Below are 54,539 nucleotides of genomic sequence, written 5' to 3'. Positions count from 1 at the left end.
TGCGCTTGCAGAAATTTCATTATTCTGCTTAAAACATAGTACTAAATTATGTGAGCTAATGAGAAGAAGCCTGTCTTTTAGACTATGTACAATTACGTTGCAATTGCTGGTCATTTTTTATCAAAGTAGTGAGTACCCAGTACACGAGTCTCTGTATTATTGCAGATTATGTAGCAGGTGGTGGACAGCACCATGACCCTCTTTAGGTAACTGAATGTGGCTAGGTGAAAATCACTAAGATTTTATTTGAAAGGGCTGGAATAGCAGGAAGGGTGTGGGGTAGGACTGAAGTTCAATAATAGAGCTGTATTGTGGCTTAGTACTAAAATAGCAGAGCAGTACTGCAGTGAAGCAAAGGGAGTAGGGAAGGGAGTAATGGAAGCTAAGAACTGTTGAGTAGAGCTAATAACTTGATGACATCTGGAAGGCTGAGATGTTTAATGCCTATTTTACTTCAGTCTTCTCTAAAAAGGTTAAAGGTAATTAGATACCAAACACAATTAATATTATATACAAGGGAGAAGGAACGCAAGCCAAAATAGTGAAAGAACAGGTTAAAGACTATTTAGATAAGTTAGAAGCATTGAAGTCAGCAGGGTCTGATGAAATTCATTCTAGGATACTTAACGAACTACCTGATGTGGTCTTGGAACCGTTAGTAATTATCTTTGAGAACTCCTGGAGGACATGTGTGTCCCAGAGGACTGGAGAAAGGCAAACACAGTATCTATCTTTAAAAGGGGGGAATAAAGAGGACCCGGGGAATTATAGACAAGCGTATCTAACTTCGATACCTGGAAAGATACTGAAACAGATTATTAAACAATCAATTTGTAAGCACCTAGTGGATAATGGTTATAAGGAATAGCCAGCATAGATTTGTCAAAAACAAATCATCCCAAACCAATCTAATTTCGTTCTTTGACAGAGTTACTGGCCTAGTGGATGGGAGGAAGCAGTCGACATGATATATCTTGATTTTAGTAGGGTGTTTGACACAGCCCCACATGACATTGTCATAAGCAAACTAGGGAAATGCTGTCTAGATAAAATTATGATAAGGTGAGCGCACAACTGGCTGAAAGATCATACTAAAAGAGTCGTTAGTTATCAATGGTTTGCTATCAAGCTGGGAGGGCATATCTAATGGGGTCCTGCAGGGATCAGTCCTGGGTCTGGGAATATGTAATATTTTCATTAATGACTTAGATAATGGAGTGGAGACTATGCTTATAAAATGTGCAGACGAAAACAAGTTGGGAGGGGTTGCAACCTCTTTGAAGGACAGGATTAGACTTTAAAACAACCATGACAAATTGGAGAATTGGTCTGAATTCAACATGGTGAAATTCCATAAAGACAAGTGGAAGGTACTGCACTTAGGAAGTAAAAGTAAAACGCACAACTGAAAAATGGGCAATAGCTGGCTAGGTGCTAGTCTTGGGGAACAGGATCTGGGGGTTATAGTGGATCACAAAATGAATATGAGTCAACAGTGTGATGCAGTTGTGAAAAAGGCTAATGTCATTCTGGGGTGAGTGTCATATGTAAGGCATGGGAGGGAGTTAATTGTCCAGCTCTGCTTGGCATCGGTGAGGCCTCAGCTCCAGTGGTGTCCAGTTCTGGGTGCCACGCTTTAGGAAAGAGGTGGACAAACTGGAGAGAGTCCAGAGGAGAGCAACAAAAATGATAAAAGCTTTAAACTCCTGACCTATGAGGAAAGATTGAAAAAACTTGGCATGTTTAGCTTTGAGGAAAGATGACTGAGGTGGGGGCCTGATAACGGCATTTAGATATGTTAAGGGCTGTTTCAAAGAGGACAGAGATCAATTGTTCTCCGTGTCCACTGAAGGTAGGACAAGAAGTAATGGGCTTAATCTTCAGCAAGGGAAATTGATGTTAGATATTAGGAAAAGTTTTCTAACTATAAGGGTGGTTATGCTCTGGAACAGGGCTTCCAAAGGAGGTTGTAGAATCCCAGTCATTGGAAGGTTCTCAGAACAGGGGGTTGGACAAACCCATGTCAGAGTTTCTCTGGGTTTACTTGGTTCTGCCGCAGCGCAGGAGGCTGGACTTGATGACTTCTCAAGGTCCATTCCAGCTCTACATTTCTATGATTCTATGTATAATAACAGTTGCTGCATGTTGGCTTTAACGTGCATGTGACAGCACTTAGCCAATTGCTGGTGCACTCACTATCTCACTTTCATTAACTCCAAATTCAAATTCTGGCTCTTCCAGTTGAATTGCTTGTTCATTTATTTGTGATAGTTCTTATTTCGATTTAATGATATATGAGAATACTTCATTATGTATTAGTAAATGTGTCACGGTATACTTGTAAAACCAAAGAAGATTCAGTGTTACGAGACTTCACTACACAGCCTGCTATTAAAGCTTCACTGAGCCCTCAGAAGAATGCCATTTGTGTGCAGATTGAATAGCTTGAAGGTTAGAGAAGTTTTGATGTGTGAATTTCTGCTCTATCTCCGCTTCTCTTTCCTATTTTGACTTCTTTCTTTAAAATCTTGCTTTTACAGTAAACTCATGGTTTGACTAATAGGTCACAAAGTAGTTAAGATGTTTTCTATAAATATGACCTTTTTCTACCAACAAATGCTTTGGGTTATCCCAAGAATTTGATGAGTTAATAAATGTTTAATTTTTTCACTGAGTCCAGAGTATGCAAAATTGAAAATAAATGATTCCTCTTTGACTATCTGCCAGTGTAGAGCCAACTGTAGGGTTCTTGTGCCCATCATGTTCTTAAGACTGGATTCTTTTGAACAGCAGTGTTTCTCAGGGACGTTCGTGTGCTGCATGGCTCTTCATATTCCTATCAATGTTTACAGCTGAAAATAAGCTGTGGGGAAAAAACAGGTCCGCTACTGATTCTGAAACACCGTGCAAGCCCTGTTGCCAAGAGTGCCATATCCCTTAGCACTGCCCACTGAGGAGGTCTGTTCTTCTTCTCCATCCCTGCAACGTACATTCTCGCCACATCTGAGCACAGAACACTCTCCTCTGAGATCTGTGGTGGGCATCACTGAAAGGGACACCACTGCTTTCTTTATAGGGCTCAGCTGCTTGTGTGACAGGAATGGCATTGGATTGGCCAATATCAAACAAGCCAGCCATACCTCAATAGCAGGCCATTGCGGCCCTGTTGGGTTTACTAGGGTCTGACATCACAGGCCTCTAGGAGCCATTTGACACTGCATTCAGGGAAGAGGAGGAGATTACTCTGCCCACCAGTTTCTCTGACCAGACTGCCTATGCCAGACTAGGAGGAAGAGCTAGACCTGGAGTCAGAATAACAATAATGTCATAGAATCATAGAACTGGAAGGGACCTCAAGAGGTCATCAAGTCCAATCCCCTGCACTCATGGCAGGATTATGTATTATCTAGACCGTCTCTGACAGGTGTTTGTCTAACCTGCTCTTAAAAATCTCCAATGATGAAGATTCCACAACATCCCTAGGCAATATAGTCCAATGCTTAACCACCCTGACAGGAAGTTTTTCCTAATGTCCAACCTAAACCCCCCTTGCTGCAGTTTAAACCCATTGCTTCTTGTCCTATCCTCAGAGGTTAAGAAGAACCATTTTTCTCCCTCCTCGTTGTAACAACCTTTTATGTACTTGAAAACTGTTATCATGTCCCCTCTCAGTCTTTAGTCCTGACTAAACAAACCCAGTTTTTTCAATCTTCCCTCATAGGTCATGTTTTCTAGACCTTTAATCATTTTTGTTGCTCTTCTCTGGACTTTCTCCAATTTGTCCACATCTTTCCTGAAATGTGGTGCCCAGAACTGGACACCATACTCCAGTTGAGGCCTAATCAGAGCAGAGTAAAGCGGAAGAATTACTTCTCATGTCTTACTTACAACACTCCTGCTAATACATCCCAGAATGATGTTTTGTTTTTTTGCAACAGTGTTACACTCTCATATTTAGCTTATGGTCCACTGTGACCCCCAGATCTCTTTCTGCAGTATTCCTTCCTAGGCAGTCATTTCCCATTTTGTATGTGTGCAACTGATTGTTCATTCCTAAATAGAGTACTTTGCATTTGTCCTTATTGAATTTCATCCTATTTACTTCAGACCATTTCTCCAGTTTGTCCAGATAATTTTGAATTTTAATCCTATCCTCCAAAGCACTTGCAACCCCTCCCAGCTTGGTATCGTCTGCAAACTTTATAAATGTACTCTCTATATCATTATCTAAATCATTGATGAAGATATTGAACAGAACAGACCCAGAACAGATTCCTGTGGGACCCCACTCCTCGTGCCCTTCCAGCATGACTGTCAACCACTGATAACTACTCTCTAGGAATGGTTTTCCAGCCAGTTTTTCACCCACCTTATAGTAGCTCCATCTAGGTTGAATTTCCCTAGTTTGTTTATGAAAAGGCAATGCGAGACAGTATCAAAAGCTTTACTAAAGTGAAGATATACCAAATCTACCACTTCCCCCCTATCCACAAGGCTTGTTACCCTGTCAAAGAAAGCTATCAGGTTGGTTTGACATGATTTGTTCTTGATAAATCCATACTGACTATTACCACCAACCTTCTTGGTGAAAACCAAAACAAAGAAGTCATTAAGCACCTCTGCCATTTCCACATTTTCTGTTATTATTTCCACACACACCCCTCATTGAGTAATGTGCCTACCCTGTCCTTTGTCTTCCTCTTGCTTCTAATGTATTTGTAGAATGTTTTTTTGTTACCCTTTATGTCTCTAGCTAGTTTGATCTCGTTTTGTGCCTTGGCCTTTCTAATTTTGTCCCTACCTATTTGTGTTATTGGTTTATATTCATCCTTTGTAATTTGACCTAGTTTCCACTTTTTGTAGGACTCTTTTTTATTTTTAGATCATTGAAAAACTCCTGGTTAAGCCAGTGTGGTCTTTTGCCATACTTCCTATCTTTCCTATGCAGTAGGATAGTTTGCTCTTGTGCTGTTAATAATGTCTCTGAAAAACTGCCAACTGTCTTCAATTGTTTTTCCCCTTAGACTTGCTTCCCATGGAATCATACCTACCAATTCTCTGTGTTTGCTAAAGTCTGCCTTCTTGAAATCCATTGTCTTTATTTTGCTGTTCTCCTGCCTACCATTCCTTAGAATCATGAACTCTACCATTTCATGATCACTTTCATCCAAGTTGCCTTCCACTTTCAAATTCTCAACCAGTTCCTCCCTATTTGTCAAAATCAAATCTAGAACAGCCTCTCCCCTAGTAGCTTTCTCCATCTTCTGAAATAAAAAATGTTTCACCACCAAAGGCCTGTCATCTTTGTTGCCCAATGAGGTGGTGTCCTCAGCACTGATATCAGCATGTTTATTTTAAGGCATTCCAAGAGCTGTTTAAGAGAATTGCTGAGACTCTGGAATTAGAGACATGGGTCATATCAGAGAAATCTCATAAGTAGTTTGACATCCTGACAACTCTCGGTCCAATCAGAATCACCCTCCCTATAAATGAGGGGCTGCTTGACCCAGCTAAGGGCCTGTGATAGATGCTGGCCATGATAACACCAAGTGCAGAATGGGTAGAGAGCAGTACCAGGTCCCTCAGTCTGGGTTCAAGTATTTCTATGCCCACCACAACATAGGCCTGTTAGTCATTTCAGTGGTACAGGAGAAATCTAAATCAAACGAGAGTACCTCTAAGGAGAAGGACACAAAAAGGGTCAACCTACTTGGGAAAAAATCTTTTTCCTCTGTCTCATTACAACTCACTGTGTCAAATTGCCAGGCCTTCCTGGACAAATGGAACTTTTTTACCTGGTATAGAGTGATGTCCTTTCTCTGAAAACTCCCCACATGACAAAGGGGGCAGAGTGACTCAGGAGAACAATCAAGGAAGGCCAGTTGGAGGCCAGGATGGGTACACAGATGGGAATGGGCACTTCCAACGCTGAGGCCAGATCTATGGCATGGCAGTGACTATACATTGAGTATCCTGGCTCCAATCATCAGGCATCCCCAGGGAGGTGCATGTAATGATCAAGGATCTGCCCTTTGAGGGCAGTGAATTATTTAGTAAGTGAGCTGACAGCACTGTCTAAAAGACTGAAAGGCCACCTCGCACTCCTTGGAGATTTACACACCAGCCCTATATCTCAAGCCATGCTGTCCTCAATCCCAGTCATGATAACAGGTGCCGTGTTAGCAGTCCATGCAACATAAGTACTATGGCAAGAAGATGATAGACAAGAGGAGTCTCCAGGCTTCTTCCTCCTCAGTGATGCATCCTACTCCTATGGCACAGCAAGACATTTGACAGGACTCTTGGGAGCCACATCAAATCCAGGCCAGAAAGCACCATGTTTGGAAGCTGCCTTACCCCATTCCAGCAAGTATGGTCTGCCACTGCATTGGACAGATGTGTGTTGGAGATCATCACCCATTGCTATCTCATTCAGTTCCACTCTTTAACCCTGCTGTTTACCTACCACCCCTCAGGGACCCTTCTCACAAGAGCCTGTTACAAGCAGAAGTGGCCTCACTGGGGAGCCGTAGAGAAGGCGCCACCACAATTCAGGGGGGAAAGGTTTCTACTCCCTGTATTTTCTGATTCTAAAGATGAAAGGGGGTGGGGGGTCTTCATCCTGTCCTAGACCTAAGAAGATTAATCAGATACATACATTATCTCAAGTTCAGGATGATAACACTTGCATCCGTCGTTCCATCTCTTCAAGCTCGGGACTGGTTCATGGCTCTGAACTTGCAGGATGTGTGCTTGCAGGAAGATTCTAAGCTTCACAGTGGGGCCCAACCATTACTAACCCAGGGGACTGCCTTTTGGACTCCCCCTGGCAAGAGCGTTTGCAAAATGCCTGGCTGTGGTGGCAGCGCACTTAAGGAGGAAGGGAATTCACATCTACTTATGCCTGAACGGTTGGCTGATCGGGGCAAATCTCAGAGGAGACCACAAAGATCCTGCACTATGTCTTCTAACTGTTCTCCAGGCTGGGACTCCTTGTGCACTATGAGAAAGCTCTCAGATACTCCTGTTGTGATTATTGGACCTACAAAGTTACCCTAAGCTCAACTATAAAAAGTATGTAAAAGTTCATAAGATGTTACAATAAATGTGAAAAATAGGTCAAGCTGTTTACGATGACGAATGTGCAAGAAAACCAGACAGAAATTGTATTAGTCCAAACAATGTGGCCTACTAAAATAAGTCAAGGACTGTGTTGAGATCATACTTGGTAAACAAAAAAAATTTACCTATGTCAACTTTGGCCTTACAGAAATGGATTTAATTGGTGGACAAATTAATGAGGACAAAAACTGCCCTACTTTTACTCCTTTTTGGGGTCCTTAAAAAGACTGAAAAAAACAATCTTCTTCCCCCAGCTCATCTGCTGACTTACCAGCAGTTGGTAACTCAACTCATCTTGACAAGTCTAAAGAACTTTCTTCCTGAGAGAAAGGTTGGCTGGGCTTTCTCTTGTTTAAGGAACTTTGTTTTCACTTGTGAGTGCTGGAAGTTATCCCACTATCATGACATCCAGTCCTCAGCCCAACAGTGGAGATATCTAATTGCCAGCACGACAAAGGCATGTAAGATCCTGTATAGTAATCTCTTTCCTTCTTGTGTGATTTTCTGCCTTCTGTTTCTTTCCTCTATCCTGACTCACTCTCTTGACTTTTCAAATCTTGAAGTCAAATATACTGCACTCATCCAAATCTGCCTTGTCTAAAGAGAAAGGATCCAACCAGATGATGGCCCTCACCAAATTGTAACTAATCAAGGTCCAAGAAGCAAGTGTCTTGGTAGACTTGCCAGCCAAAGCATCCACCTGTAACTAACTAGCGGTCCCGTGTTCCATAAACATCAGCAAAAGCCATGTTTCACCCATCTTTTCTCTCCTGTCTGTGAATGCCCTGTACTTCAGGACTGAGAATAAAATTAACTGTTTCCTTTCCATCAATTAAAAGTTGTTCTTAAACTAAGAGACTCTGATACCTTAACTCCAAAAGGAAAGAGACTTTAATAATATCTGAAGTTTGTTTTGCATAATCACTCAATCACAGTGTCAGTATAAATACTTGTTTTCATTTCTTGTGGGTTTGTATGGGTGTATTTAATCAATAAACTTTCAATATAAATAGATGCTTTTAGGTGTTTGCTAAGTAACCGAGTAAAACCAAGCTCTCCGTTTAATCATAGGCGTGAATCCCCTATCTATCACTGTTTCATGGTAGACAGTGAAAGAGTTTATAAACGCCTTTAACTTTTTAGGCCTTTGAAATTTATATCCATAGAGCACTCCATCCTTTCACTTCATTATGCATATGGCAAGTTAATCCCATGTGATGTTCATTCTCTTATCCTCTACGCAGGGAGAGAAGTGTGTGCAGTGGCATTTCTTATTTTGGTAGGATTTTTGTTTTTGTTTCATATATATGTTGCTCTGTATTTACGTTAGAAAAGGGCAAGGTCAAAGAAATGCACCTTGCACTTGGAGCAGAGGGTGGTGAGGTTTGTGATGGTTCTTAGTTTCTGTGGGAATTCACTGGACTGACCCTGGAAAAAGTTCTGTCTCCTAAGCTTTATTCTTATTGTAGAGTATTCCACTGTGCCAGAGAACAGTAGTTGTTGACCACTGTCTTCATCCTGGAGTTGAAGATCTGAAATCCATAAAGCAGCAACATAGAGCAATCCATTGACTTTTGTCAAGCATTATGCCCTTGATATGGCAGCTGGGCCTGATGCCAAGTTCCAGCGAGCAATACTCCAATCATTATTTGACTGACGCAGCTGGCAGTCCTCATTCCCAGCATCCAGAGGGGATATTGCTTACTAGTCACAGTGGGATCCACACTGACACAACGTGGAAGAAGAAAGAATGGTTACATATGCTACAGTAACTGTGATTCTTTGAGATATTGTAATCTGTGTGGGTCCCACTACCTGCTCTCCATCCCTGCTCTTCAATGTCCCCAGCAACATGAGCTTTGAATTGTGAAGGAAATGAGAGAAGGTCATGGCTGACCCACCCTGTATGCCCTTCTATGGGAGCACACGGAGGCACATGCATAGCCCCGACAGACACTGCTATTCAAAAGAATCCAATCTCACACACAAGGCACACCTGCACCTTACAGTCAGATCCACATTGACTACAACATTTTGAAGAACCACAGTTACTGTAGGATACGTGGCCATTCTCTCCATGTTGTAACGTTGTTTTTTTTATGGGAGAAGTTCAGCTAGTAACATAGAAGCTCTGGAAAGCCTCCTGCAGCAGAAGACTTGTTGTGCTCCTCTCCTGCTGGGTGAGCAGCTGTGTTGTGTGATCATGTGGAAAAACTAGACTCTGATCCCAGCAAGGAGAGTGAGCTGGTGCAATAGCAGGGCTATGGCTGATAAGTCTGCTGTTGTGCAAATCCAGTGGGAAAAAATCCTTTGTTGGGGTAGGGCTGCGGGGGGCTGCATGGATCCCAGTCTCTATTCCAGCCCATCTGGGTTGTTGAGTGAATTCTATTCCTCCCCAGCCCTATGTAGCTCCATCACACAAAGGTCATTTACTTGGGCTTTTTGCTGAATTTCACCCGGTTTGCAACTCTCCGAGTGTTTAATGTGGAGCATTAGGGAAGATTGTACCCATTTGTTGGTCACACAAATGAAAGACAGTGCATTAAGAAAGTGCCTTTGTGCAGCTGAGCACAAACTGTTAATGGAGATTCAGCCTATTAACATATAATTAGACCCCCTGTTCCACTTCCATCACATGGGTTCAACTTGCCATTAAACTTGGTGAAGTGAAAGGAAGGAGAAAGTTTTAAAGAGAGAGGAGACAAAAGGAGATGGTATAAGAACAATGAGTTGGCTGCCCCTCCCCATATATCAACCACTCGAGGGGAAATTAGCTGCACCCCACAGTTGAATCCAGTAACAGGCATGTTGTTGCTGTATTTCCAGTGCTGGGAGGCATTCTGCCACAGGGAGGTGATGGGCTAGAATCTTGTCTCATTTACACCAGAAACTCCACTGATCTCAAAAGAATTACTCCTGCTTTACATCGGTGTAACTGAGACCAGAATCTGGCCTCATGACCTACACTTTTAAATCTGTTGTTAAACAGATATTTACAACAAAAGTATTTAATGTTATTTTGATAAAAAGACAGCTAAAAGTCCGATCGGAATATGAAAAACTATTAGTTGTTTAGCACCTTGCAGGCTGTTTTTTCAAAATGCAGTCATTGGTCATCTAAATAGCTGTGCTATTTTCTGAATGACTAATGGATGTTATTTTATACCTCTGAAAAAATGGAGCAGTACATGTCCTCGTTACATTTTTACCATTGATTAAATTGTTGTAATCAATTTAGTGCTGATGACACTAAAAACATTGTAATGTAACCTTTCAGAATCACTTTATTGAACAAAATGTCAAACTATCTTTTTCAGTCTTCCCAAGTAGATTCATTTTCTCAGTCTCAACTGCCAGCTCAAGAGAGCAATCATCTGGGATCCAGCAAAGTCTTCCATCAGGTATGTGAATCTTCCATCAATGTTAAAGAATGTTCTGCTGCTTGTTTTCCAGGAGAGCACCTCAGATATAATAAACCTAAGTAGATGGTTTCCCACAATGGAGGGTGAGACAAATAACCCTTTTCTTCCCCACCTTCCCTCCCCCTGCAGCTGTGGAATTTTGTGTCTAGCACCTGAGTGCAGTCTGTGATCCCACTAGTCATTCAGTAGTACTTTGAGCTATGTCTGCTGCACACTGGGGGACAAACACCCCACCCCCAATATGTTCATGGGAAACTCTGTGAGTTTCAACTCTAAAAATTTCCAGTCCCTTCCATAGTATTTCCTGTGAAAGGGATAACTTATTCATCTAAAAAAGAAAAGGAGTACTTGTGGCACCTTAGAGACTAACAAATTTATTTGAGCATAAGCTTTCGTGAGCTACAGCTCACTTCATCAGATGCATTCAGTGGAAAATACAATGGGGATGTCATAAATATAAAGGGAAGGGTAAATCCCTTTAAAATCCCTCCTGGCCAGAGGAAAACTCCTCTCACCTGTAAAGGGTTAAGAAGCTAAAGGTAACCTCCCTGGCACCTGACCAAAATGACCAATGAGGAGACAAGATACTTTCAAAAGCTGGGAGGAGGGAGAGAAACAAAGGGTCTCTGTCTGTCTATATGCGGCTTCTGTCGGGGATAGACCAGGAATGGAATCTTAGAACTTTTAGTAAGTAATCTAGCTAGGTATGTGTTAGATTATGATTTCTTTAAATGGCTGAGAAAAGAATTGTGCTGAATAGAATAACCATTTCTATCTGTGTATCTTTTTTGTAACTTAAGGTTTTGCCTAGAGGGGTTCTCTATGTTCTGAATCTAATTACCCTGTAAGCTATCTACCATCCTGATTTTACAGAGGTGATTTCTTTACTTCTATTTACTTCTATTTCTATTAAAAGTCTTCTTGTAAGAAAACTGAATGCTTTTTCATTGTTCTCAGATCCAAGGGTTTGGGTCTGTGGTCACCTATGCAAATTGGTGAGGCTTTTTATCCAACATTTCCCAGGAAAGCGGGGGGGGTGCAAGTGTTGGGAGGATTGTTCTTAAGATCCAAGGGTCTGGGTCTGTAGTCACCTAGGCAAATTGGTGAGGCTTTTTACCAAACCTTGTCCAGGAAGTGGGGTACAAGGTTTTGGGAAGTATTTTGGGGGGAAAGACGTTTCCAAACAGCTCTTCCCCAGTAACCAGTATTTGTTTGGTGGTGGTAGCGGCCAATCCAAGGACAAAGGGTGGAATATTTTGTACCTTGGCGAAGTTTTGACCTAAGCTGGTAAAGATAAGCTTAGGAGGTTTTTCATGCAGGTCCCCACATCTGTACCCTAGCGTTCAGAGTGGGGAAGGAACCTTGACAGGGGAGATTTATATACATAGAGAACATGAAACAATGGGTGTTACCATACACACTGTAACGAGAGTGTTCAGGTAAGGTGAGCTATTACTAGCAGGAGAGCAGGGGGGAAAAAACCTTTTGTAGTGATAATCAAGGTGGGCCATTTCCAGCAGTTGACAAGAACATCTGAGGAACAGTGTGTGTTGGGGGGGGAATAAACATGGGGAAATACCCAAGATCCATAAACCTGGAAATCCTGGATGCCCCATCATCTCAGACATTGGCACCCTGACAGCAGGATTGTCTGGCTATGTAGACTCCCTCCTCAGGCCCTACGCTACCAGCACTCCCAGCTACCTTCGAGACACCACTGACTTCCTAAGGAAACTACAATCCATCGGTGATCTTCCTGAAAACACCATCCTGGCCACTATGGATGTAGAAGCCCTCTACACTAACATTTCACACAAAGATGAACTACAAGCTGTCAGGAACAGTATCCCCGATAATGTCACGGCAAACCTGGTGGGTAAACTTTGTGTCTTTGTCTTCACCCATAACTATTTCACATTTGGGGACAATGTATACGTTCAAATCAGCGGCACTGCTATGGGTACCCGCATGGCCGCACAGTATGCCAACATTTTTGTGGCTGACTTAGAACAGCGCTTCCTCAGCTCTCATCCCCTAATGTCCCTACTCTACTTGCGCTACATTGATGACATCTTCATCATCTGGACCTGTGGAAAAGAAGCCCTTGAGGAATTCCACCATGATTTCAACAATTTCCATCCCACCATCAACCTCAGCCTGGACCAGTCCACACAAGAGATCCACTTCCTGGACACTACGGTGCTAATAAAGTGATGGTCACATAAACACCACCCTATACCAGAAACCTACTGACCGCTATATCTACCTACATGCCTCCAGCTTTCACCCAGACCACACCACACGATCCATTGTCTACAGCCAAGCTCTGCGATACAACCGCATTTGCTCCAACCCCTCAGACAGAGACAAACACCTACAAGATCTCTATCAAGCATACTTACAACTACAGTACCCACCTGCTGAAGTGAAGAAACAGATTGACAGAGCCAGAAGAGTACCTGGAAGTTACCTACTACAGGACAGGCCCAACAAAGAAAATAACAGAACGCCACTAGCCATCACCTTCAGCCCTCAACTAAAACCTCTCCAAAGCATCATCAAGGATCTACAACCTATCCTGAAGGACGGCCCATCACTCTCACAGATCTTGGGAGACAGGCCAGTCCTTGCTTACAGACAGCCCCCCAACCTGAAGCAAATACTCACCAGCAACCACACAGCAGAACCACTAACCCAGGAACCTATCCTTGCAATGAAGCCCGTTGCCAACTGTGTCCACATATCTATTCAGGGGACACCATCATAGGGCCTAATCACATCAGCCACACTATCAGAGGCTCGTTCACCTGCACATCTACCAATGTGATATATGCCATCATGTGCCAGCATGCCCCTCTGCCATATACATTGGTCAAACTGGACAGTCTCTACATAAAAGAATAAATGGACACAAATCAGACATCAAGAATTATAACATTCAAAAACCAGTCAGAGAACACTTCAATCTCTTTGGTCACTCGATTTACAGACCTAAAAGTTGCACTTCTTCAACAAAAAAACTTCAAAAACAGACTCCAACGAGAGACTGCTGAATTGGAATTAATTTGCAAACTGGATACAATTAACTTAGGCTTGAATAAAGACTGGGAGTGGATGGGTCATTACACAAAGTAAAACTATTTCCCCATGTTTATTTCCCCCGCTCTCCTCCCTCCCCCCCCCCCCCCCCCGCCCACTGTTCCTCAGATGTTGTTGTCAACTGCTGGAAATGTCCCACCTTGATTATCACTACAAAAGGTTTCTTCCCCCCGGCTCTCCTGCTGGTAATAGCTCACCTTACCTGATCACTCTTGTTACAGTGTGTATGGTAACACCCATTGTTTCATGTTCTCTATGTATATAAATCTCCCCCCTGTATTTTCCACTGAATGCATCCGATGAAGTGAGCTGTAGCTCATGAAAGCTTATGCTCAAATTTATTAGTCGCTTAAGGTGCCCCAAGTACTCCTTTTCTTTTTGTGGATACAGACTAACACGGCTGCTACTCTGAAACTTATTCATCTCAGGTGCTTGGTTTGGTTTTTTAATAAAATACAGGAAAAACCCCTTGTCATTATAAGTGCCTTAGGAACCAGACTCCCTCCTTCTTCAGAGCTTTTACATTCTACAGGAGTATAAAATTTTCAGCACCGAATCTATGGTTTTGATCCTGCTATTGATAGCACACAGGCAATCTCTTTCAGGATTGGAACCTATTTTTGCACTCAAATCTGTCTACAAGAGGAAGGTTTCTACACTGAATACTTTCTTTGCAGCTATTAGATGGGATGCAAACAATTTGGATACCAAATTTGGATAAGAAATATGGTAGTTCCCATCAGTCACAAAAGTTTTTACCACACACATCAATAACTGAGTTTAAAGCATTTGTGATGCAGCAGTGTTTTGCAAATAAGAAATATGGTAGTTCCCATCAGTCACAAAAGTTTTTACCACACACATCAATAACTGAGTTTAAAGCATTTGTGATGCAGCAGTGTTTTGCAAATAACAAAAAGACCTAGACCTAGACGCACAAAAGGCATTAGGTACCTAAATCCCTTTTTAGCCACCTAAGTCCCAGTGTGATACACAACTCTCATGGAACTCTGTAGGCGCCTAAACACACTCGGTGCCTATATTTTGGCCCCTGGGCATTTGCACTGTTGCCTCCTTCTAGATTTCAAGACACCTATCCCCCGCCTAAACGTCAAAGCAGTTCACAAACCAGGGGAAGATAGGCATTCGGCTACTTAAGTCATGTATGGGGTCCAATCGTGTAGGCATTCTCAGAGACTGCCTACTGGATCGGGTCCCTCAGGTGAATTCACACAAAACTGGGGAGGAGGGAACCTCAACCTCCCTCATAGCTTTTAGCTCAGTGATTTAGGTACTCACCTGGGATGTGGGAGATCCAGGTTCAAGTTCTCCCTCCACTGGGAGGGGGAGAAGGATTTGAACAGGGATCTGCCACATCTTAGGGTGCTCTAACCACTGGGATAGTCTGATGTAGAGCACCCTCAGTCTCTCCTGTTGAAGGTAGTGCACTCTGGATCCTCCCGCCTCCCAGATGAGTGCTCTAATTGCCAGGCTATAGAGCCATTCTCATGCCTCTCATGCCCTAGTATTTGTTTTCTCTTTTGCGTGTGCGCACATCTTGGGGGGAAGAGGGAGGGAGGATGGAGAGCGAGCGAGCACAAGCATGAGAATGACTCTATAGCCTGGTGGTTAGAGCCAGTGGTGAGCTGGAGTCAGTTCGCACCGGTTTTCTGGAACCGGTTGTTAAATTTAGAAGCCCTTTTAGAACCAGTTGTTCCGCAAGGGACATCCGGTTCTAAAAGGGCTTCTAAATTTAACCGGCCAAAAGTGGCGCCTTAGGCGCCAACTCCATGGGTGCTTCAGCCCTGGAGCACCCAAGGGGAAAATTTGATGGGTGCAGAGCACCCACTGGCAGCTCCCCGCCCCACCCCCAGCCCCAGCTCACCTCCGCTCTGCCTCCGCCTCCTCCCCTGAACGCACCGCCCTGCTCTGCTTCACCGCCCCCCCCCCCCCCCCAGCTGTTCATGCGGGAAGCCGGGGTGGGCAGAGAAGCAGGCCGCGGCTTCCTGCTCAGGCCCAGGGAGGCACAGCGGAGCTAAGCTCGAGTGGGGGGAGGGGGGCGCGAGGGGGGCCGCCCGCACCGCAGCAGGTAACCCGGGGGGGGCACGCAGGGGAACCGCTCCCCGCCTCAGCTCACCTCCGCCACCCTCGGCCTGAGCGGGAAGCCACAGCCTGCTTCTCAGCCCTCCCAGGCTTCCCGCTGAACAGCTGATTTGCGTGAAGCCGGGGGGGGGGGGGGTGCGGAGAAGCAGAGCGGGGCGGTGGGTTCAGGGGAGGAGGCAGAGTGGAGGTGAGCTGGGGCTGGGCGCAGGGAGCTGCCTGTGGGTGCTCTGCACCCACCAAATTTTCCCCATGGGTGCTCCAGCCCAGAGCACCCAGGGAGTCGGCGCCAAAGGCGCCACTTTTGATGTGATCAGTGGGGGAGCAGCCACTCCCCCAGTTCTCCCCCAGCTACGCTCCCCCACCCCTAGGAGCCAGAGGGACCTGCCGGATGCTTCCTGGGAGCTGCCCCTGGTAAGCACAGCCGGGACTTCCCACCTCGCCCCCCCCGGCAGGTGCCTCTGGCTTTTAGGGGTGGGATGGGCACCCACTACGTTGACCCACGAGACCCTCCTGCCCGGTTCTGCGGGCAGTCAGGGGACAGGGGAGGGGATGGATGGGGCAGGGGTCCTGGGGGGGGGTGGGCGTCAAGGAACTCGGGGGGGTTGGATGGGGCAGGAGTCCCAGGGGATGGGGGTGGGCAACGACCCCCTCGTGGGGTGAGGAGGGAACCCACTGTTAAGATTTTGGCAGCTCATCACTGGTTAGAGCCAGGATTTTTTTTCTACACTTAACTCAGAAATTGCTGACTGAATTTTGCTCAGGTTTTCCAGAAAAATATAACATTTCGGCTGAAAAGGTATAGCAAAATGTCAACTCAGAAGGTGAAATTTAAAAAAAAAGTTACAAGAAACTAAAATTAGGTAGTTCTAAGAAAACTCATGCCATGAATTTATAGTGGAAGCAAGTGCTGCTGTTTTAACATATCTGTTCATCTATTAATAATTGTGTTCTTGTACATTTTTTTATATGTTTTTGACAAATCAGTTTTAAAAGCATAGAAAAGCTATCAAGGTCACTCTTTCAAACTAAGCTGTTTTTTTTTAAAAAAAAAAATCTTTACCATGTAATTTTTATTTATTTGACTTCAGAAATTCAATAGCAGCGTTAGTTCACTCCCTCATCTGGAAGGCCAAACGAAGCACAATTTCATTTTAAATACTGCCAGACCTCATCCACAAGACAGCAGCCTTCCTCACATAACAAAGAACCTGCAGAATGTGAACCTATTGCTTCAGGTGAATTAAAGGACATCTCATTTTTATATGGAGTGTAGCTGTAGCCATGTCTGTCCCAGGATATTAGAGAGACAAGGTGGGTGAGGCAATATCTTGTATTGGACCAATTTCTGTTGGTGAGAGAGACCAGCTTTTGAGCCACACAGAGCTCTTCTTCAGGCCCTGAAGCTATTATCTCACTCACCTCGTCTATCTGATTGTTAGAGACTTTTGTTTGATGTTAACCGATTTGTTTCTAATGGAGCTGATGGAATTTTAGCGAATCTGATTAGTGACCTATCTGGATGTTTGTATATCTGTAGATAGATATAATTTACTGAAGATTTTTTTTCAGTTTCTATTTTCACTAGCACAGTTCCAGTTTAAACAAAAAAAAAAATTAGTGATGGGTGAATACCTAAAAGGTGTGGCAGCTAATTTGAGATATCGCCATAAATTTTGATGATTATCCAAAGTTACTTCAACCTTTTGAAGCCTTCTTCAATGTTGGCATTTAAAAATCCAACCAGTTCCGTCTGTCTTCCTCATTCTTCCCAACTCCTCTGTCCTTCTCTGATCCCTGCTCTCTAAATTCCTGTCTTTTTTCTTCAATAAATCAGATCTCTGATCTAAAGAGGTGACTCACTTTCTTTATCTCTACAATGTTGATCCTTTTCCCTTCCTATGTGTGATGTTACTGTAACAAATCTATGCTGGAGTCTCAGCAGATTTGGCAGGTTCTGCTGGGCCCCATTCTGATCTATCTTCAGATCTTATGGACTAGACTAGATCTTCAGATCTTATGGACCAGACATGGAGCACCCATGGAAAATATTAGTGGGTGCTTAGCACTCACTGGCAGCCAGCTCCTCCCTGCCTCCCCAGCGCCTCCCTCCCGCCCGCAGCCCCACTGATCAACTTCTCCCTCTACCTCCCAGCTGTTCCGCGGCATGCAGGAGGCGCTGGGAGGCAGTGAGAGGAGCAGGGATGGGGTGTGCTCAGGGGAGGGGACGGAAAGAGGTGGGGAAAAGGGGGGGCGGGAAGAGGCGGGGAGGGGGTGCAGCCTTGGGGAAAGGGGTGGAGTGGGGGTGGGGCCAGGGGAGGAGTGAGGGTGGGAAGAGGCGGAGTGGGGGTGGGGGCAGGGCCTGGGGCAGAACAGCTATCGAGCACTCCCTGGGTAGAGAGGAAGTCGATGCCTATGTTTCTGGATCAGAATTATCCCAGAATGCATTTTGCCTGCGATGCCATGGAATGCCTGGAGAATGCAAGCTTTATAAACAGCAGCTTGTCAGGTAGAGGTTTACTGAGACACTGCCATGGGTTGTATAACCTTTTTAGAAATGTGTGTGTAAGGGTTGAGTGGAGCTCTAGGGCACAGAACAACTTACAGAATGGGGTAGAGAGGCTGCTTACCTGAAATGATTCAAACTATCAAAAAGGTTGAATTCCGTGGCCTGATGCAGCCAACCATTCACGCACAAACATGAGCTCAGGTCCCATTGTAGTCTGCTTAAGTTTCAACTCTAAGAATTTCCAGTTCTTACCTAGCATCTTCTGTGAACAGGTTAATTTACTAATCTAAGGGTTTGGGGAGATTGTCTTGTGTTTTAAGAAAACACTTAAAAGCCATTGTTATAAGAAGATGCATAGAGGCCAGACTCCTTCCTAAAGCAAGGCTTAGAAATTCCACAGGAGTGTAAAATGTCCAATATACAAATCATGTTTAAGTGCTTTGGTAAATCAGGGCCCCTATTAGGATGGAGGTTTGAGGTCTTTTGTTTTGTTTTTTTCTAAACCTGTTTTCTCAAGCTTAGAAGTAAAGAGGCACACTTTGACTCCTGGAATCACAGAAGTCAGAAACGGAAAACATCTCTTAGATCATCTTGTCCACCTCCTCAGCAGAAAGACCAGGGCCAGATCCTCAACTTGTGTAAATTTTCATAGCTTAACTGAAGTCAATGGAGCTATGACAGTTCACACCAGCTGATAATTGAGCCCCAAGTATTGAATAGACATGGAAACTGAATTCCCCCTTTTCCCTTCAAGGTGTCTCTCTCCATGTTGCAATGAAGGCACATTGTAAGGGAAGTTTCCACTGTTGTTACCCATGCTGTACCTGTTCTCTGGATAAACGGAGGACTATATTCTCCAAGGATTTGAGGCCTTTTTTCAGCCCTAAATTAGCTTTAGAACATAAGAACAGCCATAATGGGTCAGACCAAAGGTCCATCTAGCCCAGTATCTTGTCTTCTGACAGTGGCCAGTGTCAGGTGCCCCAGAGGGAATGAACAAGGTAATCCTCAAGTGATCCATCCCCTGTTGTCCATTCCCAGCTTCTGGTAAACAGAGGCTAGGGACACCATCCCTGCCCATCCTGGCTAATAGCAACTGACGGACCTATCCTCCATGACCTTATCTAGTTCTTTTTTTAACCCTGTTATAGTCTTGGCCTTCACAACATCCTCTGACAAAGAGTTCCACAGGTTGACTTTAAACTTTAAAATCCCTAATAAAGTCCAAAGCCTCCAGCATTTACTTCTGAGTGGGCTACAGGCAGCTGATTTTATATAACGGTAGGGGATGAGCTGAAAACGAGTGAAAATACAAGAAAGCAAAATGAAAATCTTTGTTGTTTGGCAGGAAAACAGATCTCGAGGCCAGCCACATTTTTCCCAATTTAACCTTGCAGAAAACCTGCTTGAAAGTGCTACCAGAGTCCATCCCAATAGGCCAGAAACAGAAGAAACCAACACCAGTCTCAAGCTGCCTCTGACAGCTCCAGGTACAGTATGAGCAGAAACAATGCAATGCTAGAGAGAACAGTGTAACAAACAGCACTCACTGAGGTGAATTGCTGTAAGAGTTCACTGAAATGCCTTTCTTGGGGAGGGGATAGGGGAAGGGATGCATTAGAGAATTTTTAAATATAATTTAACTGTTGATATTAAAATGTGAAACAAATAGACTAGTGCAAATATATAAGTGACAAGAGGATCATAGAATCAATCATAGAATCATAGGACTGGAAGGGACCTTGAGAGGTCATCTAGTCCAGTCCCCGCAAAGAAACCATGGCAAGGGCTTGTCCGGGACGTGTGACCTTGTTGTGGGAAGGCAAGTCACTAAGGGTCTGTCTACACTTGGAGTTGGGGGTGTGATTCCCGCCTTCAGAAGGCACTACTCTCATTGAGCCAGCACACTAAAAATAGAATGGTAGCCATGGCAGTGTGAGCTGCAGGACAGTCTAGCCTCCCTGACTATCTACCCATATCAGGGTCTCTCATGGGAAAAAATTGGGTTGAACAAAATGAACAATTTTTTCCACGTTGTTTTATTTCATTAATTTTTCAGGTATTTGTTATCCTTTACAATTATTTTTAACAAATCTAGCTATATTTCTAAGTGAAATGTTATTTTGAAATGAAGAGTCTAAATGTTTCATTTTGAAAATGTCAAAACAAACAGTTTCAGCTTTTTAAAAAATATATATTTTTACATATTTTATTTGGCTAAAATTATTTGCTGAATTCTACCCCAATTTGTGAATAATTCTGTTTGAGTGACAAATGCATTTTTTGGCAAATAATCTATTTACCAAAAAGAAAAAAAAATCACCTGGCTGTAGCTGCTCGTCTCATCTCTTTGCAAAAATATTCCCCCTAACAAGGGAGTAGCAGAAGGACCTGGCAATATTTTTCTGGAAATCAACCATCAGTGACTACAAATAAGGGAATGGTAGAGCAAATACATCCCCACGTTGAACCTAACTCACTGCTGAACCTTTGTTATATAAACAGTGCCTAAATACTACTAGGCAATAATTATAGCCTGGTGATGGATCCATTAAAAACATACAAACAGATAGTCATAAGCAAAAATGACTGTCCAGTATATGGTGACTAAGAGTAAATTCTCCCTTCTGATCAGAATGGCAGATCTCAGCTCTGACATTCTGATTTCCTCAGGTTCAGGAAGCCTGTCATATATGGCACTACATAAACAAACAAGACACTTGGAACTGAAGTTGCCCTGTTCTTTCAAGGAGAATCTCACCCTCCTTACAGTATAATTCCATGTGCAGTTGTCAACAGAAAAATATGAACGCGCATTCCCTTTTATTCAAAGGCACTGGTACCAGTGATTTTGAATGAATGGGGTAGGTAAGCTCTAGTCTTTAACCTTCTGCTTTCCCTATGTTTGGACTTGTGGAAGTAAACTTTTTTAAAAATTGACTTGACACAAGGACACAGTGTGACACTCTGGTGACAGGAACAATTCTGGGCTCTTCAGTTGCTGAGAATTTGACTTAAACTAATAAGGCTGGCCTCAGACCAACATGCAGGCAAAATTAAGACAGCTTAAAACAGCTCATTGGTTTGACAGTTCAGCAGAGATCCTCTGTAGCACTGGAGGACTGATGCTAGGTTTAGCCATTATAAGGACTAAATCCACTTGTTTTCTGAGCCCTTTGCCTGGGGGATGGAAGACTGGTGGACTATGCATTTAGCTCTTTTTCGGAGGTGAGAGCATCTGACTTGAGTCAATGTGCTATTGTAAATATGCCTCAGGACAACTGTGATAGATGCTTTTTTTAGAAATTCAGGCGTGGGTCTTCAAAAGTGTTCAGCTTAGGCCTAGCTCTGCTTGCTGTGAAGTCAATGTAAATTACACCTGTGATCTGCATGGGAGTAGAGTTAGGCCAGTGCTGAGTGGATTTGAAATTTCCACCCTTAGTAAAGAAGCTAAAGCGTAACACAAAGCAGCATTAGTACCTTCTTATAACATAACGGATCGCTGGGCTTCTGTTTTCCAGGGTTTATTCATTTTGTTTGGGAGAAGGGAGTTACTGTTAGCAATTTTTGAGTTTTATGTAGATGGCTTTGGGGGCTTGCTTTTTGTATATACTGTAGTGAGTAATGTATATTATTTACATTACTCATTACAGTAGTATATACTGCAATAAGTAATACCTTTGTAATGTTGCCTCATGCACTTGAACAGAGCACTGTTTCAAACGGTACTTCGTTAAAGTGCCCTAGGAACCCTTTAGTGTGTACTGGCAGGATCTATCCTGACTAATTAGTGCTCAATACATTTGTGCACTTCAAAACTCACACCTCCATAGTCCTCATTACAGCTCTGTATAGACAAGCCCTTACATACAAGTAACCATTTCTGGTGTTTTTCCAGGGTTTATTGGATAAACATCAATTTCTTTTCTTTTCTTTTCTTTATTTGTTTGTTTATTTGTATTGGGGGTGTTTTATTGGGATTTATGAGTTAAAACCAAAAAATCAGAAGCCCTACAGATAGAATAAGCAGTGTGCAAATGAAGACAAGCTTCCAAAGACCAGCCACTCTGTGGATACACATTGGCCACCCCCATTTTCCACCCACAGGCGCATTCCAGACACTGTATACCCACAGTTCAAAAAAGGGAACCAATCACACTTACCAAACTTCTACCTACTTAACTGTGGGGGCAGATTAAGTAGTTAAGGCCAAAGAGGAAGATCAGGCAGCAGTGACAGCTGGGGCTCTTTTCCTCCCTTGGCCACCCAAGAAGAAGCATTAGCAGATACTTCCCAGAGCACCTGGGGTAAATCCATAGAGCCCTTCTGTGGAGCACACTGCCTCGTCATGCTCCAGCCAGACTAATCCTCCAGCTGCAAATGACATCAGTGACCTCATGATGTGACATCAGAATGGGGGCTCTAGTGGGTAATCAAGAAATATGCTTAGAAATACAGAGGATAGGTCTGACTTGTTTCTTCAACTCATGCACAACTGCTTTCTAAATAATACATCTAACAGTTTGCACTTAACACCATATTTCTAAGGAGCAAAATATACTTTGCAAACTTTACTTAGCTGAACCTCACTCATGGGAAGTACATAAAGCCATTTTACAGGTAGGCAAACCAAGTCCTAAGGGCCCAATTTTTAAAGAAGATATTTAGGTGCCTAAAGAAGCAGATAAGCACCTACTGGGATTTTCAAAAGCTGAGATCAATGGGAGTTAGGCACGTAGGTGCTGTTGACAATTCTACCAGGCCCCTAAATGTCTCTAGAAGACTGGCTCTAAGAGAATAAATGATTTGCGAAGGGTCACACAGCAAGGCAGAGTCAGGAAAAGAACACAGTTGATAGGGGAGTATAAGAATAACGAATTAATCACTTTACATTTAAAGAAAACTTTTACTGTAAGAATCACAATTGAATTGCATCACCAAGGTATTCCACATTTTCACTGCTGATTTTTTTTTCAATTCAGAAGCCTTGAAATATTTTAGAAACCAGTTAACAGTATATGAGCAAGAAGAAATTCTAAACTATGCAGAGCTGTGGTTTCTTGGTCTGGAAGCTAAAAAGATTGAAGGGTTACCTGAAACACAGAATAATAATTGTTATGATGATGAACATGGCACTTACATAAAGGTAAGAGGGAAAATCATGGTACTGGTATTCTGGGCAACAATATTTGTAGTGACTATTTGTCCACTGCTAGTTGGTCTATATGAGATAAATGAGGGTCTCAGATGACTTGCTAGCAGTTAAATGGCCACATTGCAAACCCATCACTATTGACAACCTGTTTGAATCTCAAAAGCGAAGCTCTGAATGGAGACCCACCTTCCCTTGACGCAAGGTTCATTAGTTGAGGGCTTGTGCTGTTTCTGCTAGTGCACTTCTCTCTCTCTCAACTTGTCCTGTGGGCGTAAGACGTCAGGTTTTGCCAGTCCAGCACCTTTCATGAGCAGTGAATTCACAAACATGCACACCACTCTAGAATATGAACCTTCAATTTGTGCCGGCACCAGAACCTTGCATTTTGTTTCCTTGTCTACTGCAGGTTCTGCATGACCATATTGCTTACCGCTACGAAGTGCTAGAGGTCATTGGGAAAGGGTCGTTTGGACAAGTAGCAAAATGTTTGGATCATAAAACCAATGAACTAGTGGCAGTGAAAATAATAAGGAACAAGAAAAGGTATGGCATGGCATGACTTCAAGAGGTTAAAGGGGTCTTTGATAGGCTGATACTTTTCTATTCATGAGAATAATCATCCCCTGCTTTATTATGGATAATTTACAAGTAATGGTCGGTTTATGCTGTAAGAAAAAGGATGCTTGCTTATTCCATATTTACAAATACTTCTAAAAATTTTGCGTGAGTTTGTTGGCAATAAAATTGGAAGGATGCTACGTCCTGGAGAGTCAGGCATGATGTGGGCAGGAGTGGTGCAAGCTCCCTGCACGTAGCTGGGCCAATGCACCTCATTTCTGACCTACTTCGTCCCCCACAATTCCAGTTATATTCCCCCCACTTCATAACTCTGCCAATTCACTTCTATCCTGACTTGCAAAACTGCATTTTATTCCAATACTGGACTCCCAAATAGCTTTGTTATAGAGTTATCCAATAGGGCTTGTTATAAGGCTTGTTTACATGGGGAAGTTAGTGTGAAAGGGTTAAGATGTGAATTTAAAGCACAATAGTTATTCCGCATGTGGGCATTCTTATTCTGCACTAAGAAGGCCTTTTTGCAGTTTATCTTAATCCACTTCAAAGTGGATTAACCGAAACATCACAAAGGCACTTTTAGTGTGGAATAAGAGTGTCCCCACACAGAACTATTGCAGAATAGCTGTTCCACACTAGATATTCTAGGCTTTTTTCCCCCCAGTACACAAACCCTTAGACCAGGACTACACTACAAAGTTTTGCCAGCATAGCTATGTCAGTCAGCGGTATTAAAGAAACACATCCCTGACAGACATAGCTATGCTGGCAAACCCTCCCCCACACCAATGTAGATTTAGCTCTACCAGCAAAAGAGTCCTTTGGCCAGTATAGTTTATGTTGTCTGGGTAGGGGGTTTGAAAGGAGTTTAACAAAAGAACTCCTTTTGCCAGTATAAGCTGAGTCCCACTTGGGGGCTCTGCCAGGATAGCTATACTGGTATAGCTGTATTGGCAAAGCCTTTGTAGCGTAGATCAGCTCTTTTACTCTGGAAAAATCCACAAGTGCAAAAAAGATGGTAAAAACCATAGGAATGGCAGGGTTATTCGTAAAAGAGATTAAAAATCTTAGGACTATTTAGTTTGGAAAGGAGAAGAAGAGGAAAATTGAATAAAAGGAATGATATGTGGAAAACCAGGATGGTGCTTGTATTCATTCCTCCTCGTAGCATAAGAACAAGAGAGCACGATCAAAAGGTAGCAAGCTTAAAATTGACAAAAAGGGAGCACTTTATTTTCCCAGCATAGAGTCAGTTTGATGAAAATAAGAGCCACAGGAAATCATCCAGGCAAACAGTGTAGTGTGATTTTAAAGGGTTTAGCTGTTGATACAGAAATGTATAAAATATACAGGGAATATTCATACCTATGCTGAGGACAAAGCAGAGCATCTTCAGAGGCTGAAAAATTCCCCGCTCTTCCAACATGATATAATGTTGCATAGTTAGAAAATAGGGTGGGGGACAATCACCTTCCTATGAAGCATCCAGCAATGACCCATTGCTGGAGACGGCATACGGCATTAGGAGGACCAATAGCTGGCTCCAGCATAGGAAATTTTACAGTATGGTCCTACAATTTTTCTTCCCCTCTTAGTAATGGCCAGGCTTGTTCTACTAAGCAGTGCTGTTGTACCAGGCCCAGAAAATTTTACTACTAAAATTCTTGGGGCCTGATCCAGCAGCATTGGAGTCAATGGGAGTTGTGCTATTATCTTAAGCAGGAAATTAATTAGGCCCTTTCATTGCATGCTTTATTCTTGCTTCAGTAAGCCTCTTGTACAGATACTATAGAAAACTGAAGACCTTGCTACTCTTGGGGTGAAATCTTGGCTCTGTTGAAGTAAATGGAAAGACTCCCATTGATTTCACTGAGGCCAGGATTTCACCCTAGATGCTCAAACATGTATTATTTGAAACATTTTTTCATTCAATTATTTTGCCAGCCAGGTTCAAAATAACCAGAATAGATAGTGGTTAGCATTATGAAGTCAGCATTTGCCAATAATTACCACACAGTATTTCTCTCTACTTAGACTAGGAAATAACTCTTGTAGTTCAAATTCTACTGTGTGGTAGTTACCGGTCACTACTGATTCTTTAATGAGAGCCGTTTGTTTTGTATCTGTGGCAAGATCATGTTGGTTGTAGTATTCCATTTACAATTAGACTAAATTAATCAGGTCCTCGCCATATCATGTGACTTTGTCCTATGCATGTAGATTTCACAATCAGGCTTTGGTAGAAGTGAAGATTCTCGATGCTCTTCGGAAGAAGGACAAAGACAATACTCACAATGTTGTCCATATGAAGGAATGCTTTTACTTTCGCAATCACTTCTGCATTTCTTTTGAACTGCTAGGGTAAGGTATATATTCTTCTACATATATCATGGGCCAAATGATATAGGATCGCAGACCCATACATGTTATGAAGATAACTTGTCTGTTATTTTCTTTCTTTTTACTGTTTTTGAGTAGGGTTGCCAACCCTCCAGGATTGTCCTGGAATCTCCAGGAATTAAAGATTAATCTTTAATTAAAGATTATGCCATGTGATGAAATCTCCAAGAATACAGCCAACCAAAATTGGAAACCCCATTTTTGAGTTGGTCGGTTGTGTTTTTTTCTGGTTCACACCATGTATGTTTAGTTTACAGACATCTGTGTTAATTTACACATCATTTCCTCTCCCTGCACACCCCACTATCAAGAGCCCTTGAAAAAGGATGGGGAACAAAGTAGAGAAAAATGGCCTGAGAATGTAGAAAGGACACAGATGATCTATTTACGTATAGGGCCAGATTGTGGTATTTAGCCACAGCCCTGAGAGGGATACTTCCTTTTCCCAAGAGGCACAATCCTTCCCCTAGCTCCCCAAAGCATAGAGGGAGCATACCTGATGCACCATCCAATGAGATGTGGTTGAGGCCCCTCCCCACCCTTTTGGGGGGCAATTTGCATCCCTGAGTGGTGCAAAGAAGAAGCAATCTCTCAGCACAGAGCCTGGGATTGACCTTAGCTCTTGGTGCTCACGGGTAGATGGGAAAAGGCTCCTTATTAGACTTCCTCCACCACATACACCATGTGCACCCTTATTAGAACCAGGCACAATCTGTGCATAATTCTTGTTCTGTGCATGTTATATTTCTTTAGCTGATGGAATGAAATGGAAAAAAAATTAAAAAGTGAATGTAGGGGTTGGTGAACATTAGGGTTTGTTATGCTGATCTGCCCTCTTTTGTTCCCCTTGAAAACTCCTGATAAAGAACATGTAGTTTAGGTGTGTCCTAATATTCAGTCTAACACTATATAAATAGTGCACAGCATTGCAATTTTTAGCAAGGGAAAACAAGCCGTGACAGACTCCCATAGGACATGGTGCTGAAAAATACCCATGATTCCCTCAAAATAGTAACCAGGTGGAGATGATAGAATAGGAGAAAAATACAGGAACCAGCAAGTGAACTTGACCTTTATAATTGCATCTATTGTCTCACAAACATGATAACAAATATCAGGAATGTGGGGTGTGTTTTAAAATGATTATTTCAGCTGTTTTTAAAGATACTGGACGTCAGAAGTTAAAAATACAATGATTGTTATTGTTTTGTGAATGTACTTTATAGGAGGAAGTTTGGAGAAATCATGGACATTTTTATTTTTCACATTTCTTGTAATCAAATGTCAAATGGGAGTTCAAGCAATTGCTTAGTTTTCTGTTTTCTAAAAAAAATCTTCTCCAATTGCATACAGATGTAGCAGGCTTTTCTTCCCATCCATTCTAGTATTCTCAGCATGCTGAAGACTCAGCAAATTATTAGAAGACTTGATCCCTGACTCTGACCTAAACTCAATGTCACATCCAGCTCATACTGATACATGTGAAAATGTGAACTCTGCCACGTGTGCTGATTAACATGACGTAATCAAAGGCCTCTTGGGTCCAATAAAGGCACCAGCCTGGGATCTCAGAAAGTCACTGTGGGAAAATGAGAGGAAAAGAGCTTCTGGCTATCCAGCAAGTTCATCCCCTTAAAAGAGACCTGGAACCTCTGACCATAACATGAAAGCATATTTTTGCCTTATCGGCCCAATGGTAATTTAAATTATTAGTAAAGCAATAACTTGATTGATGAACGTTGTTTCCTACAGAATGAAAGCACCATGTACTAGCTAGTTTGTTTTCTAATGGCCAGACTCTGCCCATCCCTTGTGTGGATGTGCAAGAGAGGGAGGTCCCCCTATATACAGTGTCTTGCACCTATGCTCAGTAACTGGTCAGAATTCCATTGGGGAACACAGCATCATCTCCCTTCTAGTGCTTGCATAGGTCCCAGCTGTCTGAAAGCAAGCTGGGTGAGGGCAGGGCAATAGCTGTGTCCCCAGCACAGTTGGTCAGATGCGTAGCAAGAAGCATGCTCCACCGTCTCCAAGAGCGATGAAGCTGTGACCCACTGTGACCCACAACCCCTAAGAAGAAATCTGCCTAATTCAGCCAGAATTATTTCTGGGATTCCAATGGCAACACAGCCCCTCAACACACATCACACCAATATGTCTCCGGCATACAGGGAAGAATCTAAACCTAAGATATTTCAGTTATTCTGAAAATTGTGACTCAATTCTACAAAATGCAAATGCTCTTGGTAAACCTTTGACACCTACTAGCAAGGTTGCCATTTTAGTTCATTGCTAGGCCCTTCTCCTACTCCTATGCCTCAGTTTCCCAAACTGTAAAATAGCAATTATAATCATGGTTACCTGCCTCAGAAGAGTGTTGCTTTATCATTGGTAAAGTAGTTAGGGGTCCTCGATTGAAAGGCACATTTATAGAAAAGAGGAGTAATCCAGTGGTTAGTGCACTAACCTGGGGCTTAGGACATCTGGGTTCAATTCCCTGCTCTGCTACAGACTTCCTGTGTGGCCTTGGGCAAGCCACTTTACCTCTCGGTACCTCAATTCCCACTTGTAAAATGGAGATAATAGCGCTTCCCTTGCCGGTGTTGTGGTGATAAATTTGAGATTGTGAGGTGCTCAGATACTATGATAATTGGGGCTATAATTGTAGATATCTAGAAATGCAGACAGTGCAAAACTACAACCAGGTAAAACAAATTTCATTGCAGACCTGAAAACTGGCCCAAGTTCATGGAAAATGTTTTGAGTGAACCTGAACAGAATGCTGAGTAAACCTGAGTTGAGCTCTCAGCAACACTGGAGCAGTTTATGGTTTCAGGAGGAACTGGAGAATTTGGTGTTTTGTCCCAAAAGCAAACCATGGCATTTTGGGGGGAGGGCTGCTTTGAGTTTTATGAACCCATAACTCAAAGTGAAACTCACACAAGTACAAACCTATGCAAAGTGAAATGGGAGAAAGGCTTATCCGCATGACCTGATATACATTGACACTGCTGAGCTTTTCAGTGCTCTAGTGAACAGCATCACTAGATTCTTATTATCAGCCCTACTGCAGCAGCACCATTGCACTTCCCATCTCCTTTCTGGCCATGGCATTGCCTGGTGGGGATCTTGCCTTGCTGAGGAAGGTTGAAGGAAACAGCTAGTAAGGGAAGCCTCTTTTTCTGTCTTATGTTTGTTTACTTGTTTTGCCCTTCCCGCTCCCATCAAACCACACATGACAGAAGTTAGTCACGTCACTTAATGCACTATTGAAAGGTGCTCATACTACATTGATGAGGACGGTATAAGAGCAATGGAAACTATACAGGTATTTTATCAAGGATGATTTTCCTTGAGCATCTGACCACAGGCACTGAGATACAAAGGAATTTATGGAAGGTGCCAAGTCAAAGGTCAATTAAAAAGAATGGGAACTGGACCAAACCTTTCTATCTCTTATTCCGCCAGTGAGAACGCTATTCTGCATGGTGAAAAGTAATGGATTTGTGACACCTGGTTCAATAAATAAATGTGTCCCATTGACATTACTCATCCATTAGATCTGGAGGATCAAGATATTTATGCTTATTATATGCAATATAACTTTCCCAAGGAAAACTTACATGTTGTTTTATTCTGGGTGATTCCTTTCTCTCATGTAAGGAAAACAACAAGAGGCTTTCTAATGAGCTCTAAACTATTCATGCCATAAACCCAAAGTGCCCTGGTCTCTCTGTCTCATCCCACAGAATAAATTTGTATCAGCTGATCAAAAAGAACAAGTTCCAAGGTTTTAGTTTGTCTTTGATTCGACGATTCACTCAGTGTGTGCTGAGATGTTTACAAATGCTCTACCAGGAAAAAATTATCCACTGTGACTTGAAACCTGTGAGTACTGTCATCTCATTATAAACCACTTTGTACAGTTCTTCTAAGGTGCATCTTATCTTTCACAAATAGAGAACTTCTGAAAGGATCTTTAAAACTCAACAGTGATAGGTAGAATCTATGATTCCTCTAAGGATACTTGTAGCTGGGGGATGTTATTCTCAGTTCAAGTAGACATACTCATGCTAGTTCGCTAGAAATAGTAGGTAGCAGTGCCGAGTACATACCCTCAGGGTCTGGGTAGGTTTGTACTCAGGGTGGCTGGTCCAGGATCCTGGCTCTGCAGCAACCTTGGCTTGAGCCAGGGTTCTCAGGGCTTCCAGGCTCCTGTTGTTGATCCAGGAGCCAAGCCCCAGTTAGAGAGGGGGTTTCTGGGACTTTGGGACTCCCAGCTTCATGGCAAAGAAGCTGGAAGCCCTGACATGGTGGAGTTGCCCCAGAGCTGCAGACCCTAGAAGCCCAGGGGCCCTGGCCACAAGGGGGTCCCTATTTCCTCCTCTTACTCTTTCTCTCTCATAACTTTCATTTGGAGTTTTGCTTTAGTTCAAATAATTGGGCATAATTGCCCTCCGCTATCAGTAAAGTGTATGAACAGGCAAGATAAAGTGATTTATATTACTATTACAGAGTTAAGCATAACCTCATCATATTGTACGTTACTTTTACCAAAGAGTTCACTAACCTACTGGGGTGTTATTGTCTTTCCCCCTTTTTATTTTTCCTCTGTAGGAGAACATATTGCTATACCACAAAGGTCAAAATTCAGTTAAAGTTATTGACTTTGGATCAAGCTGCTATGAACACCAAAGAGGTTTGCAGAAAAGTCAAGTTGATGTAATTTTCTTAATTAGATTTCTTAATTTTTAAAAACTGGAAAAAATGTTTATTTCATTGAGCTAATACAAGGACACATGCCCATCATTTGCATCTATTGAACTAGTAAGCCAATGGGGTTCTCCTTGTGTCACCTACCAGCGCTTTCCCCCACACTGCTGAGACTGATCTACCACCTTTGATGATGATGGTTGATGATGATATAGAAATTGCTCTTAGCGGGTGTAGGGAGTTGAAATGCTTCCAAGTGAATAGCCCCACTGATTTAAAAAAAACTTACTCTTTTCAGTGGGGGTTGACAGGATCAGACCCTGAGATCCTTTTTTATTTGCTAGTTAAGTTACAATTCATGCATTTTTTGAACCAAAAGTATTCTTTCCCTGAGTTGTGGTGGAATGAAAACAACTCGGGGCACTGGAGATAAAACAGCCATTTTAAAGAGATTTTTAAAATATTTTTTCTTGATAAGGTTTAAACAAAACGTACAACGAATAAACAAAACAAAACCAATAAACAAGAAATTAAACATAAAATGTGTCTTATAGCTGAATTGATGACAAAGAACTCACAACACTAAGAATAAATGTGTCGTTCAAAAGTGATATAAAGGTGAGGAAGATTGTAGCACTTGTTAAATGGGAGAAATCTATATAACATTTTCACTAAGCATGGGGGGAAAAATCATGTCCTGTGTTCTTCTCTTTCTCCCATTAAACATGTTTCTCCACTCAGACAATATATACAAATTCTGCCAAGCACCCTGCTCTGGATTTTGGGATGGTTGGGTTGAAGTCAATTAGATTTACACAATCTGTTTTTGAAAGAGAGGTTAATCATTTTAGGCTTTCTGATGTTTGGATACAAGACAATAAGAGATTCACCCTGGAATATCTCTGGAGAGGAATAATTTGAAACATAGAAATTCAGTAGAAGAAATGTGGAGCATGATTCGTCTCCTCTTAGCTTAAATAAGACGGTTTTTTAGACCCCTGGGAAGCAGTAACTGAAAGATACCGAAGGGCAGGTAGTAGAAGACAAAGTTAGATATTAGTTCATAGGATGATATGGCACAACCACAACAAAAACCCAATAGTGTGATATTGGCCAAAGAAACATGCCATATGTCGTCCCTTCCTATGCAGTTCTGGAGAAACTGCATCTAGAATACTGCTTATGTAGCTGAGCACCTTGCTCCCAGAAAGGTGTTGAACTGGAAGGAGTTAAAAGAGCAAAAGAATAAATAAAAAGGTCAACAGGCTAGTGGAATTGATGTAGGAGGGGAAAGTGACAGAGCTAATGTACCATCATTATATTTGGTTTGGCTGAATACCAATTAAAAGGGATTAGTTTACTCACTATGGTCCCAATGCTGGAATGTGACCTGCTGGCACATGTGTAGAGTCCTAGTTAAGACATTGGATGAAATTCTGACCCTACTGAAGTCAATGCTAGTTTTGCCATTGACTTCAGTGAAACCAGAATTTCGCCGAAAAGGTCTCTGAAGGTGTGGATTGCTTTGTGCTAGAAAATCCCGTTGCAGGACTGGGGCCTATAGAAGGGGAAGAATTGTTTGGGGCTGGTTCAAGGTGTATAATTGCATGTAAGGGAATTAACTAAGGATATTTGGCTGAATAATATCAGGAAACATTTCCCAAGAGCAAGATCTATTGCTCTGTGAAGTAGTTCCCAAAAGATGTGGGGAAGCACCCATCACATGCAATTTAAAATGGAACTGGATGAAGTATTAGAAACATATACTAGGGAACAATCCCTCTCTGGCTTATAAGGAAATAAGATATATTTGTCTTTTCTAATGTCTATGGTTCTCTAATATGAATTGCTGCCCTGACAACACTATGTTCCTTAGTGTCCAATTTTCTTTCCTAATGCAGTGTATACGTATGTTCAGAGCCGATTTTATCGCTCCCCTGAAGTGATTCTTGGTCACCCGTATGCTACTCCTATTGATATGTGGAGCCTGGGGTGCATCATGGCTGAACTTTACACAGGCTATCCCCTTTTTCCAGGAGAGAATGAAGTAGAGCAACTTGCCTGCATCATGGAGGTAGCTTCTGGGATATTTTAGTCATAACATCAAGGTGCTGTTTCCTCCATCCCTTACATGCATGTCTTGGAAACAGAGCATTTTGTAATTTGATGAATTGTTCAAACAGTACCTTCCCCGGGGGTTCATTGACATGAGTTTGCTAAACTGCACTCCCAGCAACAGAATGACACATGAAGAGACTCAAATATTTTCTGGAGCTGGGCTGGCTGTGAGAGGGAAGCTTATCACAGCCAGGGGGCCCAGTGAGAAGGAAGAGGCAGAATGTGAAGCTGCTGCCTCCGCTTTGTGTGGCAAACCAGCGGCCTGTGGTGAACGTTGTCGGTCTGTTCAGTCACTGTGCTATTTCTGTCTTTATGGGGAGCACACTGTAATGTGATCAGAATTGTAGGGAGCGGTTCTGACCAAAGAAGTATGTTTGAGTCTAAGGGGGAAGCAAAGCAAAATACAATATTTTAATTTTTCTCCTTTTCCTAATACATTTTTTGTTTGTACTGCCATGTAATGTACCTGGGGCCAACTGGGAAAATGATGCAAAAGTTATGGCAGGTACAATGTGTTGCAGTCAGTCTTCTAGGCAAGTCTGACTAATGAGAGCATATCACTTTGTTGCCCAGCATCCTATGCTAGCTCCCTGTCTGATTTTAAACCCAGGGCAAGCCCTGACTTAGCAGGTGCAAAGCTGCTGCACTGTCCCTCTCTGCAGTCTCCCACAGTAACTACGTTGATCAACAGGAGTGCTATTCTTCAGAGTCCCCCTGTGAAACTTCCACGGCTGGGGAAAGAGCTGTCTCAACAGAGGGATGTAGGTGTTGTAGATGCTATTAGTCAGATCAGAATGAGCCCAACTGTGAAAACAATTCTGTTTAAGAAAGACCTCCATTAATGACAGAGCAACTTAGCCTGGCAGCGTTCTTTATGGAAGATGACAACCATCAAAATTTATCTACTGTGAGAAGACAGCTTAAAATGGAGAGTGTGAAGTCCATTTTCAATCAATTATAATGGATCCCATGGTTCTGTATATGGACCTTAGATACTGTATTACAGGGAGAGGCACATTAAAAATGAGGGTGGGTTAGAGAGAGCTGTAGACATTTCACTCCATGCATCTGAAGAAGTGGGTTTTTTACCCACGAAAGCTTATGCCCAAATAAATCTGTTAGTCTTTAAGATGCCACCAGACTCCTTGTGGTTTTTGTGGCTACAGACTAACACAGCTACCCCTCTGAGACATTTTACTGTAAATTGCCACATGTAAATAAGAGGAGGAGGAACAGCATATCCATCTTTAGCCAAGGCTGCTAGAGATGTTGAAGAAATAGTGAATAACTCCTCGTATTAATTTTCTGTCTTGAAGATATTGGGTCTTCCACCAGCTGATTTTATTCAGACTGCATCAAGAAGACGAACGTTCTTTGGTAAGCACCTGTGATTATCTTTCTTTATTGAGTATCAATAATATTATCAATATTATAATTATATATAATCAATAATATTATCTTTCTTTATTGTATCACTCCCTGGGCTTTTAAGTCTCCTCTCTGCTATTGCCTTTGATGTGCAGGTGGAGAATGGGGTTAGAAGAACTTCAGATTCTTCTTACCTGGGTCACCACTTCATTCAAACTGCTTTTAGGAACAAATATCCATAAGAAATAAATAATTTGAGGACTATACAAAAACTCAGTGATGTGCTGTCGATAGTTTAAGGTCCTCCCACTGCAGAGATAACAGAGGAGAGACTGAGAAATCTATGTTTGTTTTCCTGTTTTAAAACAAGTGTTTTCTCATTGCTAAAACCATGGAAGGAGGCAACACCACTTAGGAGACAAATCTGTATTAAGTGCACTTTACTAGAACTGATTATTCTTTGGTCCTGAAAAATATGCAAAGTAAAGTGGTAACACAGCACAGCATTCAATCCGTATAATTTCAGATAGCTATGCTAGAGGGATTACTCACACAGCAGTGCAAGCCATGTACTGGTGGGATGGTTGTAATATGGGAAAACGCATTTCATTGCTCTCATAAGACCCTGTTCAGGACTTCTTATTCACACTGACTTCAATAAGGATTTTACCCTAAATAAGGAGTCAGAGTTTAATGCCAGAAGAGACCACCAGATCATCTAGTGTGGCCTCCTGTGTATCACAGGTCACCAGCACCACCCAGCACCTACACGTGAAACCAAACAACCAAAATGAAACCAAAGAATTACAGCCCTCAGGAGAATAGACTGTTATGTGCCACAGGCAGAGACTAGGAGGGACCGAGGTCCCTACAATGATAAGGAAATGATTAAGGGAGATATACAAGAAAATCCCTTCCCACCTATTGTGCTCAGACCCTGAGCATATGAGCAAGAACCAACCAGCCAAGCACCTGGGAAAGAGAGAATTCTCAGTGCCATCTCACAGGCCTGGCCCCAAGTAGGGTTCATTGTGTTCTAGCTAAATACCAACTGGGTAATTATGTTCAACCTACCTACCATTCAACAAGCTTCAATGGAACATGGCATTCTTCACTTCCTGTCCTAAGCAGCTGTGTAGTGCATTTCTGTGTTGTTAAACAGTTGTCATGTTTCACCTGAGATAGGTGCAGGTCAGTGGTAGGTAAAGATATTTCTTGTGTGTAAGTTTGTGAAGAACTTTGGGGTCCTTTTGGATGAAAGTCATTATGTAAATGTAAGTCATTTTCCTTATGGATTTAAATCTCTTTGTAGGACTCTGTAAAGTTCATACTACTGAAGGGCAACATTATAACTACAGCTAAACTGTTACTGTGCAAAATGTTTATATGACTTAAAAGCATATTTTGTTTTTAAAGATTCCAGAGGTTTTCCTAGAACTATAACAAACAGCAGGGGAAAAAAAAGACACCCAGACTCCAAGGATCTAAGTATGGTATTAAAAACTCATGATGCTGCTTTCCTGGATTTTCTGAGAGGCTGCCTAATGTAAGTTACTTTTTACTTCTTTATTTTCTGCAGACTTGTTTGACATTAAGTCCCTGCTTTATTTCTCTTAGACCTTTACAAACTTTTGTATCTCCGTTTTTTCACCAATGTTTATTTTATAGGCCCATCCTTGTAGCATTTGAGTGCCTTTGACAAACATTAATGAACTTTTTTGCCCTAGATCCCTAAATGGCCCCCTCAAGGATTGAACTCACAACCCTGGGTTTAGCAGGTCAATGCTCAAACCACTGAGCTATCCCTCACCCCCTACTGTGGACCCTGTCCTGCAGAGTGGGGGCTAGGGACACACATGCCTAGGGACAGATCTAACCAGGAGTCAGAAACTCTGAAGTTCTTTTTTTTTTTTAAACACTCTATTGTATTTAGTATGAAGTACAGTACAGATTGGGCAAGACACATAACTAGAGGTCTACTAAATTCACAGCCATAAAAATTCATCATGGATTGATTATCTGGTCTCCCCCATGAAATCTGGTCTTTTGTGTACTTTTACCTATACTATAGGGTAAGAGTATACAAAAGTACACAGTGTTTCTCAAACTGTGGGTCTTAACCCAAAAGGGGGTTGCAAGCCTATTGTAGGGGGGTGGCAATATTGCCACCCTTACTCCTGCGCTGCCTTCAGAGCGGGGTGGCCGGAAAGAGGCGGCTGCAAGCCAGATGCCCAGCTCTGAAGGCAGCACTGCCGCTAGCAGCAGCGTAAAAGTAAGGGTGGTCTGGAATATATTATATGAATGCATCTGCAAAATTTGCTATTTATGCTGTGACTGACCTGCAAAAAATGTGCTATTTCTCCACGGTTTAAGTAGACCCCGGCACAAAATCTCTCTGCACATTAGTTTTACTGTCTTTAAATTGGAAATAATAATACTGACTTTCTTAACTCATTGGGGTGATGAAAGGATTAATTAGTAAATGTTTATAAAGCTCTAAACCCTGTGTCTGTCTTCTCTAGTTAGACAGTAAGCTCTTTGGGGCAGGGACCATCTACTATTTTGTGTGCTTAGCATAATGGGGTCCCATTCTTCGTTGGTCCTTAGGCGCTGCTGTAATAAACATGTTCAATAATAATAGTAAACCATGCTGGCCTGTATCCCACTCCTGAGGCAACCACCTATTAACTTCTGTCTATTATGAAAATCAGTCATTTAATACAACTCTTGTTCCTGTGACCTAACAATTTTTGAATCCCTGACAAGTCTTTGCCTTTTGTCCCTTGGGTATTTTTTTCTTTTTACTACTTCTATGTACTACTTCTGAAAAAATAAACATAGTTCTGGGCCACTGTAGATGGGAAGGTTTCAAAAATTATTCAATAGCATTTTTTCATGCTAGTTATTGGAGTAGATTCCTATCAACCAGGGGAACCTTGAGGGCAAGTCAAGGTCCAAACATTTCCCAGGAAGTTGTGGGTTGAAATCCTGACTTTATTGAAGTCAATGGGAGTTTTGTCATTGACTTCAGTTATTCTCTTAACTGACACTGATCAACTGCAAGTTTTTCATTGCTGGTGAATACAAATAGCAAACAATTTCTGTTAATCTTCAAGGAAGATACAACTTCAGTAGGTTATCTAGATCATAAACCCTTTGAGGATAGAAACCTTCTCTTCATGCCTGTTGGTAATTGTCTTGCACACTATGGGTGCCATGCAAATGATAAATAAGTACCAACAAATATCATGGCTGTCTTCATTTCTTCCTTCTGAAAAAAAACAACAACCCTGTACATTCATTTGCAAATGAAGTGCAGCACTTGAGCTTCCAGCATGTTGCCACTGTCCCCCTGTTACCACAAAGTAAAGGTGACCTGTTATGAATCAAACTGAGGCGGAAGAAGCAAAACTCTTGGGAGTTGAGAGTGCTGAGCACTTCCCAGGATTGCATCTCACAGACCTGCTAGTATGTGGTGTGATCTTTTATCTTGAAAAATAGAAGTGGTGGAGACTAACAAAACACTCTAGGAAGGTGGATTTAGTAGTATACTGCTGCAAAACTGTCACAAAGATTTACCAGCCTACACACAAAATACTCATCTGCTTTTTACCAGAATGATGGATGTTAATAATCACACTAACAATGTTTTATTCACCAGCCAAAATAAAAGACTTGAACCAGCGAAGGATTGAATTTTGAAAACAATGAACCAGATTTTGCTCTCACTTACATTGATGTAACTTGGCGCCGGAGGAGTTACTCCTGATTTACACCCATGTAAGTGACAGCAGTATCAGCTCCCTTGCCTGTTTTACTGTTATCTATGCATTATGTCAGGTTGGAATTTTGGACCGTGTTCAGCACTTTATGTGCAAGATCTTTGTTACCCGTTATTATTACTTTCCTGAAGAAACCCTCAAAAACAGCTTCAGGATTTACTACTCTGTTTGTAGGGTTGCTCTTCTGTAAATCTCAACTTGCAGTTATGTTGTTTTGAACGGTGACCTAGTTACACAAAAAATCTTTCCCTTAACGAGGAACATCCCTTTAACATTCCAGTGTAGTGGCCCAGTATCTTTCTTACAATGGCTCTGTGGAGTTCTAATGAGCGCCATGGACAGTTTTGACATTAGACTAGTCAGAAGAATGGAATACAGTTTGTATGAGGTACAACTAATTGAGGAAGTACCTATCTGCTAGGGGATTGCAACTGCTGCTCAATTCTAACACCTTTTCTTGGCACTAACATCATTTTAGGATTTTAAGGCTCTTGGGCACATATACAGAATGAATCCTCTGATAATATTGTGATTTGCATGTGAGGATCTGTGGTAAGCATTTGGCTGTTTGATACTGCACAGAATTTGATCAGTAATTCAGGCAAATTTTCAGAAAGCAGAAAGAGGGTTTTGGCAAACGGAATTATGGATAAAGGCAAACAGGCTATTTTACTGTTTGTGAATTTGAAAAATGTCTTCATGGCTCAATTTTCCTGAAGACAATGAAAGTATTTTCTGGCCTAACCTAAGTTTAATGTAGTTTTCATTTTTAGCATTATAAACAAACACTGTTCAATAATTATTTATCATTTGTATATTTTAAGGTGGGAACCTGCCCTCCGCATGACTCCGGATGAAGCAATGCAGCACACATGGATCCAGGAACCAAGAATACATAAATCAAAACAAAATCGCCACTCTGCAAGTGAAAGCTCCTTCTTCACACCAGAGAAGAAGGAGAATGTATATAAACACACACTGTCTGAACAAGGAGGTGCAGTAGTCTGAATATTTGAAGTTTTTTATTCTTAATAATATTCATCGCTTGTACGTGTTGGCAGTTATGATTTTTAGAGGCCTTCATGTCTGAGCAAATAGCTTTGTTAAAAAGAAAGGATGAAGTAATGTAAAATGATGGAATGCTCCATAGAAGCATCGGCCATACCCACAGCCAGAGGTTTCAGAGTAGCAGCCGTGTTAGTCTGTATCCGCAGAAAGAACAGGAGGACTTGTGGAACCTTAGAGACTAACCGATTTATTAGAGCATAAGCTTTCGTGGGCTACAGCCCACTTCATCGGATGCATAGAATGGAACATATAGTAAGAAGATAGATATATACATACAGAGAAGGTGGAAGTTGCCATACCTCCATTGGCCACACCACTTCTTTCCCGCTTCTTTGGTAGAAACAGAGAGTTACCCGGTGGGTCATGTGGTTTATCTGCAGCCCGACAGGCTAAATATAACAACTAAAGGCCCATAGGTTCATGCAGAAAGAGCCTTTATACAGTGATCTTGGTAGGAAAAGAATCAGAGACAGCATCTGCAATCCATCCACAATGCACTTTAGTTCTTAGGGCAGAAAAAATGCATGGGGGTTGGTGGTTCTGTTCCTCTGAAATGTTGAGGCAATAATTGATTGGGCCTTTGCAGATTTAATTTGGGCCTGTGGACACATTACAGTTTCACACTGTCATTTTTTTATTTTATTTCATACAGAAGAAAACACCTGTCAAGACATGGTTGATAAAGTAAAAGGTGAACTGCCTGAAAATCCTACTGCTGCAACTGAAAGACTAACTCTCAATGCAGCTTCCTCAGACACAATGGAAAATAAAGTGCAGCACACAACCAAACAGGTTATTCCAGAGAAAGATCTGGAAAACCCAGTGGAAAAGGCTATCAAACGAGACAAGGCAGAACATAGCAGTGAAACAGCTCTTCACAAAAATTCAATGTTCTTACCACCAATTAAGTAACATTCTGCACAAGCAGCTATTGGTCTGGTTTCTATACCTGCCTGGTATGTTTTGTAGGTAACCATTTAACTGTACAATATTCAAGAACATCATTTTAAATTATAACTCTCCACACATGGGCTGTGCACGTTCGTTAGACATTTTTAATCTCGATTAGTCCAGGTAACCAAAGCAGAATGTGCGTTGAACGTTCCTGAACGTTACCAACATTCTTGTTGTGATCAGAGATTCTTCACAACCCACAGCAATATTTTTAATAAAAAGGAGACTCTAGAGGTGGATAGAGACTTATTCTTGGTATTATACTGGACACTTGCATTCAAAGACTCCTGCTTCTTGGGAGTTAAAAGCCTAGAAAAACCACAGAGGTCACAAGGTCTGAATCTAATCTCATTTAAACCAATATAAATCAGAAATAACTCTACAGAGGTTAGTGGATTTATACCAGCGTAAATGAGAGGAGAATCAAACTCATAGTGTCTCCCTCTCTGAGAGGGGAGAGTCAGATACGGGTCATTGGTAGCACCTCTGAACAGAATTCGAAACCCATGTTAAGTTCTATAGTGACATGCACACTGCAAAGCAGATATTTATAAAAGGCAACAGGAGAGAAGGCTACCAAACCATGGTATGCATTACACCCTTCTACAGGGACCCCACTCCCTTTTTATATCAAACCAGAAGGGTGGATGAAAGAGAGAGTCAATGTCCAGGTGAATGAACCCTCAAAGGGAGTCTGACTTAATGCATTACAAAATCAGATTTATATGACTGCCAGCCCCAGTCATTAACCTATCTTTTGACATATCTTTACAGCACCCAGCACAATGGGGATCTGATCCCTGACTGAGGCTATAGGTGCTACAAATAAGAATAATAAGGACGCTATCCTGCAGGATTCAGGGAATACCATCTCAGTGATCTCATAGTGGTCCCAGAGCACAAGAGCAATTGGGTGGGTTACTGGAGTCACACTATCACACATAGGCTCTACAGGCCAGGAAAAATTCCTGCAGGACATAGGAATGATCACATCAATGACCTCATCAAGGACGAAGACAGGCAAACTGTCCTGTAGGATACAGGGTGACTGTATCAGTGACTTCCTGGAGGCCCTATACCAGGTGATAGAGGGTTGACTGTATCGATGATCTCACAGAAGTGTTGAGCAGGTAAACTGTCCTGGAAGATACAGTCTGACTGTATCATGTAGCTTAGAAAATGTTTGTGCTAAGGGCAAGGGTGCAAGGAACTGCTAAGAGCCAGCAAAGGCATGAAGGCAAGAGGATAAATTGGATGTCAGAGACAGAGCACAGAGTTCAGCGGCTGGAACTGTTTGAAGTACTATCTGTATACCATCAGGTTCCTGCTTGACACTGGAAACTATGGGAAGCCCATGAGTATCCAACTGAAATGCTGATTACCTGTTGGACGCTGCTGATAGTTCTCACAACATTACTACCTGAAACATCCCTGCAATCAAACACTGAAAAAAAGACTATCGCCACTCTCAGAATTGTAGTTGAATAGCAGAGGGGGAATTCAGGCTGTTTGAATTTGATTATTATTCATTCTCCCTCGCTATTGTGCTTAGTGACTTAGATGCTTAGATTACTCTCATCTAAAATAGCTGTTCTCCTCTCAGAGTTACTCACTTGGGTATTTGTCTGCTCCAATTGGATCAATTTGGAACTGCAGTCATTCTTGATTGCACTGGAGTTCCCAGAATGAAACTAAAGACACAGTTTGGCTTGTTGCGTCTTTGCTGCAATTACATTCTCTAGATGATCTGTTTTGCAGAGACCATCTTCCAGTAGCTTTATTATATTCTCTGGCACGTACACTGATATCTCCCAACTTCGCAGTAAACCTGCTGTTGAACATCCCAGGAGCATTCTCAGTGCTGAGGGTGATGTGAGATAGAAAATCATCTGACACTGGAATTCAGTCTAACCATCCTCTCACTCATCAGAGGCAGAGTCTATGTTGATGGTATTTGAGTATAGTTGCATAGCTCCATATTTGTTTCATATTTTCCCTTCCTTGTGTCCACATTTTTCATGTTAAGTCATCAGCCTCCACATCCATCTCAAACATGGTCACCTCCTTCATTCTCTCCGGACAGTGTCTCCTTTAGTTAACAATCAGATTCATGCTCAGAGACCACAGGGATGAGCATTGGGTATAAATTCTTAGAGAGGCAGGCAGACAGCTCTTCTCTTCAGGTGCCTCCACTGCCCTCAAGTTCTCCTGCAGAACAGAAAACAGTGGGTGTGGCCTATCATGTACATGAAGCCCTCCTGTTCTTCATGCAGTAAAAGGAGTCTCCAAAATACAGAGCAAGCCTGTGGTCAGTGCTCTGCTCATTGTGCCTAAGAACAGGCAAAGTGACAAATTGTTGCAAGCCAAAAGAATACCTGAATGACTCACAGTTTGAGAAGCCCAATTTACAGGCCTTATTTTATCCCTATAGCTTAAATGTACATTATCTTTCCTTTTTTATAGTTCTTTTTTTAAAAATGCATTATGGAACCTGTTGTCTGTTAATAATAATCGCACTGTGCCCTTCTGTAGCACCTTGTGCTCAAGAACTAAAGGCATTTTGCAGATATAAATTAAGCACCACAACACCCCCCATTAGGTTGCATATGTATTATTATTAGGGCTGTCAATTAATTGCAGTTAACTCACGTGATTAACTCAAAAAATTAATCGCAATTAAAAAAAGTAATCGCAATTAATTGCAATTTTAATTGCATTGTTAAATGATAGAATACCAATTGAAATTTATTAAATATTTTTGGATTTTTTTTACATTTTCAAATATATTGATTTCAGATACAATACAGAATACAAAGTGTACATTGCTCACTTTATATTATTATTTTTGATTACAAATCTTTGCACTGTAAAAATGATAAACATAAGAAAATCACCTCATACGAGTACTATAGTGCAATCTCTTTATCGTGAAAATGCAACTTACAAATGTAGATTTTTTGTTACATAACTGCATTCAGAAACAAAACAATGCAAAACTTTACAGCCTACAAGTCCACTCAGTCCTACTTCTCATTCAGCCAATCTCTAAGACAGACAAGTTTGTTTACATTTATAGGAGATAATCCTGCCCACTTCTTATTTACATTGTCACCAGAAACTGAGAACAGGCATTTGCATTGCACTTTTTAGCCGGCATTGCAAGGTATTTATGTGCCAGATACACTAAACATTCGTCTGCCCCTTCATGCTTCAGCCACTGTTCCAGAGGACATGCTTCTATGTTGATGCCGCTCATTAAAAAAATAATGCGTTAATTAAATTTGTGACCGAACTCCTTGGGGGAGAATTGTATGTCTCTGGCTCTATTTTACCTGCATTCTGCCATATATTTCATGTTATAGCAGTCTCGGATGATGACTCAGCACATGTTCATTTTAAGAACACTGTTGCTGCAGATTTGACAAACCGCAAAGAAGGTACCAATGTGAAATTTCTAAAGATAGCGACAGCACTCAACCCAAGGTTTTAGAATCTGAAGTGCCTTCCAAAATATGAGAGGGATGAGGCATGGAGCGTGCTTCCAGAAGTCTTAAAAGAGCAACACTCCGATATGGAAACTACAGAACCCCAACCACCAAAAAAGAAAATCAACCTTCTGCTGGTAGCATGTAACTCACATGATGAAAATGAAGATGTGTTGGTCTGCACTCCTTTGGATGGCTATCGAGCAGAACCCATCATCAGCATGGAAGCATGTCCTCTGGAACAGTGGTTGAAGCATGAAGGGACATATGAATCTTTAGTGCATCTGGCATGTAAATATCTTGCGACGCCAGCTACAACAGTACTATGAGAACAACTGTTCTCACTTTCAGGTGACATTTTGAACAAGATGTGGGTAGCATTATCTCCTGCAAATGTAAACAAACTTGTTTGTCTGAGTGATTGGCTGAACAAGAAATAAGACTGAGTGGACTTGTAGGCTCAAAAGTTTGACATTGTTTTAATTTTGGATACAGTTATTTTTTGTATGTAATTCTACATTTGTAAGTTCAACTTTCATGATAAAAAGATTGCACTACACTACTGGTATTAGGTGAATTGAAAAATACTATTTCTTTTATTTTTTACAGTGCAAATATTTGTAATAAAAAATAAATATATAGTGAGCACTGTACACTTTGTATTCTGTGTTGTCATTGAAATCAATATATTTGAAAATGTAGAAAACATCAAAAAATATTTAAATAAATGGTATTCTGTTATTGTTTAATGGTGCGATTAATCATGCGATTAATCGTGATTATTTTTTTAATTGTGTGATTAATCACGATTATTTTTTTTAATCACTTGACAGCCCTAATTATTATCCAAATTCACACAGCAAGTCAATGCCAGAGCCAAGAAGGGAACCCAGGAATTCTGACTCTGACTCCCTGTTCTCTCTCTTACTTGATCTTAAATTAAATTATGTATAATTTACTTAATGTTGCTAAATATATTGTCATGTTACTCATGTAATATTCTTAAAACACTACATTCTTAATAAAAATAAAACAACAAAAGAAGCAGCCATTTATACCTTTGCACCCTGGTTGTTAGATCCTTGTTTAATACTCTGAGACATGAACGTCAGGTTTGTATAATTTTTGGTGGTGCCCAGAATGGGTCCAAGCAGAGCCATCCTGTCCATAGAATGGACTGGGGCAACCGCCTCGGGCCTCGCACTTCGGGGGGCCCCGCACTTCAGGGGGATGTGGGGTCCAGGGCAACCTGGGGGGGTTATCGGGGGGCCTGGCCCCAGCCTGCCCCGCTCTGCTCTGCTCTGCCCCGCTGGCTCCCAGTGTCAGTCAGGGGGAGGGGGTGAAAGTGAGAAAGAGGCGGGGTGGGGACAGGGGCTGGGGGAATGGATAGAGTGGGGGCGGGGCAGGGGTGGATCAGGGACAGGAAGGGGCGAGGCAGAGCAGGGTGGGCTGGGGCCAGATTGCTCAGTGCTGCTGGCACCAGGCCTCCCCGCTAACCCCACAGGCCCCCTGGTTCCCCTGTCCTCCTGAAGCACGGGGCCCCCCAAAGTACAGGGCCCCCAAAAGGCGGAGCCCGGGGAAGTTGCCCCAGTCCGTCCTATGGACAGGATGGCTCTGAAAATATAAGCCCTAACATTGGTGGGGCTGGGCCCACGTTCCTGAATATTGGTGGAGCACAGGCACCACGGGCCATATAACTCACTGCCTATGTTCTGAGGCCATCTAGTGTTGGAAGTGGTTTCACATTTGAATTTTGAGGCGTGTATTATTTACTGCAATTCTTCAGATTCTCTGTTTAGCAATGTTATACCAATTTCTCCCCCCCCGCCCCCCAAAAATAGTATTCTAGCCAGCTTAGTAGTTTGAGCACAATGTAACACTGGGATGATCTCAGTTTGTATCTAGAACCTGGTACTTACTCCACAAGTTAGCAGCGGCAGGGTGTGCTGCAGAAGCAGCATGTGTAGCCCCGAATTAGAAAATGTTCCCTTTGCGGTTTTAGGAGCAAAGTTCACCACTGGCAGGAAGAGAACCCAGGAGTCCTGTAACCCAGCCCCCCATGCTCTAATCCACCTGATCCCACTCCTGTCCCAGAGCTGGGGATAGAACACAGGAGCCTTGGCTCCCAAGCTCCCAGCCTCCCCTGCTCTAACCACCGAAATGTCAACCCCCTCCCAGGGATGCCTCTACTGCTATCTCCTCCCCCAAGGCAAGGCCCAGGTAGCTGGGGAGAGGTGCCGGCTGGCTGAGCTCCCCTGGGGAAGGAGGGCTGTGGATACGTGAGTTCGCAGCTCACCCAGCCGTACAGGTGGGCAGGAATGTGCTGCAGGGGGGAAATGTGCCTCAGGGTTGATTTTGCAATGCTCAGGGCTGTGAAATCTCCCATCTGCATCATGGGGCAGCCTTGGGTGACCTCTTCAGGGCAGGTATTTGCCCACCTGCCTGCCGTACCCACAGCCAGCTGCTTCATCGTTGCTCTGTTCATGGCAGGAAATGCCCGGGCAGCATGTGGGAGCCCCTGCCCCTCTGCCTGCTGTCCGGTCTCCTGGCCACAGATGAATTCATCCATCCCTGGACACAGGGATCCGGGCACTGGAGGGGGTGGGAATTCGCCCGGGGAGTGTGCCTCTTTCAATGGCGGATTCTTGGGTCAGGATGGAATATGTGGCTAAAACCAGCGAGAGGAAAACCCAGAGCAAGGTCCATCCGGCTGACTTGGGGAGAGCAGGGGTTTGACCCTGGGACTCCCACATCCCACATGAGGGCCCTGGCCAGTGGGCTGTGGGTCACCCTGGGTGATGGAGTCGGGATGTGAGTCCATCTGTCCTTCTCCTAGATCCTCCTCCAAGAGTGACAAGGAGCCGGAAAAGTTTGGAAATCATGTAAAATTCTCAGGAGCCAGGAAAATTGTCTCCCACTGCTCTCCACTTGTAATCCTGCTTGGAAATGTTAGCCTGCCCCCCTAGCACTGAGATACCTGCCAGGACGCCTGGGTTCTATCCCTGGGTCTGGAAGGGGAGGAGAGGGTGGTCTAGTGAATTAGAATGGGCTGGGAATCAGCAATCAGGTCTCCTGGGTTGTATTCTTGGTTCTGACTCAGACTCCACCTCTTTGTGCCTCGGTTTCCCTATTTATTAGGTGGGGATAATATTGCCTTCCTACCACCTAGAGCAATGGCAAAGGCAGGGAGGAGGAGTTCTGAGGTTGAAGTGATGTTTCCAGATGAAAGCTCTGAGAAAACCCAAAGTGGACCAATTGTTTTCTTTCTTCCTTCAATTAAAAAAATTATGTTCATTTAATGAATCCAAACTCTCCCAAAATCTGAACAGGAAAGAGTTAACAATCATGGGATCTCTTCAGCCAGCCCGGATTTCTTAGCATGTATGATGGAGGCATGAAGCCATCAATGGAAAGGGTTAACAATCATAAATCAAATTCCGAAGAAGAGAATTGACACGACCACAGATGAAAAGTGGGCCAGGAGCTCGATCATGGCTGAGCTAATGTTACTCTGGGAGGCAGAGTCCCAAAAACAGCAAGTCAGAAAGGGGGGGTAGGTGAAAGGTTCACCCAAAAGCCAGGCAGAAGCCCCTCTCCACAGAAGCATAATTCTATTTTTCTGTTTATACAGTCATGTGGTGGTTGTTTGCACACACGAGTTATAGCCAGCTCTGCAGCTGAAAATTTACTCCAGCCACAGACAGGCAGCAAACAAACTTGTCTATGGCTTTCAAGAAGATACAAGTAACCAGCTAGCAAGATGCCTTTCCCCATACATTGAGTTGTATGGAACTGGGCAGAGTTGGGACAAAAGCACATAGAATTTCTCCAAGATCTACTTGCCCACACATTCAGTGAGGTGGCATTGGTGGTAAGAACTACCACAGCGCCACCTCTTGGTTCCAGGTGGTATTTATCACATGGGCACTGGAGCTGGGATTTGAACTGAGAAGGGATTTTTCCTACCACCAGGGAGCGCTCTGCTATGCGAGGTGTGTGAATCTAAAGAAGAATCATGCTTCTGTCCCCTGCAGCTCTTTGCCCCTTTGGAAGGGACCTGCCTCATCGGTGTGGCAGGGTTCAGCGTGGGTGAGTGAAACAAGATGCCTACTAAGTGTAGATGCAATTGTCCTCCTGGAGCTAGGGCTAGAACCTGTGAGTCCTAGTGCCCACCCCTCCCCCCGCGCTCTAACCACTAGACCCCACTCTCCCCCTGGAGCTGGGTCTCCTCCATCTGGAAAGACAATGTAATAGACGGAGGATGGGATGAGCTGGGGGAATTGCAGTGGGTGGCTGGGGGGACTGGATCAGATAGAAGAGAGGATTCTATCAGGGGGTTCGGAGATGCGATTAGATGGGATGGATAGATACAAAGGGGGTGGAGGGAGCAGCTTGGGGGGTGGGCACTGGGGAGCTAAGAGGCAATTCTCTGGTTCTCTCCCACAGGGGCAAACTCCTTCTCCTACATGGCTAAGTCGTGCCTGGCACCCAAGAGCTGTGAGCCCAGCCCTTTACGGTGACCTACCAGCACAATATCACCGAGCGGGTGAATATCACCTGCTGTGACACCGATGGCTGCAATGCTGGGGTCATCCCAGGTGTGTGTCTGCTGCAAACCTAGACCCTGCTCCCAGGCCCTGCCCCCACACTAACTACGAGACTTCACTGCCCTCCCAGAGCCAGCGGTATAACCCAGGGGTCCTGGCTCCTGCTCCCCACCCCCCCGCTCTAACCACTAGACCCTACTCCCCTCCCAGAGCTGGGGTGGAGCTGACTGTGTGTGTCTGGCTGTTTTCAGTGCCAGCCGTGAGCCTCGTCCCCAGCGGATGGCATGATGCTACTTCGTGGGGCAGATCGCTGCGAGGACATGGAGCCTTTACCCTGCACTGGATCCAAGGATCATTGTGTTGAGTTCGCCAGCACATTAACAATGGGTAATTTCGCCAGATCGGGGTGGGGTTTGGAGCACACAGACTCACTGAGGTCGAACCCAGGAGTCCTGGCTCCCAGCCACAGCCTCCCCCCACACTCTAACCACTAGGCGACCCCTCCTCCCAGAGCCGGGTGCAGTCCTGTTTGGAGAGGAGTGTGTGACAAGCATCATGGGGGTCAGGGAAGGATGTGGAGTCCCCAATTTTGTCTCTCTCTCTGCCCATCCAGGTGACATCGCCATGACGAAGGCTGCGGCTGGTTGTGGCTCCCCTGGTGGCTGCATCAAGAGAGTGGGGGTGAAGAAGTACATCCAGAGCCTGGTGGACATGCTGAGCTGGGCCAAGTGCTACCCAGCTCCCAGGGCTGGTGGGGAGCTGTGAGCCCCAGCCTGGCATCCTCCCCTTGTCCTGCTTGCGGGGGGCTTGCAGTGTGCCTCCCCCTGGCAGCCACCGACTGCTGCTTCTCTTTTTGGGGGGACTGCAGCTTCCTTTTGTGCTTTGAGTGAATAAAGCATGTGATGGCACAAAGAGCTGGCCTCTGTTCTGTGCACAAGAGATAGTGGCAGGAAGAGAACCCAGGAGTCCTGACACCCAACTCCAATCCTCTCTAACCCAAGAAACCCTACTCTCCTTCCATAGCCAGGGAGTAGCACCCAGAAGTCCTGCCTAGACCCCTCCCTCCCCCAAAGCAAGGCCCAGGTGGCCATGAGAAAGGCATGGGCTGGCTAAGCTCCCCTGGAAGGGGAGGGCTGTGGGAAGGAGAGGCCATGGCTCACCCAGCTGTGCAGGCAGGAGGGAATACGCTGGAGGGGAGAAATGTCCTTCCAGGTTGATTTTGCGAGCGCTCAGATTGCCACACTGTGTGAAGCGGCTCACCACTGTGAGTGCCAACCTCAGGGCAGGCTGTCAGAAAACAGGAGTGACCCCCCAAGCTGGTGGTGTGTTTTGCGAGTAGATTTCACCAAATGTGAATGCCTGGATCGCTGTAACAGTCTTACGCTGGAGTCACAGCCAGTCCCCTGGGGACGCTCCTGCCACCCAGACAAGCTGGACTTTGTGATGAAACGTCACTTACACCAAAAATCACCCCACACCAGGTTGCTCCCAGTCCCAAGAGACCGGTCACTTACCCCAGATCAGTTGGGACCTGAGATCCTACCCCAAAGACAACGTTGGCAGCCAATTCTGTGGTAAACTCACTAAAGGTTCATGAGCTAAGGAAAGGAAATGAGAGTTATGGAGAGGTTAAATCAGGTAAAATACATGCACAGGCGAGTCCCAGTTTGTAATCCCAAATGATGGCAGCGATGTAATAAACTGCCAGTTTCCCAAGTCTTTTCAGGGTGCCCAGATGGTCTCCGGGGAGCCCAATTTTACATCTGGTTCCTTTCCCCGTAAGTGTCCAGACAGCCCAGCGATATAGGATCCTTCCCTGAATCCATACTTACAGCTTCTTGCCACAGCTGACATGGTCACCCCCCCACCCCCCCCATGTGGGCTTTTCCTTTGATGGCAGAGAGGGGGGAACGTGCTTTGAATCTCTGACCTCCGGTCATCACACACGATGGCCCCTTGCTTTGGAGTTAGCACTTTTCTGTTACATTTCTTCATTAGCATTCCCCCAAGGTGTCTTTGCTGGGTTATTTAGTCACAGGGCTGTATATAATATAAATGTTTGCTACTCCATTATAACAGAAGACATGGAAGGGAAACAATGCAAGTAACGTCCCATTCGTTTTCATGAAGTTGAAACTCCAAATACACTGTTCTATCTTTGTTATCACTTTGATCTAGACCAGCAGCTCTCAATCTTTGCAGACTACTGTAGCCCTTGTGGGAGTCTGATTTGTCTTGGGTACCCCGAATTTCACCTCACTTAAAAACTACGGGCTTACAAAACCAGACATAAAAATAAAAGTGTCACAACCACTATTGCTGAAAAATTGCTTCCTTTCTCATTTTTACTGTATAATTATAAAATAAATCCATCGGAATACAAATATCATATTTAAATTTCAGTGGCTAGTATATGGAGCACTATAAACAAGTCATTGAAATTTTAGTTTGTACTCACTTCGCGGGTGATTTTTTTTTTTTGCCAGGTGTAAAACTAAGGGAGGGAATTAGCCAGAGGTATGTGACACTTTGGATGACGGACTCTTGGGTCAGGATGGAATTTGTAGCTAAAACCAGTGAGAGGGAAAACCCAGGGCCACGTCCCCCCAGCTGACACGGGGAGAACAGGGATTTGACCCTGGGACTCCCACATGAGGGCCCTGGCCACTGGGCTGCGAGTCATACTAGGGTGATGGGGTAAGAGTCTGAGTCCATCTGTCCTTCTTCTCCTAGTTCCTCCTCCAATTTTGACGTGGCTTAGGGTCATCCCGACAAGGAGCTGGAAAAATCTGGAAAACACAGAAAATTTTCAGCAGCCAGGAAATCCATCTCCCACCCCCCTCCACTTGTAATCCTGCTTGGAAATGTTCCCCTGCCCCCCAGCACTGAGATTTCTGCCAGGACTCCTGGGTTCATTCCCCAGCTCTGAGGGGGGGTCTCTCTTAGAGCGTATGTACATCATGCTGGCCCAGCAAGCAAAGAGTTAATATGGACCCAGCTGACTGGCAGCCTCACCCCAGTTGGCAGGAGAAAAGGGCTGGGAAGCAGAGACGCAGGTGCCTGCCAGGGCTGAGAGCAAACTGGAGAAGGGAGCTCCTGCCAGCAAGCTGCTAGCGAGCCGCCCCGTGACAGCACCCCAGCCGGGACAAATGGACTCACAGGCTGAAAGGCTGCAGTGGCCTGGGACAGGTGGGAAAGAGCTCAGGGCACTGTCAGAGTCAGCACATCCTGATCCTGCTTGTCTAGCCGCAGGGACCGAAGCCAGAACCCAGTGAAATGGCCGGGCCTGGGTTCCTCTCCCGACCCCTTGACAGACCTGAGATCAGAGAGAGTTTTGCAGATTCCTGGGCACCAGGAGTAGACTGAGGGCATAGCTGAGCTGGGTGAGCTGGGGCCATGCCCCACTTGGCCCAGAAGGGGCACTGTTGCACCATTGCACTGACTCACATGATATTATGTCTGGGAGCCAGGACTCCTGGGTTCTATCCCTAGGTCTGGGAGGGGAGGGTGGTCTACTGAATTAGAATGGGCTGGGAATCAGCAGTAAGGACTCCTTGGTTGTATGCTTGGTTCTGACTCTGACATCACCTCTTTGTGCTTCAGTTTCCCTATTTATAAGATTGGGATAATATTACATTCCTACCACCTAGAGTGATGGCAAAGGCAGGGAGAAGGAGTTTTGAGGTTGAAGTGATGTTTCCAGATGAAAGCTCTGAATAAAACCAAAGTGGACCAATTAGTTTTCTTTCTTTCTTCAATTAAAAAAATTATGTTCACTTCATGAATTCAAACTCTCTCAAAACCATGGGATCTCTTCAGCTAGCCCGGATTTCTTAGCATGTATGAGGGAGGCATAAAGCCATCAATGGAAAGGGTTAACGATCATAAATCAAATTCCGAAGAAGAGAATTGATACGACCACAGATGAAAAGTGAGCCAGGAACTTGATTGTGGCTGAGCTGTTACTCTGGGAGGCAGTCTCCAAAAGCCAGGCAGAAACCCCTCTCTACAGAAGCATAATTCTGTTTGTCTGGCTATACAGAGGTGTGGTAGCTGTTTGCACACACGAGTTATACCCCGGATAGCCAGCTCTGCAACTGAAAATTTGCTCTAGTCACAGACACAAATGAATAGAAGTTAGGATTTTCTGGATGAGGAAGAGGAGGAGGAGGAGAATGTGCAGCAGGGAAGTGGTGAATCCGTTCTCCCCGGCAGCCAGGGCCTTTTAATCACCCTGGAGCCAATACCCTCCCAAGGCAGGATCCCCGACCCTGAAGGCAGAGAAGGCACCTCTGGTGAGTGCACATTTGTAACTACAGTACAGGGTTTAAAAGCAATTGTGTTTAATGTTTGATTTGCCCTGAAGACTTGGGATGCATTTGCGGCCAGTACAGCTACTGGAAAAGTCTGTTAATGTGTCTGGGGATGGAGCAGGAATCCTCCAGGGACATCTCCATGAAGCTCTCCTGGAGGTACTCTGAAAGTCTTTGCAGAAGGTTTCTGGGGTGGGCTGCCTTATTTCATCCTCCATGGTAGGGTACGTTACATGCCAAGCCAGTAGAAAGTAGTCTGGAATCACTGCAGCACAAAGCACGGCAGTGAATGGCCCTGGGTTTTGGTCGCATTCAAGTAACATTCGGTCTATATCTTTCTGTGTCAGCCTCAGGAGAGTGATATCATTCATGGTCACCTGGTTGAAATAGGGGAATTTTTGTAAGGCAACAGTAAAAGGACCCTGTTCATGCTGGGCTGTTTGTGCTTGGCTAAAAGGGATCATCCCGGAGAATAGCCACGTGGCTGGGGGAAGGGTGAAGGGATCATCCCAAATAGCCACGTGGAGGGGTGGCGGGAGATGTGTGCTGCACTTCCACCCGAAAACCACAGCCCCTCCTTTTAAATGGCAAACCAACCAGCATTGCTTGCTATGGGAAAGGAGGGTGCTGCAATTTGAAAACATTCCCACATGTTATGAAGGCGTAAGAAGCCAAACCCACCTACCCTTTGGCTTACCATGGCTGCCTGGAAACCAAATTCTGCTGCCCAGCTGTGTGTGATGTGTCACCATACTGGCAGGCGCTCAATATAAAAGGCAAAATGTGACCTTGTACCTAAAGCACATGAGCTGTCTGCTGTGGACTGCTTGATTCACTGTGAAAGAGTCTCCCTTTTGTTCTCAGAAATGTATCATATTAAATTTTACTCTCCCTTTTTATCCCCCCACAGGTGCAAATGTTTCTATGCTCCCCCTACCATCTCCATCCTTCAGGTTATTGCAGATTAGGTGAAAAAAAACGCACTCACGATGACATGTTTTCTGAGCTCATGCAGTCCTCCCGCACTGATAGGGCACAGCTTAATGCATGAAGGCATTCAGTGGCAGAGTCCAGGAAAGCATTAAGTGAACTCAATGAGAAGAGGCAGGATGCAGTGCTGAGGCTAATGGGGGAGCAAACAGGCGTCTGGTGGAGCTGCAGGAAAGCCAACAAGAGCACAGACCGCTGTTGCATCCACTGTACAACTGCCTGTCCTCCTCCTCAAGTTCCATATACTCCTCACCCAGACACTCACTCCAGAGGATAGCCCAAGCAACAGAAGGCTGTCATTCAAATAGTTTTGATTTGTAGTGTGGCTACAATAAGCAATGTGCCCTTGTCCTTCCCTCCTCCCCACCCCACCGGGGCTATCTTATCAGTTATCTCCCTTTTTAAATTAATAAAGAAAGAATGCATGGTTTCAAAACAATAGTGACTTTATTTTCTTTGCCAGCTGTGATCGAAGAGGGGAGGGTGGTTGGCTTACAAGGAATTAAAATCAACAAAGCGGGCGGGTTTGCATCAAGGAGAAACACACAACTGTCACACTATAGCCTGGCCAATCATGAAACTGGTTTTCAAAGCCTCTCTGATGGGCAGCATGCCTACCTGTGCTCTTCTAATCGCCCTGGTGTCTGGCTATTCAAAATTGGCTGCCAGGCGATTTGCCTCAACCTCCCACCACACCATAAATGTCTCCCCCTTACTCTCACAGATATTATGGAGCACACAACAAGCAGTAATAACAATGGAAATATTGGTTGCGCTGAGGTCTAACCTAGTCAGCAAACAGCGCCAGCAAGCTTTTA

The 54,539-nt window shown here is 43.6% G+C and overlaps 1 protein-coding gene across 1 annotated transcript; it reads left to right on the top strand.

Annotated features, from left to right (window-relative positions):
• The first annotated feature begins 18,152 nt into the window (after window positions 1-18,152).
• Window positions 18,153-40,344, top strand: DYRK4 (dual specificity tyrosine phosphorylation regulated kinase 4). The gene is made up of 12 exons (XM_077827496.1): window positions 18,153-18,252; window positions 19,650-19,742; window positions 23,235-23,398; window positions 23,814-23,950; window positions 26,204-26,344; window positions 30,133-30,271; window positions 31,001-31,082; window positions 32,998-33,170; window positions 34,531-34,591; window positions 35,999-36,128; window positions 39,189-39,358; window positions 40,085-40,344. Exons 1-12 carry the CDS (start codon window positions 18,153-18,155, stop codon window positions 40,342-40,344), a joined length of 1,650 nt encoding a protein of 549 aa, XP_077683622.1.
• Window positions 40,345-54,539: the final 14,195 nt, after the last annotated feature.

The sequence above is a fragment of the Eretmochelys imbricata genome, chromosome 1 (assembly GCF_965152235.1).
Source record: "Eretmochelys imbricata isolate rEreImb1 chromosome 1, rEreImb1.hap1, whole genome shotgun sequence".
In the NCBI taxonomy this organism is placed as follows: Eukaryota; Metazoa; Chordata; order Testudines; family Cheloniidae; genus Eretmochelys; species Eretmochelys imbricata.
Note: the sequence above shows the minus strand (reverse complement) of the source record. Positions and strands in the feature narration are given on the sequence as shown.

Coding starts and splice junctions, on each gene's coding strand:
- DYRK4 (XM_077827496.1), top strand. CDS start 18,153: ATGCCTATGTTTCTGGATCAGAATTATCCCAGAATGCATTTTGCCTGC. Junction 30,272..31,000: donor TCCACTGTGACTTGAAACCT/GTGAGTACTGTC, acceptor TTTCCTCTGTAG/GAGAACATATTGCTATACCA. Junction 39,359..40,084: donor CACACTGTCTGAACAAGGAG/GTGCAGTAGTCT, acceptor TATTTCATACAG/AAGAAAACACCTGTCAAGAC.